The sequence below is a fragment of the Equus przewalskii genome, chromosome 16 (assembly GCF_037783145.1).
Source record: "Equus przewalskii isolate Varuska chromosome 16, EquPr2, whole genome shotgun sequence".
In the NCBI taxonomy this organism is placed as follows: Eukaryota; Metazoa; Chordata; class Mammalia; order Perissodactyla; family Equidae; genus Equus; species Equus przewalskii.
Genome location: NC_091846.1, coordinates 23,550,876 through 23,622,964, shown reverse-complemented (window position 1 = coordinate 23,622,964; position 72,089 = coordinate 23,550,876). Strand labels below are relative to the sequence as shown.

Genomic DNA, 72,089 nt, shown 5'->3' with positions numbered 1-72,089 from the left:
TACAAGAACTTCATTAAAAAAGCTGTAGAAAATTATCAAAAATCGTAACAGCTTATAAAACTAGTAAATTCTGACCAAAAGGAGAAACTATTAACTGTTCTCCCAGACAAGGAGGAGAATGGCTTGCTGACTAATATGAATAAATTCTTAATTTTAAAGGGGCCTTAATTAGTCACACACTAGATGAGCCTCTGCATCCCCTCCCAAATGCAGTCAAGGACACAGACAATGTGCAATTTGTATGTGAGTCTAAAAGTTAGTGCATTTTCAAGTAAAAGCTCTGTTATGCATAATAGTAAACTTCTCAGCTGTGGCAGACTTGTTTATGGTCCAGCTGACAGCCTTTCTCCCCATTTCCTTTCTTAACTTTATTTCTTCTGTAACAGTAGGGACCTGTTCCCACCACAGGGGCTAAAAGTGCCAAATAAACTGTTTTCCAGCCTGCCTTACACTTAGGGCCTAGCTTTTGAGCCAATCCTGTCCAATGAGTAGGCTGGGGCGCTTCTGGAAAAGGTTTCCACCTTGAGACTGGAAGGTAAAACTGTCCTTCCCAACTTTGGATGCAGTTGTGCAAGAACATGCTCTCTGGGCAGAGGCAGCCATCTTGCAAGCCTGAAAAGCCAAGCCTGAGATTAAGAGCCAATATGCTGAGAATGGCTGAAAAGGAAAGCAGAGAGACTTGGGTCTTTGATAATATTATTCTACCACTGAGTTAACCCTAGAACCCTCCACAGTGGATTTCTTGTCGTGCAATGTGCTGGAGCCAGCTCTTTTGGTGAGACCTGATTGTGTGTGTGTCTTTGCAATTCTGCATTAACCATTGGTAACATGAAATCAGCCATGTCAGGAGTATTTATGTCATGGAAATTGCAAATACTATAAATGAGGGATTTTTAATCCTCTGGAGAGTCAGTTGTTACACATTTACCAGCATACCACTGGATATAATAAATTCTTAAGATTTAAGCCACTTTTAGTTGGATCCTCTGGTATTTGCACTTGAGAGCCCACTAATTGATACATGAGTCTGGACTTGAAAGGCTTATCTGTGCTTTAGTTTATTATAAATCAAATGGTAGAATAGAGCTAATCACTCTAGATGTTTGCTGATATGGGAAAACCATTCCAATTAAGGGTACTTGTTTCCTGCTAACAATAGGAAAGCCTATTCACACCCATCTCACTCAGTTGGGACTTCCCATCCTATATTGGCCTGATGGCTAAAGGCTTTGGGTAAGGATCCTTTGGTGAATGTCCCATTATGGCTTTTGTGCATGTGTAATAAGGCTTCCAGAGGAGGGAGCTATTTGGGAGAGATGAACCCAATGATATACAATAAAGTGCAAGGAGGGGACCTAGGGAAGGCAATATGATATAGGGATAAGAGCAAGATATTGAGTTTTAGTAAATCTGAATTCCAGTCCTGGTTGTTCGCCTTCCACAAATCATTTCAATTCATAGTTTGTTTCCTGAAATTTAGGGTTAAGCTGTTGTACTTAATGTTTTAAGAGAATCCTTCCATTTGTGAACCCATTTCCAAGAGATGATATGCTTACATGTTTCTGTAAAGAAAGTTGTCACTCATTCGTTTATGCAACAAGTATTTAGTACGAGAGTATATTATTTACATAGTATATAAGTCTTGATACAATCCTAGAAAAGCCAAGTGATTGTGGGAAGACCACTTACCTTACCTGAGCATGTTACCTAGTTTATGAAATGGGCATATGCAGCCCATAGATTTGGAGGAGGAGTTAATTATTGTTGTTGGTTCACATTTGTGACCATAATTGTGTCTGAGAGTAGATTAAATAATATTAAATTACTCAAAGGTTCAGGTGAGAGATGAGCATTCTAAGATGACGTGAGAGTAGCTCTGAATGCCACAAGCACGTGATTCGTCTTGAAAGAGGAGTAAATGGGTACAGATGCAAAACAAAAGACCTTTCGCAGGCTACTTGCAGGCATTACCAACAGGCACCGAAGTGAGGTCTTGTAAGAGACTTGTTAACAAGTTCAGAGTTTTAATCCTCTATTCATGGTTATTGGCAGAAGAAACTTTTCTCTCTAACTGTCTTGTCCTTTAGCTGTCAAAGTGAATCAGCTGTCTACCCTAAGCATGTTTGATTGATCAATTGCTTAACATCATTTACTAAGCAACACACAATATGCTAGAATGACTTTCTGTATTCTATTTTCAGCAAAAAAGACATAGCGCTGTTTATTCTGGGGGCAATATGGGCAAACTATATTTAATTTCACATTATATTTTTCTAAGATTTTCTCTGAAGCTCTTTTAAATTTGACACGAATTGTATACTGCATAGGATAATAGAATAGAGTAGTTGACATCTTTATGTAGATATCGAGGTATTTTTTTCAGAATCTTCTAGTTCAGAATAGTAATAGCAATATCAACAACAACAAAAAGACACATACATTTATTAAGCACTTTATGTGTAGCAGTCACTCCGAACTTTGTACAAACTACCTAATCAAATCCTAAGAGCAACTGAATGAGTTTGGCACCTTTTAAATCTATAATTTAAAGATGAGTGAGCTCAAGCTCAGATAGACTAAGAACTTTCCTCAAAATTCACAGTCTCTAAGTGACACAGATTGGGTGACATGTCTCTAGAAATTTTGCCCTAACATGTTATTGCCTCAGGAGACCAGGAGCTTACTTTAACATTCTACCACTGCTAAAATATTTATGTTATTTTACACATTTGATATAGTGAATAATACGTTTTTTTTCTTTTTAACTTCAGGAAAGCTACATTATAAACTTGAATGCTAAGTTACAGGGAGCAGAGTTTTTTTAATGACTTTACCTCTACCTTGATCACTGGGAATGCAGGGAACAAGGATAATTTAAGACCCTGCATGGAGCATCATTGCTCAGACTGATCAATTTAAGGACATGCAGCATATATTACCACCACTGGAGATTCACTAGGCATTTTATCATGATAAGGGGTTTGAAAGGTGCTGCAGAAAAATCCTGACTTTCCTTAGCCTAGCTTTTCCTGAATTTTTGACTATGAGAGCTTTGATCGATTGATTGTATTTGTTGAACAATACTTGCTAATATCCAATAACACTGCTGTTACACAGACACAAGATGGGAAACACTGATGTAAAAAAGATAAAGGATTTGTGTTTCATTTCTCCAGAACTGCCTTTATTTATGCTCAACTAAAAAAAGTGTGATTTACACATAAGTAGCCATATTCAAAATACAGAGCAGACCTGTGTATTTCATCACAGCATTTTTTTGTAATGGCTACGTTATGATATAATCATAAACTGCACCATAAAATTTACCTTTTAAAAGTGTATAATTCAGTGGTTTTAGTGTATTCACAACTGTGAAAACATCACCATTATCTAACTTTAGAACATTTTAATTACCTCAGAAAGAAAACCCACACTAATTAGTAGCCACTGCCCATTCCTCCTTTGCCCAAGCTCCTGGTAAATACTAATCTGCTTCTATTCTCTATGGATTTGCCTATTCTAGACATTTCATATAAATGGAATCATACAATATATGGTCTTTTCTGACTGGCTTCTTCCACTTAGCCTAGTATTTTCAAGGTTCCTCCATATTGTAGCATATATCAATACTTCATTCTTTTTGTTGCCAAATGTCATAATGTTCCATTATGTTATACCACATTTTGTTTGTCTGTTCATCTGTTGATGACATTTGAGTTGTTTCCACCTTTTCATTATTATGAATAATACTGCTATGGGCATTCATGTACAAATTTCTGTGTAGGCATCTGTTTTTAATCCCCTTGGGTACATACTTAGGAATGAAATTGCTGGGTCATATGGTGACACTGTGTTTAACTTTTTGAGGAACTTCCAGACTGTTTTCAAAAGTGGCTGTACCATTTTATGTTCTCACCAGGAGTGTGTAAGTGTTCTCATTTCTCCATATTCCACTAACAGTTGCTATTTTCCTTTATTTCTTTTAAAATTATAGCCATCTTAGTGGGTGTGAAGTATTTCATTATGGTCTTAATTTGCATGTTCCTAATGACTAATGGTGTTCAGCATATTTTCACGTGTATGTTGGCCATTTCTATAGCTTCTTTGTAGAAATATCTGTTTAAATTTTTTGCTGATTTTTTGGGTTATATTTAGTAGTTATCACCTACCTTCTGTTTTAAATTGGGTTATTGGTCTTTTTGTTGAATGGTAAAAGCTCTCTATATGTACTGAACAAGTTCTTTATCAAATACGTGATTTGCAAATATTTTCTCCCACTCTGTGGGTTGTCTTTTTTATATCAGTGAAGATGTCTTTGAAGCAAGAAGATGTTAATTTTAAATTTTAGTGGAGTTCAGTGTTCAGTTTATCTCTTTTGTTGTTGTTGTTGCTTGTACTTTTCATGTCTAAGAAACCATTGCCTAATCCAAGGTCGTGAAGATTTACACCTATGCTTTCTCCTAAGAGTTCTATAATTTTAACTCTCATATTTATGTCTATCATCTATTTTGAGTTAACTGCTGTAGATTGCATGAGGTAAGGTCCAACTTCATTCTTTTGCATGTGAATATCCAGTTGTCTTAACACTACTTGTCGAAAAATATGTACTTTGCCAGTTGAATTGTGTATTAATTTCCTAAGGCTGCTGTAACAAAGTCCCACAAATTGAGTGGTTTAAAACAATAGTAGCTTATTGTCTCACAGCTCAGGTGGCTAGAAGTCTGAAATAAAGTTGTTGGCAGGGCCATGCTCCCTCTGAAACTTGTAGGGGAAAATCCATGCTTCTTTTAGCTTCTGGTCTTTGCTAGGAATCTTTGATGTTTCTTGGCTTGTAAACACATCATTCCAATCTCTGCTTCTGGCCTCACATGGCTGTCTTTCATCATATGTCTGTCTCCTTTTCCTATAAGAACATGAGTAATATTGGATTAAGAGCCAATCCTACTCCAGTAGGACCTCGTCTTAACTAATTACATCTGCAATGACCCTATTTCCAAATAAGGTCACATTTTGAAGTACTGGGGATTAGGACCTCAACATATTTTTTTTGGTAAACACAAGTCAACTCATGACCATCTACACTCTAGCACCCCCACCTTCATGTCCTTGTGAGCAAAACATTCACCCTAAGCCAACACTCCCCCAAATCTTAACCATTCCAGTATCCACTCCCAGTTCAAAATCACATCTAAATATCACCAACTCACAGTCCCAACTCTCATCATCTAAATCAGTTTTGGGTGAGACTTAGAGCATGATTCATCCTGGGACAAAATTCCTCCCCATCTGTTAACCTGTGAAACCAGATCACAAGTTATCTGCTTCCAAAATAGAATGGTAGGACCAATGAAGGATAGGCATTCCTACTCCAAAAAGAAGAAATTGGAAGAAAGAAAGAGATTGTGTGTCTCAAACAAGTCCAAAACCCAGCAGGGCAAATCCCATGAGACCAAGACTGGAGAAGAATCCTCTTTTGCTCAGTGCTTTGTCCTCTTGGTCTGCAGGGATGACAGCCTTACCCTTTCAGCCCAATGGGAGAGTGACTCCGCCCCGCCCCCAGCGCTAGGATGTCCTGTTGCCTAAGCCTCTGCATCTGTGGTTCTGCTGTCAGAGTCATACTTCCTTCATTTCATATTTTCTCTGTCCCTTTCAATCTAGGCTGGTAGTATTTATGCTGGTATAAAATTCTCAAAAATCCATTTCTTCTCCCATGCAATTCACAGGAGTCCAAGAAGTCAGACAAGAGTCCTCCACATGTCTTACTTGAATAACCATGTCTCTATTTCTGGCTTCTGCTGCAATGGCTGATTGGATCTATGAATCACACTCCTAATCTCTTTAGCAAATAGTTGTTCAGCCCACATATTTGGCTCTATTTCCAGAATACTATGTCTGGATATCCTTAAGAATTTCCAAATCATCAACTGCTGGTTCGTTTTTGCTTAACAATTCATTCCTCAATTTATCTCTCTCCTCTCACATTTTACTATAAGCAGCAAGAAGAAACGAGGCTATACTGTCCACACTTTGCTTGATAATGTCCTCAGCTTAATATCCAGGTTCATCACTCATAAGCTCTATTTTCCACTCCAACAAAAGAACATAATTCAGCTGAGTTCTCTGCCACTTCATAACCAGGGTTGCCTTTCCTTCAGTGTCCAATAACCTGTTCCTCATTTCCACCTGAGATCTCACCAGAAGCACCTCTAGTGTTCATATTTCTAGTGACATTCTATTCATGATAATATATGTATTCTCTAAGATAATAGATGCTTTCAAGATTTTCTCTTTGTGTTTAGTGTTCAACAGTTTGGCTCAGATATCTGGGTGTGACTCTTTTAGAGGGTATCCTACTTGGAGTTTATTGAACTATTTTGTGTGTGTATTACTGGATTTTTAAAATCAATTTGGGGATGTTTTCACCCATAAATTCTTCAAATATTCTTTCCCTCCCTTTTTCTCTTTCTCCTCTCTTTCTGGAATTTGTATTATGTGCAAGTTGATATGCTTGATATTGTCCCACAGATTTCTGAGACTTTGTTAATTTTCTTCATTCATTTTTCTTTCAGTTCCTCAAACTGGATATTTTCAATGGACTTAGCTTCAAGTTCACTAATTTTTTTCTTTTGCTTGCTCAAATCTGCTGTTGACTCTAAGCAATTTTTTCATTTCAGTCATTCTATTTTTCACCTATAGAGTTTCTAAATGGTTCTTTTTTTTTTGTCATTGCTCTTTTTCTACTGATATTCTTTATCTAGTAAGTCATTGTTTTCATATCTTAATTCTTTAGCCATTTTTTTCTTTTTTCTTTGTATCTACTTATAATAGCTAATTTATAATGTTTGTCTAGTAAGTAAAAATATGGGCTTCCTCAGAATTAGTTTCTATTTGCTACGTTTTCCTCTGTATGGGCCACATTTTCCTGTTTATTCAGTTAAATAATATCATATAGTAACTATGGAAATCATATTCTCCTTCCTCTTTAGGTTTTATTGTTGTCACTATTTCTTTTCCTCTTTTTTGGTGGTGGTCGTTAATTTTGTGGCTTTCTGAGAATAATTCTGTAAAGGCTGTATTCTCTGTCATGAATGGCCAATGATGTCTCTACTTAGCTTAATGGTAAGCTAATGATTGGACAGATTTTTCCTTAAAAGGCTTGAACCAATAAATCTTCCAATCTTTGCTGAGGAGCTCTGTATGTGTAATGCTCCAGCACTTTACAGCTCTGCTTAGTCTTCCCTTCCTGCTTGTGCAGGACCTCAAAATGAGCTGAAGGTGAGATATTAGGCCATTATTAGGTTTTTCTTGGGCATATACACAGCCCTGAACATGTGTGTGGCCTTCTAGGTCCCTAGGAATATGTCTGAGCTTTCCGAAGCCTTCCATATACATCTCATTCCTAGATTTTGCTTTTAAGTTTTTGGTGATTTTTCTTGGTTGCACAAGATATTACTGATATTTGTGCCACTAAATTGCTGCCTCAGGCAGCTGTAATGTTAATCTATCACCACTGATTATTTTTGACACGTGCTCTGAGGTAAGACTTTTCCCACTGGGCAAGTTCTAAGTCTAGTCAAATAATGACAAGTTCTGTGGATGGAGTTTTCTAGGGCTGTGACAGACAGAAGAAATAGTGACAATTATTTTGGTATGGCTCTTTCTGGAGAGCTTTCAAAACCTGTCTCAGCCTTCCAGTACCTGTTAGGCTGATGGTTTTCACAGCTAACATGCTTGTGAAGCTCCTCATTTTCACAGCTATGATGGAGCTTAGGACAGGGGAATGGGCATAGTTTAAGTCACACAAATCCAGCTGCTGTCACTGAGATTCAGCCACTTTTCTTAAATAAACACTCCTTGGATTTTTGCAAGTCTTTGGTTAATTTCTAGAGTTCTGAACAAGTCAATTTTGACAATATTTGCCAATGTTTTCCTTGCTTTAAGGAGAAGAAAGTTTTTGGAATTCCATACTCTACTATTGCAGAACCCCTTTATCCCATTATTATCATTCCCTTATTGATCCTTACATGAATCCTGTCTTTTAGGTAGAATAAGTACCATTTTGATTATACATATGAGGAAATAATATCAGAGAAATCAGTACTAGTGACTTTCTCAAAGTCATAACTACTAACCGTGAACTCATAAATTATAAAATTATGAATCATAACCCGAGCCCAGACCTGGAGAGTCTAACCTAAGTGCTCCTTCCATTACATATCAATGATTCTTGGCTGACCCCCACAATGGGAGAGAATCATTGGAGCTGCCTGTACTTGTTATCTCACATCTGTCTGAGTTCTGTGCTTGTTCTTGCCTTCTCAATTGTGCTTCAGAATAGTACTGGAAGTTCTTGGGATAAGTGGTGAAGACTGAAGCTTTCTTCATTTCCATCCAAGTGGAAATGTTTGGATGTACTGTTTCCCCAAATATAATGAATAAAACTTATCTAGGGCTCTTCCTGACCTCTTACCTATCCACAGTCTACTATGACTCACATATTTTCATGAAATAAACTTATATAAACACTTAGTCTCCTGTGTAAAAGAGGAATTGAACATGTTTTGCAAATCTTCCCTGGTTTTTAGCAGCACAAGCAAGGAGCTTATTGATATATGATTACAATGCATTCCTAAAATTAGTGTCTGAGAGAAGATTATGCTACCTTTATGTCTCTTATGACCTTTTCCCTCCCTAGGTTTTGAAAACTTCCCATTGCCTACTGAAAAAAGTTAATAGCCCTTTGTCTGGCTTCATAGAGTTTATTACGTAGTTTCAGTTTAGGTTGCCAGGCTAATTTTCATCTTCCATATTGTAGAGATGTCTTACCACATCCTGAATTTCAATTTTATTGGTCTGCCCTGCATTTCCTAAATAAATCATTAATTTTAATGCTTTTTATTAATGCTATGTCATTTTTTTAGATTATCCTGGTTTCTCTTCTTTACTTCATGAACTCATGAGGTAGAGTTAACTTAGGATTCTTTCTACAAATACTACCATTTTTAAAAAACTGAGAAAAAATTTAATAGTACTGAACTAAACAACAAAAAATGATATATATTTTCACAGTCTTGAACAATTGCTAATAGTTTTCCTATTTAATCTATTTTCAAGAAAAATTATTCTGCTGTTGGGGAAAATCGCATATGCTCATTATAATGAATTCAAGTAATGAAGCAAAGTACAAAGATGAAAATTAAACAGAACAGTTGTAACAATAATTCCCATATTCAGTAAGTCAATTTAACCTTTAAATCCATCAACGCTCCTGCCCTTTTAGCACATCTCTTTAATTCCCAAATTCTTAATTTAGATTTAGTCCTTGAATCACTACATTCCATTGTCAAGTAATTTTTTTAAAAAAACAGATTCTATCATGTTTGGGAATATCAATTAGTTGCCTCTGTATTTCATGGACATTTTGCTCTATGTAATATTCTTTTGTCATATTTTTATTCCTTGAGAATCATATGCATTTGTTATTGTGTTCTGGCATTGGATGATACTTCAGAGAAATCTGAAATTAGTCTACTATTTTCTTTCTTTATTTTTTTTATCTTCTGTCTGGATACCGGAAGAATTATTTCTTTTTCCTTAAGTTTCAATAGCTTATCTAGTTTGTCTGGTGTTGAGTGTTCTGTTATCTTGTTTTCGTGTAACCCAATATGTTTATATATAAGAATCAAAGTTTGTTTTGTATTTATTTTAGGAAAGTTTGCTTGCATAATTTAAATTTATTTCCTATTATATTTATTAAATATCTACCTCAGGGGCATAAATTATCCTTATGTTATATTCTATTTTATCTTTTATATACACCTATTATTTTCTCTTTACATTAATCTTCATCTTTTACAAACAATTGTATTCACTTTTCTGTTTAATGATAGCCATTCTAACAAGCGTGAGGTGATATCTCATTGTGGTTTTGATTTGCATTTCCCTTATGATTAGTGATGTTGAACACCTTTTCATGTACCTATTGGCCATTTGTAAGTCTTTGGAAAGTGTTTATTCAGATCTTTTGTTCACTTTGTAATCGAATTTTTTGCTGTCTGCTATTGCGTTGTATGAGTTCCTTATATTTCTTTGGATAATAACCCCATATCAAATATATGATTTGCAAATATTTTCTCTTATTCAGTATGTCGCCTTTCCATTTTGTTGATGTTTCGCTTGCTACACATAGTCCAACTTATTTATTTTGTTTTTGCTGCCTTTCCTTTGGTGTTAGATTCAAAAAATCATTGCCGAGGCTGATGTCAAGGAGCTTACCCCCTATGTTTTCTTATAGGAATTTTATGATTTCAGGTTTTATGTTCAAGTCTTTAATACATTTTGAGTTGACTTTTGCGTGTAGTGTAAGATAGGCATCCAGTTTCATTCTTTTGTTTGTGGCTGTCCAGTTCTCCCAACACCATTTATTGAAAAGTCTATCCTTTTCCCATTATATATTCTGGGCTTCTTTGTTGTAAATTAATTGAACATACGTATATGGGTTGATTTCTGGGTTCTCCATTCTGTTCCATTGATCTATGTGCCAATCCCATACTGTTTTGATCAGCAAGGCTTTAAAATATAGTTTTAAATCAGAAAGTGTTATGACTCTAGCTTTGTTCCTCTTTCTCAAAATTGCTTTTCCTATTCGAGCTCTTTTGTGGTTTCATATAAATTTTAGGATTGTTTTTTCTATTTCTGTGAAAAAATGCCATTGGAATTTTGTTAGGGATTGAATTAAATCTGTAGATTGATTTGGGTAGTGTGGGCGTTTTAACAATATTAATTCTTCCAATTAATGAGCGCAGAATATCTTTCCATTTATTTATGTCTTCTTCAAGTTTTTTCATCAATGTCTTAGAGTTTTCAGTGTACTGATCTTTCACATCTTTAGTTAAACTTATTCCTAGATATTTATTATTTTTGATGCAATTGAAAATGGGATCATTTCCTAATTTCTATTTCTGATAGTTTTTTATTGGTGTATAGAAAAGAACTGACTTTTGTATATTGATTTTGTATTCTGCAATTTTACTGAATCCATTTATTAGTTCTAACAGTTTTTTGGTGGCGTCTTTAGGGTTTTCTACGCATAATATCACATCATCTACAAATACTGACAGTCTTACTTCCTTCTTTTTGAAGAAAGTGGCAAATAGTGAATAGAAGTGGTGAGAGTAGCCATCCTTGTCTTATTTCTGATCTTAGAGAAAAACCTTTTGGCTTTCTACCATTGAGAATGGTGTTAACTATGGGCTTGCCATGTATGGCCTTCATTATGTGAGGTGTGTTCCTCCATACCCAGTTCGTTGGGAGTTTTATCATGAAGGGATGTTGAATTTTCTCAAATGCTGTTTCATAATCTCAAATTATGATTTTGAAATAATCATAATTTTTACCCTTCATTCTATTAATGTGGTGTATCATGTTGATTGATTTGCAGATGTTGAACCATCCATGCATCCTTGGAATAAATCCCACTTGGTCATGATGTATGATTCTTTCCATATATTGTTGAATTCAGTTTCCTAATATTTTGTTGAGATTTTTACATCTATGTTCATCGGGGATATGAGCTGTAATTTTCTTTTTTTGTAGTGTCCTTGTCTGGTTTTGGTATTGGGGTAATACTGGCCTTGTAAAATGAGTTTGGATGTGTTCCCTCCCATTACATCTTTGGAAGAGTTTGAGAAGGATTGGTATTGATTCCTCTTTAAGTTTTTGATAAAATTCACCGGTAAAGCCATCTGGTTTAGGCTTTTCTTGTTGAAGGTTTTGATTACTTGATTCAATCTCCTTATTACTGATGTGTTTGTTAAGATTTTCTATTTCCTCAGGATTCAGTCTTGGTAAATTGTATGTTTCTAGGAATTTATCCATTTCTTCTAGGTTGTCCAAGTTGTGTATAATTGTTCATAGTAGTCTCTTATGATCCTTTGTTTTTGTGTGATATCAGTTGAATATCTTTTTAATTTATAATTTTATTTATTTGAGTCCTCTATCATTTTTCTTTGTGAATCTAGCTAGAGGTCTATCTATTTTCTCTTTTCAAAAATTCCAGCTTTTAGTTTTTTTGATCTTTTCTGTTGTCTTTTTACTTTCTATTTCATTAATTTCCAGTCTGAGCTTTGATATTTCTTTCCTTTCACTCACTTTAGGTTGTTCTTCCTTTTCTAGTTTCTTAAAGGATAAATTTAGGTTGTTTATTTGAGATCTTTCTTCTTCTTAATGTAGGTGTTTATTGGTATGAACTTCCCTCTTTGAACTGTTTTTGCTGCCTCCCATAAGTTTTGATATGTTGTATTTCTATTTTCATGTGTCTCATGATTTTTTTAAATTTTTATTTTCATTTTTTTTAACCCATGTGTTGTTTCTGATCATATTGTTTAATCTCCATATATTTGTGAATTTTCTAGTTACTCATAACTGATTTCTAGTTTCATATCACTGTGGTCAGAAAAGATCCTTTTTATGATTTCAATATTCTAAAATTTGTTAAGGCTTGTTTTATAGCCTAACATTTGATCTAGCTTGAAGAAATTTCCAGGTGCACTTGAGAAGAATGTGTATACTGAGTATTTTGCTGCTGTTGGTTAGAATGTTCTGTAAATGTCTGTTAAGCATATCTAGTCTAACATGTCATTTAAGTCCAATGTTTCCTTATTGAGCTTCTGTCTGGATGATATATCCATTGTTGTAAGTAGAGTTGAAACACTGAATGTTGAAATTCCCTACTGTTATTTTATTGCCATCTGTTTCTCTCTTCACATCTCTTAATATTTGCTTTATATATAAGGATGCTTTTTTGGGTGTATAAATATTTACAAATGTTGTATCCTCTTGTTGGATTGACCACTTTATTATTATATAATGACCTTCTTTGTCTCTTATTACAATCTTTGGCTTAAAGTCTGTTTTGTCTGGTATGAGTATAGCTATCTATGCCTTCTTTTGGTTTCCATTTGCGTAGAACGTGGAATAACTTTTTCCATCCTTCATTTTCAGTTTATGTGTGTCCTTAAAGCTAAAGTGAATCCCTTGTAGGCAGCATGTAGTTAATGCTTGTTTGTTTTAATCCATTTAGCCACTCTATGTCTTTTTGTTGGAGAACTTAGTCCATTTACATATAAAGTAATTATTTATAAGTATGGATTATTATTGCCATTTTGTTGATTGTTTTCTGGCTGTTTTGTAATTCCTTTGTTCCTTTCTTCTTTGTCTCTTCCTTTGTGATTTGATGATTTTTTGTAGTGATTTGCTTAGATTATTTTCTCTCTCTTTTATGTGCCCACTATAGGTTTTTCTTTGGGGTTACCATAAGGCTTACATAAAATATCTTATAGTTTTAACAGTCTATTTTAAGCGGATAACAACTTAACTTCAAATGCATACTAAAGCTCTACAATTTTGCTCCCCATCCCTCCCACATTTTATGATTTTGATGTCACCATTTGCATCTTTTTATATTGCATATCCATTAACAAATTATTGTAGTTGAAGTTATTTTCAAAACTTTTGTCTTTTAATCTTCATACTAGATTTATACGTGATTTACCCACAACCATTAAAACATTAAGATATTCTGAATTAAACTGTATATTCAGCTTTATCAGTGAGATTTATGCTTTCATATTTTCCTGTTACTAATTAGCATCCTTTCGTTTCATCTTGAAGAAGTATCTTTAACATTTCTTGTAAGACCAGCCAGTGGTGACAAACTCCTTCAACTTTTGCTTTTCTGGAGAACTCTTTATCTCTTCTTCAATTCCAAAGGGCAACTTTGATTTAAAACCCTTTCTGAAGGCAGTTGTTTTCTTTTAGCACTTTGAGTTTATTATGCCATTCCCCTCTGGCCTGCAGAGTTTCTGCTGAAAAAATCTGTCAGTCTTGTTGGGATTCCCTAGTACTTAATAAGCTGTTTTTCTCTTGCTACTTTTAAAATTCTAAAAATTATGGTCATAATTTGTGGCTGATACAACTGAGAATATCAGAGGGTAAATGATTGCTCAACATCACTTAGCTATGAAGCAGCAAAATAAATAAATATCTATGGCTCCAAGTTGTACTCTTTTTCAGTTCAGTTCATTTTTCATCATTGTCCAGATAAAAGTTCTATTTTTCATGCCCAGCTTTGCACTCTGAGCTCTGTAGCACAGGTGAGGCTGAACTGCTCTGGTTACCTGTTAAGGAAGATTAAGTTATTCAGGGTCTACTTAGAACAATGACTCAAGAACTCATTGTACATTTGCTATTTTATGTAATTCAGTTCTTATAGTGACCCTATGGGTGAATATTATATTATGTTATGCATGAGGAAACAGAAACAGAAGTTTGGAAACTATATAAATAACTTGCTCAAGATTTGACATTTAATTGGTAGGACTGGAATTCTAACCACGATAGTGTGACAAACTAATTCCATTAGGTTTTTCCTGGGCCTCAACTCATTTTAAACTAAAACTCTTCTAAGAGCTATTTGTTCTTTTAGTTGTTCACTCCTCAGACATTCATTTGTAATCCCCAGCCTCCCATGGCAGGAACTATGAAAGGTGCAGAGACGTAAAGATGAATATGCAGGCCTTCTGTGAGTTCATTGTGCACACATTGTCTTCTACCTGAGACTCAAGTGCCTAGACCACTATTGTCCCTTGACTTGAAAAGACATTAATCACTCTTGGAAACGTCAGAGTAGCTTCTGTGGTCTAGTGATTAATCCTGGGGCCTTTGGTCCTTTGAGATTCTGTTTGACTACAGTATGGTACTCTCAGTTTAGAGTCTCAGTGGATGAGTGGGAGTATCATTGTACCTTTTAACAGCCTGCTCTTTGCTGGCATGAAAATGTCCTCATTTCACTGGTGCAGATTTTTTCCCTTGAGGTTAGCGTCTTGGCAGACTGACAGCGTGTGGGTGGCTGTCACCACCATCTGCATTTGCCTTGTGGGGATCTTATGAGTATCACCAGCTGTAATATATGATTTTGTGAAGCTCTGCATCCTCAAGGGAAAGCAGAACATAAGGATAAAATCCTCTTTGCTATGAAGGGAATATAACTGTATGGAACCTGGGGGTCGAGAGGAGGACAAAGTGAATCTCACATTTATTACTGCTAGAGTTTGATTGTGTGTGTGGCTAAGTACTGATGAGACATGAGAAATGCATACAAATTCAAAACATAAAATCATGAACTTGCATTTTTGTTTGGCTGGTAGGAACACGTTGTCATATTGAATATTCAAACTTCCCATCAAAGTTTCAGAAGAGGAAAGTAAACACAGAATTCCTGGAGCCTGAGGTGCAGCCCCAGAGAGGCACATACATTTTTAGATTTCCTGATTTGTCACTAAAATTCAGGAGATATCTATGTCTGATTAAATATACAGATAATGCTTTCCCTTCAAACTTCTAGGGAAATAAATGCTGTAGGAAGACATGATGTATGTCCTGGGGCTTTACTTACTTACTTGCACATCTTTTACATGTGCTTTGGTTTGGTTAGACTAGCATTGCACTGAGAAGCGCATCTTTGAGATATAATGGTCTGGCTTGCCTTTTTTTCCCCTCATAAACATAAAAGGAAGTTAAATGCTGCTGTTGAGAAAGGATTTACATGTAACTCCTTTTTATCTCTCTAGCTTGGTGATTGGCATTTAAAAGGCTTCAGGATATTGTGAGCGGGCTCCATTCTTATGTGAACTGCTCTATCCAGCAAGAAAGTCCCCAGAGTCATCCCAATTAGAGCTGAACCGCTGTGCAGTCCTCGGGATTGCGATTGTTGTAGGGACTCTTGTAGACCTAATGAACGTTTTGAGATTGAATCTGTTCGTACAGATCTGAGGGTTTGTAATTAAATCTGTACAAGAAATTGGTTCTGAACTCAACAGGGGTGTTAATGGAAGATTAATTAGTTAATTCTTTGGGAAACTCTGAAAACAAGAATTCGTTATCATTGTTATTAAGTTTACATGTGGTCAATTAAAGCAATGTCGTATAGCTATCTACATAATGGCAGAACACGACTTAATAAAAATAACTTAAAGAGAACATCAATAGATTTGATCACCTTCTTTTGACCCTTACATATTATTAAAGAATATTTAACGTTGTTGGTGTATTTAGTGGACTATATTTCAATTTGTTGTGATCTATTTTGTGAGCCTTAGTCAATCAATAAATAGTACTTACCATTCTCAGCCAAACCATGGCTCCTACAAGTTAAGGACTCTATCTTAATAATAACAAAACAGCAGCAGCAGCAACAACAAAACAACAATAATTGGTACCATTCTGGAGAACTTTTTGTATCAGATGCTGAGCCAAATATTAACCATATCATTTATCTTCTCAATAACCATATGAGATAGATACTCATTACATCGCAGGTGAGGCACTTGAGGATTACTGATGCTGCATAACCCTCCAGGGGTCACAGAGTTAGAAAGTAAGAGTGGTGGAGTTCAAGCCCAGGCCACCTGCCTGTAGGGTGCTGCAGTAATTATGACTGCACACTGTTTCCCAATGTGCAGGATTAGCCTTTGCTTTCCTCCCGTCCTCAGCTCTGGCACTTACCACAGTGCTCTGATGGATCCTCCAAGGCTCCTTAAGTTGAATGGAAATAAAAAGTAATACACTGAATTTAGCTGCGAATATCTGTGAACTTCTTACACCGCTGACTGTATATAGTGGGCTCACTTGCCAAAAAAAAAGATGGATTAGGAACAAATTCCTGATAGTTTGCCTTTTTCCCTTAGAAAAAGCCCGTGTTGAGCTTTGGCCATCATCTCTGGTTGCTTCACCCCTTTCAGCAGCCAGATGCCCTGTGATCTTTCATTCAATACTTACCCTTCCTGGTCATGATCCCAGTATCGTCCTCAATCATGATATGTAAACATGTAATTCAGGCATTTTATTGGATTTGATGTGCTAATGTAAGTTTACTGAATGAAAAGCACTTTCTTTCTCTCCTTTCATCCAAAATTATAAAAGAACTTCTCAAAACTATAAATAATCCGACCAGACTAATTAGTTCCATTCATTCATTCACTTACTCACTTACTCACTCACTCTCTCAGACTCTTATTCATTCTTTCCACAAGTAACTTTTTAAATGTTGACATAATTTCTGACTTCAAAGAGTTCACATGTAGTGAGGACAATGAGTGGGTAGCTAGATGATTACAACAGAGTGTAAATACTGAACTTGAGTACAGTGATGTGGTCACCAACTGTCCTGGTTTGCTCAGGACTCAGAGGTTTCCTGGGATGTGGGACTTTCATAGTCGGGCAAAGTCCCTGGCAAACTGAGACACTTGGGCACTCCAGCTGTGGGAATATAAAGGAGGAAGCCCATGACACTGCTTGAAGAAGCGGGAGATAGTTTTCCAGAAGAAGTAATTTCAATGATGAAATTTCAGGTCAGGCAGGTGGGAAGGTCAATTCCTTAATAACCTGGCCCAGTGGCACCCACTTCGTATTCTCCAGGGATCCCTGGAAGAAGGGGTCATGTGATATGTGATGCTGGACTAGACACTCCTTCTCCCTCCTAAACGCAAACACTGGCATTGGGGGTGGGGGGCGGGGGGAGAACACAGGCATGGGTTTGGCCCTCCTGAATGAAACTAAGCTCTTTTAAAAATTATTTCTTTCTAAAGTTATAGAAGCCGTCTTATACATTCTATTCCTTTCTGTTCAAAGCCTGAGCCATATTGCAGGGCATCTAAAGCAGAATGCTATTTGGAGTTTTCAATCTGCTGATTTTCACCCTGTAGATATCAGAGGAGGAATTCTCAGGAGAGGAAAAGAGCAGCCAAGTATTGCAGCAGCCTCCTCCTTTGCTAGGTGACGCTGAATCACTGACAGTGGTTCCCAGAATGCAATTGAGTCACTGCTGGTGCTCTCATGGGTGACCCGGGCAGAAGCACAGGCTGGAAGCTCTGTTGAGGACAGATGCTCTCTGTTGCAGAAGTAGAACTGGATCTCTGGAGGCTCGCTATGTAAGGGTGATGTGGAGCTGCCAGAAAACATAATAATTGCTGCCATTATGATTATGACTGCCTTTTAATTGCTGCTGCATCATGCCAAATATCATGGGAAGGAAAAAAGTAGAGTCTTATGAATCAATGATCACTTAAAATATTTAAATAGATGATTATAATGTACAACTTTAGAATACTTTGCTTTACATTACCCTTGAAGCTAAGCGCTTCCTGCAAAGTATGGAACATTTATGCTCAATGGCTAAGCCGTTTAGATGTCTGGTAGCTTGAAATACATGTATATGTACCCCTGTTTAAGAAAACTTGTATGAGTAACAGATAAATTAGAAAGTATTTAATTATGTAATATGGAAATGTATGATGCTTACTTCAGGAATATATTGGAAAATATATTGTGTTGAAAAGGATCTAGTTTTAATTCTCCATTTCCAATAAAAACAAAGTTCACAGAAAACTAAGCTTGGTTGAGAAAGAAAGGCATTTTCTAAATTCCCAAGTCTCCCTTTTATTCAGTAAAATACAAGACTATTGAACACAGTGGAAGCAGTTTCCCATAAACTATAGTGTAGAAGATCAGTGGACATGATCCACCAAACAGAAAGAAGCAGAAAACCTTTTGCTGAGGGGAAAAGAAGAGTGATTTGGAGAGGATGTCACAGGATGGGAATGCTGCTGCCTGGGTCCCTGAAAGCAGACTTGCACCTCCGATCTCCTGAGCCTGAGGCAAGCACAACCCCAAGAGACACTTAGCAGGTTGAGAGGGAATGAAAGAATGTGCCAGCTGTTGCTCTGTTTCTGGAATCAGTATGGTCCACAAGCAATAAAGCACTCTGGGCAGAGGGAATTTTCTCGATAGATGGACCTGAAATAGTCCACAACCTCCCACAGACTCCATGAGGAGTGTGAGGAACCCAGACTTCCTAAAACCCATGTAAGAGACTAGAAGAGGCCCAAGGCTGGATGAAAAGGCTATAGGTCAGAGTTTGCTGTAATTGGCAAACTGTGGCCTGTGGGTCAAATCCTGCAAGTCTGCTTTATTATGCCTCTGAGCTATGAAAGTTCTTTACAGTTTAGAAAGAAGATGAGGATGAAGATGAAGAAGAAAGAAGAGGAGGAAGAAGAAGGAGGAGGAGGGGAAGGAAGAGAAGGAGAAAGAAGAGGAGAAGAACACCAATCACCACTACCATCACAAGACCAAAAGAATAAGAAAAAGAACAAGACAAAAAAAGGAAATTATGCAACAGAGACTGTACGTGACCTGCAAAGCCTAAAGTATTCACTTTCTTGCCCTTTACAGAAAATATTTGCTGACCCCTGCTATAAATCCACGTTTCAGTGACCACTGACTTCAGCATCAGGAGCCCGTACAATCACCAGCAGTCCATGCAGGATTAGGACCACCCTGGTGGATGCAAGGACAAGGACCAGAGCAAACCAAATACACCCCCACAGGGACAAGGGTAGCAGGGAAGAAAGCTGTGCAGAGACTTCTCTTCATAAATCTGTGAGGATAAATAAGATTCATTCAGAACCCGTTCATGGTCTCAGGAAGGAGAAGAAAGAGACAGACACACTGAGAGAGAAGAAATGGCTATGATTGAGAGTTTGAACTTTGAACTGAGACTCACGTGAGGCTATGTGAACCTGAAAAAGATAGTCTAAGCCTGAGACTTTTTTGTTGAAGTATAATTGACGTACAGCGTTGTGCTAGTTTAAGTGTACCACACAATGATTCATTATTTGTATGTATTTTGAAGCCATCATCCCAGTAACTTTAGTTAACATCCATCACCATATGTAATTACAAAATATTTTCTACTGATGAGAACTTTTAAGATCCACTGTCTTAGCCACTTTCAAATATCCAAATTTATGAAGACCTCTTAGTTTAGGCATTTTACACTGTTTGCTGGGATATTAGAATAGATCTCCAGGGCAAAACAAGAATAGTTATAGAAAGAAAAGATTTTTTTTTTTATTTGCATGTATCTATACTGTTTATACATCGACCCCCTATTGCATTAACTTTATAAAAGAATCCTCTTTCTTAGGATAGGAGAGGTTGTACTATGGTAATTAACTAACTTTGAAATCTCAGTGGCTTAACACAACAAAAATTTGTTTCTCACTCATGTTACTTGCCCTGGGTTATTGGGCAGAGGATTCTGCTCCACATAGTCTCTCAGAGACCCAGGCTAATGGAGACCATGCCATATTACAGCTGTGCCAAATGGAACATGTAGCCTCTAAGGTCACTACAGAGGGGAAGAAACGGATGAAGGGGGAACATCTGCTCTAATTGTTTCAGCCTGGAAGTAAATAAATCATTTCTGTTCATAGTCCACGGGACAGAACAAGTCACACGATCCCCACCGAACTGCAAGTCTTGGAAATATAGCAGAGGAAAATGAAAGTTGGTTCTACTCACCCTTTTCAAAATAATGCTAGAGTTTAAAATGTGTACATGCCTTAGAAAGAACACTGAGGTGTTTTCAAACAGAGACAGAGAAGCTGAGAATTTTAAAACAAAGTTGAAAGTTTGGGGGTCAAAGCAAAATAATAAACAATAAAAAGTTAAGACAAATTAAAATAATGAAAAAGGAAAAAAATAAGCTTATGGAAAAAATGGAATTTGATTTCCCAAGATTTAGTTTAACTATTAAGAAATAGTTGCTAAAACTGTTCTGAGTTTGGGAGCTAAAATATCTATATTAGAAAGATTACATGTGCCCCTGTGATATTCATGAAAACTTTGTTTACTCAAGAAGTCACAGAAACGGTCCTATCATGCATTGATTACTGGAGCAATCAATGGACAAATCAAATGAATCTTTGTTTTTTATGGACTTGTTTTAGGTGTTCAGTGATAAGGTCACTATGGTTGAAATATGCATGATGGATCCTGAGAATTTTTAATATTATTCTCCTGCAACACATGGAGTGGTTGTGGTTACATCCACCTAGTTGTCTAATTCAGTTTCCCACAGCTGAATCCATCTGTGAAATGAGCACAAATAATATCCTCAAAATTTTATATCCCAAAGCATATCGGGGTGCTGCTCAGTTTAACTTATGCTCTTGCCTGAAGCAATCTGTAACTTATTTCTGGAATCCACCAAGTGGGTGTCTTTGAGATCAATGACTCGATCAACTCTTTCCCAGTGAAGATTGAAGCTCGAGTACTTAGAGGCTGAATTACAGGAAGGAGCAACGCTAGCATTGTGCTTATGTCTACTGCATGTATTTTTTAAATTAATATGTGATATTTTTCCAGAAAAGTTTTAGACTTACATAAAAATTGAGCAGGTAGTTCAGAGAGTTCCTGTAAACCTCCCCACAGTTTCCCATATTATTAACATCTCATGTTAATATGGTACATTTGCTACAATTAATGAACTAATGTTGACACATTACTATTAACTAAAGTCTATAGTTTACTCACACGTCCTTAGTTTTTACCCAAAGTGCTTTTCCTGTCCCAGGATCCCATCGGGGATACTGCATTACATTACGTCATCATGTCTCTTCAGGTACCTCGTGGCTGTGAGAGTATTTCAGACTTTTTTGTTTTTGATAACTTTGACAGTTTTAAGGAGTCCTAATCAGGTTTGTTGTAGTATAACCCTCCGTTAGAATTTATCCAGTGTTTTTCTCATGATAGACTTAACTTACGGGTTTTGGGGAGGAAGATTACAAAGATAAAATGCTATTTTCGTCACATCAGATGTAGTGTCTTTCAGGTTTCTTCACTGTAAAGTGACTTTATTCCCCGTTTTCATACTGTACTCTTTGGAAGGAAGTCACTACGTGCAGCCACGTAAGGAGAGAGGAGTTATTCTCCCACTCTTGAAGGTGGAATATCTCCATAGTTTGTTTCTACTCTCTCTGTATGAGAGAATTGTCTTTTCCTCCCCATTTATTAATTTATTCAATCATTTATTTATATCCGAGTGGACTCATGAATATTTATTTTACACTGTGGGTTATAATCCAATGCTACCTTGTCTTGTGGTTCAAATTGTCCCAGCTTTGGTCATCAGGAGCTCTTTCATTTGGCTCCTGTGCTGCTTTGACATACTTTCATCAATGATGTTGGTTTTTCAAAAAAATGAGCAATTCCTTACTTTCTGGAACTGTAAGATGTTCCAGCTCATCTTGTATACCTTCTGCCCCCGTTTTAGAATCAGCAGTTTCTACAAGGTGCCCTGGTTTCTTTTACTGGAGAATGATACTGAAAACCAAGATCTGAGTGTTAGGTGTGTTCATTGTTGTTACTGAGATGTTGTTTCCTTTACATCCTCTCAGCTGACAGAACAAAGAAGTATATATATCTTTGATAACCCACGTATATGCATGCATCTATAAATATTTCTATATGTAGCCATATGTATCTATATTAAATTAAAAATGAGTTCTTACTGATGTATCCAACTCTAATCCATTACCATATGGATCATTCTAGCCTCCTACCTTTGCTTATCTATAAACTCCTGCTCCAACAGTGAGAAACTTCACGCCCACCATCTGTTGTCCATTTACTTATTTGTTCAATCCTCATATACAGCTATAGCAGTATCAGAGTTGTTAATTTGTAATCTCATGGGAAACAACTTTATTAACTAGAGTACAGTGCTTCCATTCATTTCCAAAGTTACTTAAGTCTGCAAATTTTCCTCCACCCTCTTCAGTGAGGTTGTTTCATGCATTTGTAATAGAGTTACATTCTCTTGTCACAGTCTGTGTTCCTTTCTGAGATCCTCTGACCTACTAAGTGATTAGCAGATTTTTAAAATTTTTGTATACTAAGGTTCACTCTTTGTGTTGTGCAGTTCTATGGATTTTGGCAAATGCATAGTGTTATGTATCCACCATTCCAACATCATACAGAATAGTTCCACCACAATATAAATCTCTGTCTGCCTATTCATCCCTCCCCTCCCCTAGAACTCCTAGAAATCACTGACCTTTTTATTGTGTCCAAAGTTTTGTCTTTTCCTTAATGTCATATAATGGGAATCGTACAATATATACATTTTCAGATTAGTTTCTTTGACCTAGCAATATGCATTTGTTTCCTCCGTGTCTTTTCTTGGCTTGAAAGTTCATTTCTTTTTATCACTGAATAATATTCCATGGTATGGACATACTGTAGTTTGTTTATCCTTTCACCTAATGAAGATATTTTGGTTGCATTCAGGTTTTGGTGATTATGAATAAAGTTACTATAAATATTTATGTGCTAGTTTTGTATGGACATAACTAAAATGCATAAATCTCTAGAAGCACAATTCCTGAACTGTATGATAAGACTATGTTTAGCTTTGTAAAAAGCTGTCAAATTGTTGTCCAAATTTGCTGTACCATTTTGCATCCCCGCAAGCAAAGACCAACAGTTCCTGTTGCTCTACATCCTTGCCAGCAATTGGTATTGTCATGTGTTGTGGGGGTTTTTTTTTTCTCTCAATTTTAGCCATTCTTATAGTCTTGTGGTGGTATCTCATTTTTGCTTTAATTTGAAATTCCCTGATGACAAATGCTATTGAGCCTCCTTCCATATGCTTATTTGCCATCTGCATATCTTTTTTGGTAAGGTGTTTGTTCAGATCTTTTGTCCAAGTTTTAAATGAATGCTTATTTTCTTATTGTTGTTTTAAGAATTCTCTGCATGTTTTAGATACAGGTCTTTTATCAGATATGTATTTTGCAAATATTGTCTCCCAGTCTGTGGGTTGTCCTTAAATTCTCTTAATAGTGTCTTTCATACAGCAGAAGTCTATTTTTTTTTTTTTTAAGATTCCCCCCGAGCTAACATCTGCTACCAACTTCCTCTATTTTGAATGTGAGCTGCTGTCACAGAATGGCCACTGATAGTAGATGAGTGGTGTAGGTCCATGCCTTGGAACTGAACAAAGGCCACTGAAGTGGAGCACGCTGAACTTAACCACTAGGCCACTGGGGCTAGCCCCAGAGGTCTAATTTTTAATAAATATATTTTTATTTTAATAAAGTCTAATTTAATTTTTCTTTTATGGATCATGTTTTTGGTGTTGTTAAAAATTCATCACTAAACCCAAGTTCACCTAGATTTTCTCCTGTGTTAACTTCTAGAACTTTTATAGTCTTGAATTTTACATTAGGTGGTCCATTTTTGTTTAATATTCTTGAAAGGTATAATGTCTGTGTTTAGATTATTATTTTTTTTTTTTGCAAAATGATGTCTATTTTTTCCAGACCCATTTGTCAAAAAGACTATCCTTCTCTATTGAATTGCCTTTGCTCCTTTGTCAAAGATCAATTGCTATATCTGTGTGGGTATATTTTTAAGCTCTTCATTCTGTTTCATTGATCTATTTGTCTATTCTTCCCCCAACACTATGCTGTCTTAATAACTGGAGCTTTATAGTAAGTCTTGAAGTTGAATAGTGTCCACCCTCTGAATATGGTCTTCTTCAGTATTGTGTTGGCTAGTCATTTTATTCTCCATGCAAACTTTACAATCAGTTTGTCAATATCTATAAAATGGTTTGCTGGAATTTTGATTGGGATTGTATTGAATCATGACGGGAAGACCTGACATCTTGACAATATCGAGTCTTCTAGTCAATGAATATAGAATATCTCTCCAGTTATTTGGATCTTTTCAAATTTCTTTCAGCAGAGTTTTGTCATTTTACACATATTGATCCTGTACATATTTTGTTAGATTTATACAAAGTATTTTATTTTTTTGATGCTAATGTAAACGGTACTACGTTTTTAATTCAATTTCCAATTTTTCATTGCTTGTATGAAGGAAATCCATTGATTTTTGTATATTAACCTGGTAACCTGTCATCTTGCTATAGACATTTATTGGTCCCAGGATTTTTTTTTTTACCAAGTCTTTGGTATGTTTTGCATACACAATCATGTTATCTGTGAACAAAGACAATTTTATTTCTTCCTTCCCAATATATATATACTTTATATTCTTTTCTTGTCTTTTTGCATTAGCTAGTAGTTTCAGTGCAATGCTGAATAATAGTAGTGAGAGAGGACATCCTTGGTTTGTTTCTGATCTTAAGAGGAAAACATTCAGTTTCTCACCACTAAGTATGACGTTAGCTAATGTATTTTTGTAAATGTTCTTTATTAAGTTGAGGAAGTTCCCCCTTTATCTTTAGTTTTCTCAGATTTTTTGTCATGAATAGGTTTTTGATTTTGTCAAGTAATATTTATACAATTGGTACAATTGTATGATTTTTTTTAGCCTGTTGAAGTTATATATTATATCAATTGATTCTAACGTTGAACCAGATTTGCGTGCCTGGAGTAAATCCCACTTGGCTGTAGTGTATAATTCTTTTAATACTTTGTTGGATTTGATTTATAAACATTTTTTTGAAGATTTTTACATCTATGTTCATGAGAGATATTGGTTTTTAGTTTTCTTTTCTTGTAATATCTTTGTATGGTTTTGATAGTAAGATAGTGCTGGCCACATAAAATGAGTTGAAAAGTGTTTCCTCTTGTTCAATTTTCTGGGAGAGATTTTAAAGTATTGGCAGCATTTCTTCCTTAAATGTTTGGTAGAATTCACCAGTAGAAACCATGCGGGATTGGTGCTTCCTTCTGTGGAAGGTTATTAATTATGTATTAATTCAATTTCTTTAATAGATATAAAGCTATTGAGATTATGTAGTTCTTGTGTGTTAGTACTTTATGTCTTTCAAGGAATTTCATGTGAATTATCAAATTTCTGGGCCTAGAGTTGGTAATGATATTACTTTCTTACTCTTTTAATGTCTATGGAATCATTTTTAATGACCTCGTTTTCATTTCTGATGCTGCTGATTTGTGCCTTCTCTTTCTTATCATTGGTTAGCTCAAGTAGAGTGTTAGTGGTTTTATTGATCTCTTCAAAGAACCAGCTTTTGATTTTACTGATTTTCTGGTTTCAATTTACTGATGTCAGCTCTGATTTTATTATTTTTTTCTGCTTGATTTAGATTGAAATTGCTCTACGTGGACGTTAAATTGCCTAAGGTGAAAGTTTAGATTATTGATTTCAGATCTTTCTTCTATTCTAGTATATGCATCATTTCTACAAATTTCCCTTCAAGCATCGCTTTTGCTGCATCCTGCATAATTTTTATAGGGTGTATTTTCCATTTCAGTGCGTGAAGAGTTGTCTTGCTGGAACAGTTAGGCATGCATGTGTGAAAAAAATTAACTTTTATCCATACCTCACATCTTAGACAAAAATTAAGTAAAAATGTATCTGAGACTTTGATGTAAAATCCAAAACTATAAAATATCTAGAAGAAAATTTAAGAAAAAACACTTTGTGACCTTGGGTTAGGCAAAGAGTTTTTAGATGTGACATCTGAAGCAAGCTCCATAAAAGAAAGTATTGGTAACCTTAACTTTATCAAAATTTAAACTTTTATTCTACAAAAGACAGTAAGAAAATTAAAAGAAAAGCCATAGACTAGGAAAGAATAATCGCAAATCACATTATCTGACAAAGGACTTACATCAGAATATATAAATAACTCTCAAAGTTCAACAATAAGGAAACAAACAACCCAATTTTAAAAATAGGCAAAAGATCTGAAGATACACTTCACCAAAGTAGATACACAGATGATTAATAAGCATATAAAAAATACTGAGTATCACTTTTCATTAGGTAAATGCAGATTAAAACCACAATGAGATACTTCTACACACTTATTAGAATTTATATAATTAAAAATCAAACAAAACCAATAATATCAAATCCTGGCAAGGATGCAGGTGACTAAAATTCTCATTCATTCTTGATAGGAATGCAAGATGGTACAGCAACTTTGCAAAAACTGTTTGACAATTTCTTATAAAGTTGAACATTCACTTATCACATGGCCCAACAATCACACTCCTGGACATTTAACTATGAAATGAAAACATACCTTCACACAAAATGCTGCATGAAGTTTTATTAATAATTGGCAAAAACTGGAAACAGTTCTAATATCCTTCAAGTGGTAAATGGATAAAAATCTGTTGTATATTCATACAGTGAAATATATTTAGTGATGAAAAGTAATGATACATGTAATAACATGATTGATTCTCAAATGCATTTTGCTAGGTAAAAAACAGCCAAACTTGTAGGCTATATACTGTATCATTCATTTATATGGCATTCTTGAGAAGGCAAAGCTCTAGGGATTAAGAACACATCAGTGTTCTTCAGAGGTTGGGGCAGGATGAAAGAGTTTGGGGGATTAATGAAACTGTTCTGTACCATGATTTTGGTGATGAGTACATGATTCTATGCAATTGAGTCAAAACCCATAGAACTATACACCATAAAATGGAATTTTACATAAATTTAAAAATTAACTTATAGATGCTAAAAAATAAACAATGATAATATAAAAAACATTTTCTATTGTAGGAAAAAATGGCACTTGATATCATTTCCTCCTGAAAAACAAATGAATGAAAGATAATTATAAAAATTTGAGGTGAAATTAAAGAAGTTTGCAGACAAAAAAAATCTTAGGGAATTCATTGCCCCCAGGCCTACACTATAAAAAATATTAATTTAAATTCTTTAGGCTGAAGGATGATGAGCCCAGATGGAAGTACAAAGCTAGGAGAAAAACTGGAAAACATTGGGAAGGGTAAATATATAAGAAAATAGAAAAGTATAATGGCTATTCAAAGCATAAATTATAACAGTGTGTCATGGAGCTTATAACATGTAAAAATGAACGTTACAGCACAAAGAGTGGAAGGAGTACATGGAGTTAAACTGTTTCAAGGTACCTGCAATGTTTGGGAAGAAGTGAAAGTATTAATTTGTGGTAGACTAGAAGTAAAGGATGCATATTATAATAACTAAAGAATAAGACAAAAGATCTAATTGGAAAGTTAAGAGAGGAGATAAAATAGAATCAAATAAAACTTGATTATTAGCCAAGTAGTTAATAAACATCTAAAATGGTGCTCAATATCATTATTGCTCAGGGGAATAAAAACCAAATCCACAATGAGATATTAGTATATACTCACTTGTTAGAGCTACCTACAATTGTGAAACAAACCACCCCAAAACTTAGTGGCCTGAAACAATAACAATGATTATTTTTCCGAATTCTTCATCTGAACTGAACTGACTTGGGCAGTTCAGTTCCATGTTGCTTTTGCTGGAGTTGGAACTTCCAAGATGGTTTCTTCACTCGTCTGGCACCTCAGCTGTGTTGGTTGGAACAGCTGGGGCCCAGCTGAACATTCCATGCTAATGTTCCTGCCTTCCTTCCACCTCTCCATGTCATCTCTCCAGCAGCATAGCCAGAGATCTTTGTATGGTGAATCAGGCCTATTAGAGTGAGTGTTCCAAGAGAACAAGTCCCAGAGTGCAAGTGTTTATCAAACTTTTGCTTGTGTCACACTTGTAAATGTCCCATTAGCTAAAGCAAATCACAGAGCCAGGACCAAAGTTAGTGTGGAGGAGAATACACAAGGGCATGAATATCTGTAATAGTAGTCTACTGTACTGCAAGAATGATTAACATTTTAAAATATTGACATACCAAAGTTGTTGAGGATGTGGAGCAACTAAAACTCTCATAAATTGCCAGTAGAAGTGTAAATTGGTGCAACTATTTCAGAAAACTTTGGCAGTATCACTAAAGCTAAACATAGATCTACCCTATGACCTAGCAGTTCTACTCCCAAGAGAAGTGGGTAATTGTATCTACAAAAAGACTCATGAGAATGTTCTTAGCTTTATTCATGAATGTCCAAAACCAGAAACAACTCAAATGTGTATCAACAAGATATTGGATAAATAAATTACAGAATGGATAAATAAATTACAGTGAAATAATACACAGCGATAAATAGAAATAACCCTTGCTATGCTTAATAGCCTGGATGAATCTCACAGACATTATGGTGTGTGAAAGAAACCACACAAAAGAGTCTGTATTGTATGCTTCCATTTATAGGAAAACCAGCTGTCCTGTTTTTAGCACTGAAAAGTCCACATCTGGGAAACTCCTCAATTCCAGGCAAACTAGAATGGCTAGTCATGCCACATTCATGTGAAGTTTCAGAATAAGCATGGTTAATCCATGTTTATAGAAGTCAGAATAGACGTTACCTCTGGGTTGCATATGAAATAGAAAAAGGCAAGAAGGAACTCCCTGCAGTGTGAAAATTCTCTACTTCTTGAGCTAAATGGCAGTAACATGGGTATATACACATGTAATAATTATTAACTGTACACTTAAGATTAGTGCATTAGTTTATGCATGTTACTACTATATGAATGTTATACCTCAATAAAAATTTAAAAATAAAAAACCAAAATGCATTTCTACTGTTTACTGGCTATGTGATCTTAGCAATTTCTTGAAACAGTCTGAGCTTAGCTTTCTCACATGTGAAGTGAAGATAACGGTAATTCTCTCTCATGGTTGTTGCAACATTAAATCAAATGATATTTATAAAGTGCCTACCATATAGTAGATATTCAACTATTATTGGATCATATCTCTTCAAATCTGAAGGTAAATGCATTTCCCAAAACAAAATTTTCTATTTCTGGAGTTTCACAGAACTTTCCATGATTGTGACACGCATTAGCTTCTGACAAGTTATTTTCTTGAACAAATTTTCCTCTCGGCAATCACTATCAGTGATGAAAACAGAGCGGGAAGCTACATCCTAGCAGCTAAGAATAATAGCAAGCAATCTTTTGAACTATTTGGCTTGAGGAAAGGAAAAAAAGTCAGTGAATCACGAGAGTGGTTCACCACATCATGACGTATTTCCCATTGTTTTCTCAGGAAATGCTTTCTACTTCCCGTGAGATGCTTCCAGGAAACTTTTGCTGAACAGTAACCAGTTGGTGTGAGCTCTTCTGGAGCCATCCTCATGCTGAAAGTAACTTGGTTGTCCCATTTCGGTGTGTGAGAGATGGCAGAATGCCTACTTCCCTTCCCTCAGGTCACTTATGGCTTATATTGTAGCTCTCAGAAGGAATGTCTGTAAGGGACTCTCTTGCAACACTAAAGGTAAGTCAATTCTAAGTGTTGAGCAGTGTGTCTTGATAATTGCAGGTCCTGCACTCTGCAATCCCACTTCATTCACTAGCTTTTATGCCTTTATGGAATGAAATGTTCAGGTTTCTCTCCAGTTGAAAATTCCTAAGCATTCAGAAGGTCTATAAACCTGACCAGGAATTCCTGTGACTTTTGGAGACAACTTGGCAGAGTGCTAGGAGTACTGTATGTCCCTGCCATCCAGTACAGTGCAATATTCTATTTGATTCTCTATTTAAATAATTTCTGTGAAAAGTTTACATTATAAGTAAATATATAGAAAGATATTCTTTAACAGTATTTTCTTCTGAGTATAATTCTTCTGAGAGGTTTTTTTCTTATTTTTAAAATTTTTTGCTTATTTTATTGTATTGAGGGGATAATGGTTTATAACATTGTGAAATTTCAGTTGTACATTATTATTTATCAGTCATCATATAAATGCACTCCTTTACCCTTTATGCCCACCCCCAACCCCCTTTCCCTCTGGTAACCACTAATCTGTTCTCTTTGTCCATGTGTTTGTTTATCTTCCACATATGAGTGAAACCATATGGTGTTTCTCTTTCTCTGTATGGTTTATTTCATTTAACATAATACCCTCAAGGTCTGTCCATGTTGTTGCGAATGGGACAGTTTTGTCTTTCTTTATAGGCGAGCAGTATTCTGTTGCATATATATATACCATGTCTTCTTTATGCATTCGTTAATTGATGGGCACTTGGGTTGCTTCAATGATTTGACTGTTGTGAATAATAGTGCAATGAACATAGGGGTACATATATCTTTATGCACTCGTGTTTTCCTGTTCTTTGGATAAATACCCAGCAGTGGAATAGCTGGATCATATGGTAGTTCTATTCTTAATTCTTTACTGTTTTCTATAGTGGCTTCACCAGTTTGCATTCCCTTCAGCAGTGTATGAGGATTCCCTTTTCTCCACATCCTCTACAACATTTGTTATTTTTTGTCTTGGTGAGTATAGACATTCTAACGGGTGTAAGGTGATATCTTAGTGTAGTTTTCATTTTCCTTTCCTTGATAATTAGTGATGTTGAACATCTTTTCATGTGCCTATTGGCCATCTGTATGTCTTCTTTGGAAAAATGTCCTCTGCCCATTTTTTGATCGGGTTGTTTGCTTTTTTGTTGTTGAGTTGTGTGTAAGTTCTGTATATATTTTGATATATAAATGTCTTTGATAAAGATATATATATATATATATATATATATATATATATCTTTCCAATTCTTTATGTCATCATCAATTTCTTTCAATAATGTCTTATAGCTTTCATTGGATAGGTCTTTCACCTCCTTGGTTAAATTTATTGTGAAATATTTTATTCTTTTTGTTGCTATAGTAAATGGGATTATATTCTTGAGTTCTCTTTCTGTTAGCTCATTATTAGAGTATAGAAATGCAACTGATTTTTGTAAGTTGATTTTGTACCCTGCAACTTTACTGTAGTTGTTGATTATTTCTACTAGTTTTCCAATGGATTCTTTAGGGTTTTCTACATATAAAATCATGTCATCTGCAAACAGGAAGAGTTTCACTTGTTCATTGCCAATTTGGATACCCTTTATTTCTTTTTCTTGCCTAATTTCTGTGGCCCAAACTGCCAGTACTATGTTGAATGAGTGGTGACAGTGGGCACCCTTGTCCTGTTCATTTTCTCAGAGGGATGGCTTTCAGTTTTCCCCATTGAGTATGATGTTGGCAGTGGGTTTGTCATATATGGTCTTTCTTATGTTAAGGTACTTTCCTTCTATACCCATTTTATTGAGACTTTTTATCATAATTGGATGTTGGATCTTGTCAACTGCTTTCTCTGCATCTATTGAGATGATCCTGTGGTTTTTATTCATCATTTTGTTAAGGTAGTGTATCACATTGATTGATTTACAGATGTTGAGCCATCCCTGCATCCCTAGTATAAACCCTACTTGATCATGGTGTATGATCCTTCTAATGTATTGCTGTATTTGGTTTGCCAATATTTTGTTGAGGATTTTTGCATGTATGTTCGTTAGCAATGTTGGCCTGTAATTTTCCTTCTTTATGTTACCCTTGTCTGGTTTTGGGATCAGGGTGATGTTGGCCTTGTAAAGTGTGTTAGGAAATGTTCCATCTTTTTTGACTTTTTGGAATAGTTTGAGAAAGATAGCTATTAAGTCTTGTTTGAGTGTTTGGTAGAATTCTCCAGAGAAGCCATCTGGTCCTGGACTTTTATTTTTTTGGAGGTTTTTGATTATTGTTTCACTCTCTTTACTTGTGATTGGTCTGTTCAGATTCTCTATTTCTTCTTGATTCGGTTTTGGGATGTGGTATGAGTCCAAGAATTTATCCATTTCTTCTTGGTTTTCCAATTTATGGGCATATAGTTTTCATAGTATTCTCTTATAATTCTTTGTATTTCGGTGGTATTCATTGTAATTTCTCCTCTTTCATTTTCTAACTTTATTTATTTGAGCCTTCTCTCTTGTTTTTTTAGTGAGTTTGGCTAAGGATTTGTCCATTTTGTTTACCTTCTCAAAGAACCAGCTTTGTCTTTCCGAATTTTCTTGTAACTCATTGAGTTTTTATATGATAGCTATTTTGAATTCTCTGTCACTTAGATTGTAAATTTCTGTGCCTTCAGGATTGATTTATGAGTGGTTGTCATTTTATTTCTCGTCTGGAGTATTAATATATGTCCTCATATTACTTGATGGGGTGGATTTATGTCTTCAGGTATTGGTAGTCTCTAGTAGCAGATTCTATCTGCCGCCACTGGGAGTGGGCAGGAGCTGTGTATTCTGAGCCGTCTGCAATCTCTGGCATCTGTGCCTGTGCTTTGGAATCTATGCTGAAAGGTCCCATCTACAATTGTCTGCTCACAATTGCTGCTTTACTAATGTATACGCAGGTGCTCTGGCAGGGGTCCCTTGCTCTGGCCGACCAACCATGCAGGTGCACCAGGCAAGGGGAGGGATGCTTTCCTTCCTGTGCACAATCCCAGGGATGTTCTGGCTCTGCCCTCACTATCTGCCCTCCTGGGATGCTGGCTTGATGAAGTCACCCCTGCATTGGCTTAGCCTCCTCTGTGTGGAGCTTTCCCAGATCTGGGAGGCAATTCAGACAGCGAAGGCATTCCTGCAGAGAGACCCCCTCCCCACTCTCCTTTCAGCACAGTGCACAGTCCTGCACCCGAGGTTGCTGCTGGGGATGGAGAGGAGATCCCCTTACCTCCTTCCACTTCCTCCGGGCGATCCAGCATCTCCACTTTCAGACATATGGCTGTGTGGGTCTCTCAGACGTCTATTGTGTTGTGTGAATGTCTTCTGTTGGTTTATGAATGTCCTTTTCATTGTATCTTAGAGGGGAGAGTCTAAGGGAAGAGCTCACTCCATCATGATACTGATATCACACGCATCTGTCTTTTTGAGATTTTTTTGAAGTTACAGTTATTCAGAAGAGATTTGTAATTAAGGAGTAAATCCCTATATGTTGTTTACAATGAGGACAATTCTAATTCCCATGAAACAATGTGGGATTAGAATTAAAAATCTGGGTTTGAATCTAGCTCTACTCTATAAAACTGTGCAACCTGGACACATTACATAAATACTCTGCATCTGAAAATTGAACAGTGAATAATACCTGCCCCTCAATATTGTTGTAAAGCATTTATAAATCATGTGTGTGAGAGAAGCTAACACAGCACTGTTTCCTTAATAAGTGCTTCATTTATGGCAGATTTATGCCATTCATTTTCACCCAAACGGTTTCTCAAAGCTCAGGAGGTTGACACTGAGAGCAGGTAGTCAGGACAAGGATCAGAATGATGATATCTTTACCTCGGCCACACAAACCAGTCCAGACACATACACATGTCTTCAGCCCATGCTAATATTTCCTCTGCTTTCTGTGTTTTGGCCTTGATCCGGTGCTCTACTATTGGGAAAGGTTCCATGCAACAAATGCCTGATAAGCCCTTGAGAAATGTTAAATAACAAAGTCATTAATTGCCTCAAGGAATGAACTGATCCTTGCTTCTCTCTCGGAAAATCAATAGTTCCTTGCCAGGTTTCTGAAATGAAGAAACTGAGCTTTACAAAGCATTGAAGATTTTAAGGTCTAGACTCTTTCTTCCTTCTTCTCCCCCTCCCTCCTTCCCTTTCTTCTTCTTTCCTTCCTCCCTTCCTTTTGCCTTTGTATCCCTATGTCTCAAAAGGAAATTCTGCACAGATTAGAGATATTGGCCCAGAGCAAAAGTGGCTTGTACCTTATGTTGAAATGAATTTCTAATTTATTTCACAGAGAAGCTTAGCCACAACTTTTGTACATTTTTTAATAGTCTGAATTCCATTTGTAGCATTTAATAAATGGATTTGATGCTAGGAATGATATAAAAATTTAGCTTTATTGAAACTTGTTGCTTGAATTGAAAGCAACCTGGAGTATTTATGGCCTCTGTCCACTTACATTTTGAGAACATCCAGTAGTAGAATGGTTGCAGTGGTCAGTATGGTTGCTCAACCCTTGCCTTCTCTGGGGGTTGGGAGGAAAGTGGACAGTTTAGAACTTAGAAGTGGACTTTGTGGCATGAATTTTGGAAATGAGAATTGCTGAGGCCTCCTTTTCATATCTTCCATGATGCCTGACATTCTATAATTAAAACCCAATTCTTTCACTTAAGACCTAGTTTTTTGGTAAATAAGCTAATCTCCTCCATTTGCACCTCTATTCTATCCCTGGGTCCTGGAAAACCCTCTCCTCTCAGGTGATATTAAATGTCGTGGAGAGCAATCTAAGGTGCAGTGGCCTATACCACTTGGAAACCCACAGTCAGCACCTCTCTGGGGGAGGGAGCAATCTGCCTTCTCCCAGACTGCCTCCTGGGTATCTTAGTTTTCTTTCTAAGCAGGAATTCCAAACATTACCCAGTAGCTCGCTCTCTCTAGACCAGGAAGGGGTTAGCTTCATTATATATTAGTCATTTTTCTTCCCCTTCAAGACTGGGTTAGGAGCACAAACCCAGCCAAAACTGTTACCCAGACTTTTGCCCAAGAAGTGTCCCTGCCTTCACTTACTGCTTTTTATTCTCCTCATGACAACACTACTTTCATAAAGCAGGGGTCTTTCTGTCATAGCACAGATAGTGGACTATGCAGCCCAGATATGAGCAAAACCTTTGACTCCACTGAGTCAGATTCTCATTACAGTCTTACGCTGCATAATGACATCTTGGTCAATGATGGACTGTATATACGACATTATATGCAGTATTATAAGATTATAATGGAGCTGAAAAGTTCCTTTCACCTTGTGATGTCATAGCTGTTGTAATGTCTAGCACAACATATTACTCATGTGTTTGTGGTGATGCTGGTGTAAACAAATTTACTGCACTGCCTAGTTGTATAAAAGCATAGCATACACAGTTATGTACAGTACATAATACTTGATAATGATAATAAACAACTCTGTTGCTGGTATATGTATTTATTATATTATACTTTTTATCATTATTTTAGACCATACTCTTTCTACTTATAAAAAAAGTTTACTGTAATACAGTATGCTGTGTTATGCCGGCAGCAGCCTCATACATCTCATATTTACTGTGTCTCTTGATTGCATCATTTTCTCTTGTGCTTGATTTAATCTTGTGCTGTTTTGTTCATCATGGCCCCTAAGTGCAAAAAATCCACTGCTGGTGTTTCTAGTGATTCAGTGATTGACCTGGAAACAAAATTAAATGTGATTAAGGTCTGTGAAGCTGGAAAACAAGTGATGATTTTTGCTCTCCAGTCAGATATGTCTCATTTTGCCACAGCTATGATCTTGAAAAACAAAAACAGAGATGGAAGCTGTTAAAGGATCTTCCCCATTGAAGGCAATGAGACCAACCAAAATTCGAGAAGGGCCTATATCAGATGTGGAGAAACTTCTAATAACCTGGACTGAAGACCAGACACAGAAGCACATCCCTTTATGCACCATGACAATCATGGCCAAAGCAAGAAGTTTGTTGGCAATGTTGAAGAAGAAGGCTGAACCTGACTATGATGTTGAATTAACTACAAGTTCTGGGTGATTTAAATGATTCCAGAATCGTTATTCATTGCATGACATGAAAGTGAGTGTTGAGTTTGTGAGTACTGATGTGAAGGCAGCTAAAGAAGTTTTGGAAACTCTAGTGTGCGGGTTGTGGAGGAAAATTAATTGCTAGGGCAAATATTCAATATGGATGAAACTTCCCTATTCTGGAAGCAAATGCCTGAAATGCCATATGGAGGCCAAGTCAATGCCAGGTTTCAAGGCTTTTGAGGACAGGATAAGTCTTGCTTGGGGGCAATGTTGCAGGCAACAAATTGAAACTCTTTGTGATCTGGCACAGAGAGAATCCCAGGATCTTCAAGCATATCAATAAGCACACACCGCCAGTGTGCTACAGGAGCAATAGGAAGTCATGGATGACCCAGCTCCTCTTCCAAGGTGCCCTCCTGAATTGCTATGCCAGTGAAGTGGAGAAGTACTGTTTGGAGAATAACAGACCTTTTAAGATTTTGTTTATTACTGATAATATCCCTGGACATCCTTTTTATTGATGATCTTCATCCCTATATCAAAGTGGTATTTCTCTCTCCAAACACCACTTATTTGATCCATCCAAGGGATCAAGGATTTATAGCAGCATTTAAGGACTTCTACCTGAGGGGAATTTTGCCCAGGCTTTGTTGCAACTGACGAAGACACTTAGAAGACACTGATGCAATTCTGGAAGGATTACAAGATCTATGACTGCATTAAGAACCTCGCTTGGGCTTGGGATGATGTCACCAAGGAAGGTATGAATGGCATCTGGAAGAAGACACTCAAGAGGTTCATACATGACTTCAAAGGATTTGCCAAGGATGAGGAGGCCACAAAAATCAGCAAGGCTGTGGTTGAGGTGGTTGAGATGGCGAACAACTTGAACCTGGACGTGGATGAGGATGACACTGAGGAGCTCCTAGAGGTGGCTCCTGAGGAACTGACTAATGAGGAGTTGTTGGAACTGGAACAAGAGTGCATAGCTGAAGAAGACGCAAGAGAATAGGAAACTCCAGGAGAAAAAGAGAAGAACTCCCAAGAAAATTCACAATGAAGGGTTTAGCAGAAGCTTTTGCAGGCCTTAACAAGCTCCTTGTAAAGTTTACATGGAACCCAACACCAAAAGCTTTCATTAATAGAGAGGAATGTTCATGATGCGTTATCTGCTTGAAAACAGATCCATGATGATAAAAAGAAACAAACCAAGCAAACTACCATGTGTATATTTCTGAAAAGAGTGACACCTCCTCAAGAAGAGCCTCAGGCAGGTCCTTCAGGAAGTATTCAGAAGAAGTCACCATTATCATAGGAGATGACATCTTCATGTGTGTTGCTGCCCTTGAAGGTCTTCCAGTGGGACAAAAGGTGAAGGTGGAAGACAGAGATATCAATGATCCTTACCCTGTGCAGGCCTAGGCTAATCTATGTGTTTGTGTCTCAGTTTTTAACAAAGCAGTTTAAAAAGTAAAAAAATATTAAAAATTTTAAAAATAGGGGCCGCTCCGTGGCCGAGTGGTTAAGTTTGTGTGCTCCGCTGAGGCGGCCCAGGGTTCGGATCCTGGGTGCGGACATGGCACCACTCGTCAGGCCACGCTGAGGTGGCATCTCACATCCCACAACTAGAAGGACCTGCAATTAAGATATACAACTGTGTACAGGGGGGGTTTGGGGAGATAAAACAGAAAAAAAAAAAAAGATTGGCAACAGTTGTTAGCCCAGGTGCCAATCCTTAAAAAAATAAAATAAAACAAAATAAAATAAAAATAGAGAAAAGCTTATAGAATAAGGATATAAAGAGAGAAAATATTGTTGTACAGCTGTACAATGCATTTGTGTTTTGAGCTAAGTGTTACTACAAAACAGTCAAAAATTAAAAAAAATTAAAAGTTTACAAAGTAAAAAAGTTACAGTAAGCTAATTTTAATTATTGAAGAAAGAAAAATATTTTTATAAATGTAGTGTAGCCTAAGTGTACGGTAGTGTACAGTAATGTCCTAGCCTTCTCATCCACTCACTGACTCACCCAGAGCAGATTCCAGTCCTGCAAGCTTTGTTCTTGGTAAGTGCCCTATACAAGTATACCATTTTTTATCTTTTATACCATATTCTTACTGTACTTTTTGTATGTTTAGTTACAAAAATATTTACAATTGTTGCAGTGAGTGCCTACAGTATTCAGTACAGTAACGTGCTGTACAGGTGTGTAGCCTAGGAGCAATAGGCTATACTGTATAGCCTGGGTGTGTAGTAAGCTTTACCATCTAGGTTTGCATAAGTCCACTCTATGATGTTCACACAATGATGAAATGGCCTAACAATACATTTCTCAGAACGTATCCCCGTCGTTAAGTGACCCATGACTGTACTCTCATGTGATGACAAGGAAGCAAACTATTCCATGAACCTGTCTCTTTTTTTTTTCTTGATTAGTCTCTCTCCCTCCCTTGAGGTTTTATTTATTTTTTAATTTTTTTGAGGAAGATTAGCCCTGAGCTAACTACTGCCAGTCCTCCTCTTTTTGCTGAGGAAGACTGGCCCTGAGCTAACATCTGTGCCCATCTTCCTCTACTTTATATGTGGGACGTCTACCACAGCATGGCTTTTGCCAACCGGTGCCAAGTCCGAATCCGGGATCCGAACTGGTGAACCCCGGGCCACCGAGAATCGGAACGTGCAAAATTAACCGCTGTGCCACCGGGCCCGCCGCCCCCTTGAAGTTATATTACCTGCATACTTTCACAGGAATTTACTACCAAAGTCCTATTTCCTCCAATCTTGGTGCTTTGCCTCTTCTCCTATACAGCAGATTCCCCTTCGATTAGTACTTTTCACTGTTCTCAAGAAAAGTGTGATTTTAACTTCATCACCAGGCTCAGTGGAAATGAAGATCTTAGAGTGGATTCGGCGTTATCTAATCTCTGCTTTGTTATGACAAAGGGCTGACCAAGCCCTGTATTATGATTAATAATTATTATTAGAACCCTGTATTAATATTATGTATTATAGGGGCTGGAACTGCAGTGGGAGTTGTAATCTGAGGCAAAGGCTGAAGACTGAATATATTAAAATATCAGTTAGGATTCTAGAAGTGGGATCCTGAGGGTCTAGAGAAGTGCTGTCCAACAGAACTTTCTGCGAAGATGGAAATGTTCTATAACATTCTGTATTGTCCAATATGGTAGTCATGAGCCGTATGTGGCTACTGAGCACTTGAAATGCTACTAGTGTAGCTGAAGAACTGAATTTTTAATTTTATTTGCTTTTAGTTAATTTTAATTTAAATAACTACAAGTGGGTAGTGGCTACTCTATTGGAATACCTCATGCCTAGAGGGAATATACTAATTCCAAGCAGGCCTGAGGGAGCACTAAAGCCAGATATAGATCCTGGAAGGGGGAACCAGGAGGAGAGTAGCTTCAAAGGCAAGTTAGGCAGGAGTGAAAGAGAAAAGGAGAGAGACGGGAGGAGGTTGTTGCAAATATCTTTCTAGGAAACTAGCTTTTACTACTTGATTTTATGGATAGGTTGAGTTGTTTTCAGAACTACGTAGATATCTAGACATCCTTTTATGACTCAACATTTCCTCCTTAAGAAATTATTCAGCTTTCTCTGAAAGATTATCGAAAGCTCAAATACTGTGTAGACCAGCACTATGGCTTTCACTTTTGCAAGTCAACTACATAGCTTTGATTTCAATCAATTATTATTATTTGTTTTTAGTTTAAAAGGGTTTCTGTTTAATATTGAATGTTTTCAAGGAATCTACACAGATTTACTACTAAAAAATGTTCCTCACCCTTGTTTAGAGATATCAGGGCATTCATTTTAGATAAAGCACCTAGGAGTAGCTCTAACAAAATGAGTCCAAGGAAAGGATGAGATAGGATCTCAAGCAATCAAAGGCAGGGCTAGAAGCTACAGCAATTTATTTTTCTAGGATATAGAAGCTTCTGGGAGAGTAGCAGCCTTTATCACCCTGTACATTAACATAAAATAGAATCTACTCAAGACTGTTTAAGCAGAAAAGGAATGTATTATTCATTCATTTGTTTAACAAATATTTCACCTGCCCAGAACTGGGAGCTGGAGATAGCGGAATTACAAACTGATGTATCCCCTGCCTTCAGGGAGGGAGACAACAGGGGATTAACAAACAAGCAAATAAATAAAATTAGTAAAATGTCAGATGTTGATAGATTTAATAAAGAATTCCAAAGCAGGATAAAAAAATAATGAGTTCTGGGTTGGAAGGGGAGTATTGTATTTTACCTTGGGTGTCTAGGGGAAACATCATGATAAGACAATATTTGATCACAGACTAGAAAGAAGTGAGGACAGTAGCCATGTGCACATTTAAGACCTTTTGAGACTGAGGACACTGTAAGTGCAAAGGCCCTGACGTGAGAGCATGCATGTCATGTTCAAGGAATGGTGTAGAATGTTCTGAGGGAGAACTGGCACTGGAGATCTGGAGAAGGATAATAGGATTTGAGGTCAAAAAAGTGATGAGGACCAGATCATGTTGGGCCTTGATGGATTTTATGAAAACTGTGACATTTGTGCTGAAAAGTGTTACTGAAAGTCATGAGATTAGAGACAATCACCTGGGAGAAGTGGAGATAGATGAGAGTGGTGGTCCAAAGACAGCCTGGGACATTCTAAATGTTTACAGATCAGGGAGACGAAAGAGAATCAGAAAGGAGACTGAGAAAGGAAGTTCAATCAGGTAGAAGGAGAAGTGAGAGTAATGTGCCTAAATCCAGGTGAGGAATGTGTTTCAAAAAAGGAGGAAGTTATCAGTAACAGGTGCTGCTAATAGGTCATGTAGCATGAGGAAGAGGAAATGCTGTTGGATTTTACAAGGTGTAAGTCTTGGTGGTTGACAGAGTAGCTTGGGGATCAGTGAGAATGAAAACATACCTGCAGTGAGTTCAAGAGATAATGGAGAGTTTTTATCATAAATGCACGTTGAATCTTGTCAAATGCTTTCTCTGCATCTATTGAAATGATCATATGACAAAAACTCTCAGTAAAATGAATATAGAAGGAAAGTACCTCAACACAATAAAGGCCATAGATGATGCATCCACTCAATAGTAGAAAACTGAAAGCTATCCATCTAAGAAGAAGAACAAGACAAGAATGCGCACTCATGCCACTCTTATTTAGCATAGTCTGGAAGTCCTAGCCAGAGCAATTAGGCAGGAAAAAGAAGAAATAGGCATCCAAATTGGAAAGGAAAAAGTAAAACATCACTGTTTGCAGGTGATATGATTTTATATATAGAAAATCTTAAGAATCCTCCAAAACACAATTAGAAATAAACAAATGCAGTAAAGTTGTAGGTTACAAAATAACACACAAAAATCTATTGTGTTTCTATATGCTAACAACAAAATAGCAGAAAGAGAAATCAAGAAAGCAATCCCATTTACAGTTGCAACAAAAAGAATAAAATATCTAGGAATAAATTTAACCAAGAAGGTGAATAACCCACACACTGAAAACTATAAAACATTGTTGAAAGAAATTAAAGAAGACACAAAGAAATAGAAAGACATTCCGTGCTCATGTATTGGAAGAATCAACATAGTTAAATGTCTGTACTTCCTAAAACAATCTACAGAGTCAATGCAATTCCTATCAAAGTTCCAATAACATTTTTCAAGGAAATAGAGCAAAGACGCCTAAAATTTATATGGAACAACCAAAGACCCCAAGTATTCAAAGAAATCCTGAGAAAAAAGAACAGAGCAAGAGGCATCACACTTCCTGACTCCAAAGTATACTACAAAGCTATAGTAATCAAAACAGCATGATACTGGCAGAAAACAGACACACAGAACAGAATTGAGAGCTCAGAAATAAACCCATACATGTATGGAAAGCTAATTTTCAACAAAGAAGCCAAGAACACACAATGGAGAAAAGAAAGTCTCTTCAATAAATGGTGTTGGGAAAACTGGACAGCCACATGCAAAAGAATGAAAGTAGACCACTGTCTTATACCATACACAAAAATTAACTCAAAGCAGATTAAAGACTTGAATGTAAGACCCGAAACCAAAAAACTAGAAGAAAACATAGGCAATACTCTTTTTGACATTGGTCTTAGCAGTGTTTTTTGAATATATCACCTCAGGCAAGGGAAACAAAAGCAAAAGTAAACAAATGGAACTACATCAAACTAAAACTCTTCTACACAGCAAAGGAAGCCATCAACAAAACAAAAACACAACCTACCAATTGGGAGATGATATTTGCAAATTTGATAAGGGGTTAATTCCCAAAATATATAAAGAACTCATACAACTCAACAACCAAAAACAAACAACCTGATGAAAAAATGGGCAGAGAATCTGAACAGACATTTTTCCGAAGAAGATAATTATTAGGGAAATACAAATCAAAAGCATAGTAAGATACCACCTCATGCCTGTCAGAAAGGCTATTTTGTGTGTGTGTGTGTGAGAAAAAATCACCTTGATCTAACATCTGTTGCCAATCTTCCTCTTTTTACTTGAGGAAGATTGTTGCTGAGCTAACATCTGTGTCAATCTTCCTACACTTTATGTGGGCTGGTGCCACAGCATGGCTTGACGAGCAGTGCTAGGTCCGCTCCCAAGATCTGAATCTGTGAACCCTGGGCCGCTAAAGTGAAGCATGTGAACTTAACCACTATGCCACTAGGCCAGCCCCTGAATGGCTATTATCAAAAAGATGAGAATAACAAGTGTTGCAGAAGATGTGGAGAAAACGGAACCCTTATGCTCTGCTGGTGGCAATGTAAATTGATACAGCCACTATGGAAAATAGTACGGAGATTCCTCAGAAAACTAAGAATAGAACTACCACGTGATCAAACTATTCTACTTCTGGGTATTTACCCAAAGAACATGAATTCAAAAAGATATATGTGCCCGAGTGCATATATTAACAGATGAATGGATAAAGAAGATGTGGTATATATATATATACAATGGAATGCCCCTCAACCATGAAAAAGATGAAATCTTTCCATTTGTGACAACATAGCTGGACCTTAAGGGAATTATGCTAAGTGAAATAAGTCAGATGAAGAAAGACAAATACTGGATGATCTCACTCATATATGGAAGATAAGATACATGTATATTTATATATATATGTGTGTGTGTGTATGTGTACAGAGAACAGATTGGTGGTTACCAGAGGGGAAAGGGGTGGGGGGAGGATAAAATGGGTAAAGGTAGTCATTTGTATTGTGACAGATGTAATGTATACAGAAGTCGAATTATAATGATGTATACCTGAAATTATATAATGTTATAAACTAATGTTTATTCAATTAAAAAAAGAGATAATGGTAAAAGGGAATGAGGAAACAGTGAGTTACAAGACTCTTCTGACAAGTTTTGCTTTAAAAAGAAAGAAATGATCATGCGAGACCGTAGGACAAGGGATGGATTTGTAAAGATGGAAGAAATTGTACCATATTTGTACATATTTGATATAGCAGAGATGAAAAAATAATAACCCAGGAGAGAGGGGAGAAGGGATAATTGTTGAAGATGCTCTTGACTATGGGAGAGCAGATGAGATCAGGTGCAAAGTTAGAGGAGTTGGCCTTACAAAGGAGCAGAGACTGATATCAATACTAACAGAATAGAAGGCAATCAGGTGGGTATAGATGCAGGTGGGTATAGATGCAGGTGGGTAGGCAGATGTTGGGGTAGTAGTGCGTGGAAAGTTTTTTTATATTTACATTTTTTTCGGTGAAATAGAAAATATTGTCATCAACTGAAAGTGATGGTAGGGGGAGAATATTGGACATTTAAAGAGAGGAAAGTAGGTGTGAATAGATGTCTAGGAGAGCAGGAGAGTGAAGGGACTTTGGAAAAATAGGAGGATATCTGGGCAGCCCCGAGGGCCCACTTGAAGTGAGTGATCATGGATTTAAAGTAAGTTGGTAAGATCCTATGCCCTTCTCCAGCCATGCTCACCTGCCCAAGGTAATTTTCCAATTTAACTGGATCCTTCAAGGAGAATACAATGGAGGAAGAGAAGGATATTGAGGGTTTCTGCAAGGAGGTGATTACAATGAGACTATAGAGTATAATCTGGGAAAACAGAGAAATAAAGATATAATGGAGATGAGGGACAATGAAACATGGTAAGATCAATGGATTAAGGGCTCAAGGAATTTCAAAAAATTGGGTGTGGGGTCTTAGAACAAGCCAGAAAGACAGGATGTGGTTGTTGGAGAGCAGCATGCTTAAAATGAAATAATGGAGAGTGCTCTGTTATTGGTAAATAAAAAACCTAAGGTATAAGAATGGAAGTGGGTGGTTAAGATTGAGTGGAAGATCAGAATACTGGAAGAGGTTAAGAAACTCAGAGGCCAGGGCAATGGGAGAACTATCCATATATGTATTAAAAGAACCAGGAGTCATGAAAGGAGTTATTTAGGAGAAAGTGACAGTGAGCTAGGTTTGAAATATTCAGTATATGAGGGGAATGATCTGACAATCTGTTAATAACTGGAATAGTAGGTGTTATAATCTAATGGCATGAACATCAAAACTGGGATGGGTTTAGGGAGAAGGGAGGGACCATAGTCTAGAAAGATACATGAGGGGGGCTAGCCCCGTGGTCGAGTGGTTAAGTTCTCGCACTCCATTGCAGGTGGCCCAGTGTTTCATTGGTTCGAATCCTGGGTGCGGACATGGCACTGCTCATCAAATCATGCTGAGGCAGCATCCCACATGCCACAACTAGAAGGACCCACAATGAAGAATATATAACTATGTACTGGGAGGCTTTGGGGAGAAAAAGGAAAAAAATAAAATCTTTAAAATATGCTAACAACTATAAACTAATTTAAAAAAAAAAAAAAAAAAAAGAAAAAGAAAGATACATGAGGAACAAGGAGGACATCTACGCTGCTTCTAGACCCCAAGGTAGTAGGAGTGTGGAAGAGGGTTACAGAAGAAGCAATGCCTCAGGGAAAAGCCAGTTTTAAATTAAAGCAAGAAGGCACAGAGAATATATAGACAACCAGATAGAAGGTATAGGGGATTTTGATGATTATGGACCGTGAATTCCAGAAAGCTCCATAAAAGGATTTTGGAGAAGGGTGAGATGGGACCAGAGAAGAAGATGCACAGTCCTTGAGGGCATTACAGTCTGGTTGATGAGGAATGAACTCTCAGAACTAGGCTTTTTCTCTTGATTAATTTTAGCGGATATATAGGACATGACATGATTATTAAGAATATTAAAATAAACTTTGGAAGGGGCAAAGAATCAGGTTCAAACCCATGGGTGCTGCATCAGGGTATACTCCTTTATTGTTGATCCAATACACACCCATAGTGCTGGAGGACAGATATCAGTGTCTCCACTACTTCCATTCTTAAGAAGACAAGCACCTTAATTGTCCTCTCACCCAAAGATAAAACCACGTTTCCTTACATTATTTGCATCTAACTCAGTTTCACAAGAAGTCATCTGATGGGTACAGTCTTGGTTTCATGCCCATGTTCTAAATAAAAGAGAAGCAAAAAGAGTGATTTCTGGCTTTCTTCTTGAAAGGAAACTCCAAACATAGAAAGGGAATTCAAAAGCCACTCGGTGATCTTGACAATGATAGATGTCCACTATGGGATCCAAAAAGCAACCACTATTTTCTAGGGCTCTGCTTAAGGATGGGGTGCATTATTACTATTAATGCTTTAATTCAGTCCCATTATAAATATAATTTGAGCACTTGCTCTGTACCAGACACTGTGCAGAGCACCAAGAATATAAGGGCAAGTAAGATAGCTTTATCTTCAAGAAACTCCCAACTACTCGGGAAGGCAGACAAAGCAAACCTGTAGAGTAAAATGTGCCGTTCAAGAGGGATTTAAATGGGACAGCTACTGCCTGGGCTCGCTGGGATGGGAATGGGCAGGTCAGAGATGGCTTCACTTGAGATTCATCTTATAATTCAGAGCAGGGGTTGTCTTGCTGGAATTGAAGAAAAGGAGAGAACACTTCGGGCCGAGGGAACTACATTGAGTATTTCAGTGTAGCTGATGTCCTGGTGATGAGGCTGTGTATGAGGTAAGATTTGGGGAAGAGGTGTAGTTAGAAAAGGAGATTGAAGCCTGACTGTAACTGTACACCTTTAATCAAATTGCTTATATCCTACAGGGGAGGGATTGTCAAAGTACTTTTTGTCTGTTGGCTTGATATTTCAGGAAACCTTTATTCAAATAGTGTGTGGTACCCACCTATAAAATAGAGCTTCTATGGCTAAATAAGGAGAAGGGAGTGTACAAATGCCGATCCTTTCTCTCCTTGTCAGTCCATAAGACCCCTCTATGGACCCCAGTGGTTCCAACAGTTTGAACTGCACTGACGGAGGCTTAGTGGAGGATTGTCACCTCAGGAATATCATGATTATTTCGTGTTTTAGACCACTCTGATGGTAGGAGGAGGAATTGAAATTGGGAGAATCTGGAAAAGGGAAGACTGGTTGGAAGCCCATTAAAGTGACTCACTGCTGATAGGACAGTGGGGCATGGACTAGGACAGTAGGGATGGAGAATGGGGCCCACTGAAAGAAGGCTATTGTGATGCTTGAATTTAGGGAGAGAAGGAGTAAGAGGATGCAAGGCTTCATACTCATGATTAACATGTAGCAGGACTAGTGGTTGTAGTAGACAACTCAGAGCATGCAGGGAAATCACGAATTTAGGGAATATCAGGATAGGATAGACAATAAATTAGTTTTTGAATAATTTGAGTCTGTAGTACCAGAGGGCTATTCAGATAGAGATATTCAATACTAAGGAAAATATGAGCCTGAAATAAAGGAGAGAAATGGTGCTAAAGATATAGATGTGAGAGTATCAGTAGGTGATACCATGGATAGGGACAGGCTGGCTTAAGGAAAACATGTGAAGGGAGAGGAAAAGACAGCAAGGATAGACGTCTACAGCATACAGCATTTTGAGAGGGTCAGAGAGAGAAGTGCCAGGTTCTGTGACTGGGTAAGCATGATCAGAGAAATTGGAAGAGACCCAATTAGTGTAGATCTTATTATTTGCTCACAATTATTCATTCCTTCTCCATATCTGTCATGCTCCCCACGACCATGGTAGATGAAGTATATGCCCTTGCTTAAGCCAATGGATTTGTTAACAGGCATAACAAACACCACATCTAAAAGGAAGTTTTAATTAATTAGCATGAAATGGCTCTGTTTTTTTTTTTTTTTCATCTGTTTGTTTCTGTCCTCTGCTATGAGAAAAGCATGGGCCAGATGGTAGCTAATCATCATGGATCCCAAAATGAGAAGACACGTGGACCCAACCAAGCTGTAACCAACCTGCAACCCTCGTGTAATGTGAACAGGAAATAAATATTTGTTTTATAAGCCACTGATTTGGGGGATCGTTTGTTGCTGCAGCAAATGATATTAAAGGAGTTGTTGTAGGGAGAGAGAGAGCGAGATAGCATGAAGAAAGAGAGGGCATCTAATAGCAGAGATGTCACATAGCATGGGAATTGAAAGAAGCTATTGAATATGGTAAACTCCAAATACGTGAGCTCTACAAAATGCCTGATAAGAAGCCAGGATCAGGATAATCCGAGATTATCTATGTTGGGCTAGATAATGAAGTTTATTTTGGACACTCCCCCTCTTGGTTACACAATCCGTCCCTATTATTTTCCCATCTTCCTAATTCCTGGAGTCCCTCAGAAACAGAGTTCTCTTCTTTACTGAGTTCTCTGTCCTTTGTGTTAGCATTTCCCAGAGATTCAAGAGACTTTAAGCCTAAAGGATGATCAGATTCGGTGAAAGACAGCAGGTGGATACTGATGCCTTTAATCACACAGCAGCCTACTCAGAAAGATGTTCTGTTCTTAGCAGAGTTCCTATTACTTTTTTTTTTAGTATCTGGTTGAGAAAAATCTGAAGGGCTAACCAAGCTGTACACATTCTGCCTAACCACATCTAAGGAAATGAGTGCTCAAATTATTTAAACGGGGTATACTAACTTGAAGGTCACTGCCTTGTGACTCTGCAGAGGAGAGTGGTTGTAAACTTAAGCTTTGAGGTTCATGTCCAGGCTCACAAATTCCTAAATTTGTGAACTTGGACATGTTACTAACTCTCTGTACCTTAGTTCACCTTTTTATGGTGAAAAAGAATAATATCTTTTGCAGAGGGTGTGTTAGTAGTTAAATCAGAAAATGCTTAAGAAGCATTTAGCACAGTGGTTGGCACACAGTTAGCTCTCAATAAATGTGGGCTATTATTCTACTGATAATATTATTATTACTACCCTGTTTCTTAAATTTACTTCTTTGTATATGTAGTGCAAGCTGCAACTTAACCCTATGCTGGGGTTTAGATGTGTTTGGATATGATCTAGCAGAGCTGCTGCCAGGAGTCAATTTGAATGAGGGTTTTTAGAAATGAGAATGAAAGAGTATATTCCTGTGCTGACAAAATGGGTTAAAGATGATAGCTTGGCATGTCTCCCAGAGAGTGGTTCCCACAGCCCAGCCGAGCCCAGCTGACTCAATTCCAAGAATTGAGAACTGACTACCATCTGTAGAAAGAGGGGCTTTACACTAAATCTGCGTAGCTTCTCATGAGGCACTGCTTTTTACAGGGGATTCTTCTGACTGTGGGGTAAAACAACAGTGTTCACTTGAGAAGACCTGTAAAGAGAGAGGCGCTGTCTCTGTTCTTCTACCTGGGACAGCAGTTCCAACCTGGAGAGCTCTCTGATAGTGTACTCCACACCGACACCTCAGGGCACTTGGACAGATCAAAGAGACAGTGCGCTTGCCATGAATTCCAGCCTCCTCAGCATGACTATAGCTGCAGAGGTAAGACGTGCTTCACCTGGGTTCTTGGGCAATGGACGCCAGCGATGAGGGGATTAGAGTAGAAGAGTATAGAAAGGTTACTTGAGAATTCCTACAAGACTCCTCAGAGATAAATATGGATAAGTTTTATGAATTGACCACATTTTAATTCCTAGCTGGTGTAGCCTAAGGCCATATAGGACTCAGGCTTGGAGCCATATAGTTGAAAAGAGGACTCATCTTATAAAACAGCTATATACCCTCCTAGTAGATTGGTTAGGTCCCCAATTTCCCCAAATTTCCTTCATCTTCCCCTGTGTATGCGTGAAATTCCATATAATGGTTACATCCCTCTATTTCTGGGGTTAAAAATGCATTTTTCACAGAAAAAAAATCTCACTGTAACTTTTGTTAGAAGTAGTGCTGAGTTTATGAAGATAATAAAAGAAGGTTTTTCAAAAGGCAACAAGTGTGAGAAGCATGAATGTACTTGTTAGGTTTATGAAGTAAGCTGGAGAATGGCTGATTGTGAGGATGGGAAAGTCACAGGACGAAAGTTGAGGCCTTGGAGACAAATTCTGTCAACTTCACAGACAGACTTCTGTTCAGACTCTGCATTAACTCTCAATTTAATGAAGTGGGAATATCCGTTCTAGTACATAGGCACTATAGACTTTGTCTTTTATTCAAGTGTCAGGCATGTTTAAAGATTGTGTGTGTGTTAACACAATACTAGCTGCTGTAACAAATAAAGCTTTATTTTTTATTTTTTTGAGGAAGATTAGCCCTGAGCTAACATCCATGACCATCTTCCTCTACTTTATCTGTGGGAAGCCTACCACAGCATGGCTTGACAAGTGGTGCATAGGTCTGCCCCCAGGATCTGAACAGGCGAACCCCGGGCCGCCAAAGCAGAACATGTGAATTTAACCTCTGCACCACTGGGCCAGCCCCTAGATAAACCTTTAAATTTAAGTGGTTCAATGTGACAGAGTAGAGGTAGGGATGCCGTGGTGGACTCGGCCACGTTTAGCTTATGACTTTGAAATTCACCCTGTGGGGTGGATACAGAGATGTACCACCCAGATGCCCTTTCAAAGAAGGACTAGTTGCTCCAGCTCTCGGAAGTGCCTTCAGATGTTATCCTCTTCAAGGATTGCCTGAGCTCTGTAGAGCTGACCAGGGTCACCCTCTAGAGTGGCCTGCATCCAGGGACTGACTGAAATGGGCATACTAGCCATTTCAGCCCCACATGAGCTGACTCTAACAGGCTTTTTTAGCTCCTGAGAGCGCAAGGGGTCAGCCAAGGCTGACGTAATGCCTGCTTCACAGCTCAATTTGTCCCTCTGCCCAATCCTACGTTTTCCCCTTCTTTCCACAGGTATTGATCCCTAGGCACTCCCTAACAAACGTCCATCTCAGAGTCTGCTTAATACAGAACCCAACCTGGGAAACTCAGAATTGACTTGCAGCCTGCAGAGGAGAAGACAGAAGAGGTCACCCATGGAAGGTTTGATCTAAAAGGGCTACATATTGCTTCCACTCACTTCATTAGCTAAAACTCAATCACCTGGTCAAGACCTTCAGCATCTCATTTTTAAGGAATCAGAGATACCCAAAAACATTGGATGCCTTATCCAGGATTATATAACTCATTCTCTAATTCAGATCATTGGATTCTTTGTCCTTCTGAAGAAATAGTATAGTTTTATTTTTCTCTTTAGATGAGAAGGACTACATAACTGTCCATCTCTTCCTTTTGTCTTTGTTTCAGGAAAGCTCAGAAACAAATTCAGAAATAAATTATAGCAACTGTGTAATCCCTTACAGAATACATTTCTTTATTTTATTTTCCTGCATGTCATGACCCACTCTTCTAATTTATCTCGGCCCTGGTAATTTTTTTTCCCTTTTTCCTTTAAATTTTATCATGTTATTGTCTTTCTGCTGCAAATCACCTCAAATTCTTTTTTTAGAATGAGTCAGGGTATGTAAATAAGTGAATAATTTAAACACACAAAAGCATGATTCTGTATTCTTTATTCCGTAGCATCCTATTACAAACCCTTCCATTACAGTTGGGCATCATTATAGGAACATTTCCATCTCATTATAAAATGAATTGACTAACCCAACAGAAGATCTGGTTTGAATAGAAATTATATGCAAGGCACTTGTTAAATAGCTAGTGCCTATTAGAACTTCTGATTTCCAGATGGGAAATGGCAATGCAATTTATGATTTATGATTCATTTGTAAACTTTTTTTTAAGAATGAGCACCTACCTGGCAGATAAAGTTTAATCATCCTCCAAGGAATTTTCTTTTTTTGACAGCCATTCATGTTGTGTATTATAAACCTCCATTTTAGGGTCGATAAAACTTGGGTTTGGATAGGTCATTGCTCATAGCTACACAACGAGGGGGCAGCAGCCTTATCCTTCTGGGCCATTTTTTTTTTATTAAACCCTGTTAAAAACAGCTCCAATACAGGATTACAGTGCCATTGTAAAAAGAACGTGGTAACCCATGTCTACATATTCCCATACTAACACCTTTTGATATACTTATTAGCCAGGCTTTTCTCTTGAATTATGAACTCGTGACATTTGAAACAACAATTCTGGCTCCTTTTCTCTTCTCCTCCCATCATCTTGTGAACATTATTCCTTCAGAGATAATGCCCCTATTCTTCCCTCTCTAATGATATCCCCAAGCCCACACTCTGTGGTCATCGTCATGTCCCACTCTCAAGGCAGGCAGTGGGTCTTGTCCAATTCAGCTCTTTAAATTAAGAAGTTTTGTGTGTGTGTGCTGCCTGGTGATAAGACTCCCAAAAGTGTCTCAGAAGGCCCTGAAAAAGGTGCAGAATATCCTGCAGCTAAACCCAAGTTTGAGGCTCAGAGATCTTATCCAAGGTGGACTGTTCCTTGACAAGCCTTTGGCTTATAAATTCTTCCTTATCTCTCAGGCAGCATGTATTTCCCTGGAATTTGGTTACTGTGCTTTTTAGTTGAAGCCTTTCCTTAATAATTCTATTTAAAACCACACGTCTGGGAGATACGGAAGAGCCAACCAGGCTCTGGAAAGGGTGACATATTGGTCTGTACTCCAAGTAGAGGGACTTCAGCTCTGGCCTCCACTGAGAAATCACTTCTGTGGGGTGATTTATAGCTTTCTAAGACTTTTCTTGTGTAACATATCAGCCCTACCAGCCTGTCAAAGATAGCTCACTTCTTAGTGAGGCAGATGCTCTTCTCAAGTTTATAGCCATGGTTGCAGTTCCTTAAGTAATTTATTCCCATTAAAACAAGCATTAGTCATTCATTCACTCATTTCCTTGTCACTCACATATTTATTCAACAAACATTTTTTGAGTCTACTAAGAGCTCTTTAAATTAAGAAGTCTTAGACTGTTAGTTCCATGAGGGGAGGGGCCTTGCCCGTTTAGTATATAGTTCTATCCCCAGGGCTAAATTCTGTGGCTATCACTGAATAAATATTCAGTAAGTTTAATACAGAACCTGTTGTGGCAGAGATTACTAGTTGCTACACCTATCACTCTCCTTTCTCCTTAGCTAACAGAACCCTAATTTTGAGCTGGGCACACTGTCACTAGTTATTCAGCTAGTTATGGCCATGTTGTTTTGCTCAGGTGCACGGCATTCAGGGTACCTGCAGTGTGACACTACTGGGAAACTACTTAAAGGGGGGTTGGTTCAGTTATAAAGGGTTCTCTTTTTATCCATCTCTTTACCTCCTCTTCTAGCATTCAACATAGATTTTTTTCTCATTGTTATGACTGAAGAATAATTTACATAGATTAAGGTATACAAATATTAATCATATACGTCGATGGATTTTTACATCGACATACACTCACGAAGCTATTATCCAGGTTAAAATATGAAATATTCCTAGCATCCCAGAGAGCTCCCTTGTGACAGACCCAGTCAGTGACCTTCCCAGAGGGAACTGCTATCACCATAGATTAGTTTTGCCTGTTTTTGAACTTTATCTAAATGGAATCACATAGTCAATCAGACAGAGTCCCATCAGGAGACAGAAACTACAGCAGTAATTTGAACCGGGAAAATTTAGTATAAACAATTATTTGCTAGTAAAAGATAGTTAACCACAAAAATGGGTAAAAGATGACTCTAAGGAGTACAAAGGTAGCAAATACAGATGGCAGCTGCTACCTCTAGGGCTTCCAGGGATCGAGGAAGACTATGGGGATTTCAAGAAGCCTCACCTCGGCCCTGAGATGCAGACCTCGTTAGAAAGGGTGTGGCTCTCACGGGAGCAGGCAGCCTGCTGGTGACTAAGAACCTTTCTGGAAGTTATGGGCTAGAACTGGCTCGTTGCCATGGCCTGCTTGCTGGTAGACAAACTCGCTTGGAGGACACAGGCCTGTGTGGGTCTGTGAGAGCTGCCAATGTGAGCCACCCACATGCCAACTGCCAGCTGTCATGCACACCAAAAACAGTATCTTGGAATTGGGAAGGGGAGCCCTTCTTCCTGCTACAGATTTGCAATGTCCCAGCAGAACCATTGATAATATTGAATGAACTGGCAAAGGAGAATGTTTACAGGATCAGGTACCTAATCACAAAGCAGGGCAAAAAAAGAATAGATTTAGAACTGAGAGGCAATAAATTGATAACTGCCACATGTAACATATACTCTTTTATGTCTATCTTCTTTCACTCATTATTTTATGCACACTGGGTTTGATAGCTGGAGCTCTAGCAGCCATCTGGAACCATGAAACAACCTTGAGAATGGAAGCCATGTACTAAGCTGGTGAGCAGAATGACAGGGGCCTGGGGTCCCTGATGACAGCAATGGAGCTACCATACTGGCCCAAGACTTCTCAAGTCTGGACATTTTTTAACATGAGAGGGAAATAATACTTTCTCATGTTTAAACCATGTGAATTTTTTCCTGATATATGCAGTACAGGCAAATGGAACTAATATACATGCTTAAAACTATTCATAGTCTGGGTGAGACAGTCATGTAAACAAAAAAATTCTCAGAATGAGAAAGACAAGAGAAGGAACTAGAAATGATTGTTTTCTCTGTGCCAGGTCCTGTACTAGACACTTGGGATACTGGGGAGATTCAGATCTTCCTGTCATTTTATTTTGTGTTCGTGTGTCTTTATTAGCCATCACAGACAGATTTTGAGTCCAGGTTTTCTGACTTCTAGAATAAAGCACTAGCTTTATTCTTTAATTACCCAAATATCAGCTGGGATCACCTTACCTCCTAAGAACTAAATAAAGTTCCCTAAATATCCAATTTTGCCCCAACTAGAAGTCTAAGACTTTTCCTAAAATTTCTGTCAATGTAACAGTTGGGGATGGAGAAGGAAAAGTGGTTACATAATGTGTGTAAGTTCTTGCAATTACCTCTGGGTATAAACTGCCTCTTCAGTTCCTGGGTCAATTTTCTTTCTTATTAGTTCATGCACTAATTTTCATACTATGTCAGCTCAGCTTACAAAACTACCAACATTTATCGGTTTCTAAAAAAATATCCACTCACACAAGTCAATATGTATGTGTAATGGTTTTTATTGAAACATACTCAAACAGTAGCCGGAGTAATCTCTAATTTTTAAAATTTTTATTTTACTAATTCTTTTGAAAATGTAACATACTTAGATGGTTCAAAAAAATGTTAAAGTGGAAAATGGTAAATAGACAAGCCAATTTTCTATTGGGGTGCTGGTCTTTTATTAATTGGTAGAAGCTCTAATATGTTAAATGAGTCCTATGTGATAAGGTTGCAAATCTATTTTGTCAGTTTGTACTTTTTCTTTTGACTTTTCCTGTAATGGTTTTTGCCATGAATTTAAAATTTTTTCATATACTCACCTTTTCCAATTTTTTATTTTCGTTTAAAGCTTTAAGATATTGTATTTTTATTAGAAAGGTCTTCCACATGCCGTGGTTATAAATAATTCTCTCATCTTTTCTTCCTAGTAGTTTTAGGGCTCCTATGTATACATTTAAATCTTTGATCCATTTTGAACTTATTCTCATATAAAGTGTTAGTTTAGATCTAACTTACATTTTTCTGGATGGCTATTCAGTTATCTCAAAACTATTTATTCATATTTTCCCCATTGATTTGAGATACCACTTGTTATTTATTGAAGTACCACTTGTATTTGTTTATATTAGTGGATTCTATTTTATGATGTCAACGTTGATTTTTGAACCTGCATCACATATCTATAACAATTTAAGTTTTACATGTTGTAATAACTGATAGGGCTAGTTCTCCAAATTGCCCTTATTTTTCAGAGAAAAGGAACATGGAGAAGAGAGCGAAAAGAAGACTTATTCAGGGGAGCCGTGGAAAAAGAAGTGAATTACCATTCCAGGATTGGTGACATGTTTAGCCCCCAGAGCAGTATTGTCCAATAGCAACATACTGTGAGCCACAAATATAAGCTCTCCAAGGGATTTTAAATTTTCTAGTAGGCACATTAAAAAAGTAAGAAGAAACCCATTATATTCAACGTGTTTTCATTTTAATATGCAATCAATACAACCCTTTTTAATGACAAATTTTACATCATTTTTTTTTCTGTGCTAAATACTTGGAATTTGGTGTGCATTTTATATTTGCAGCACATCTCAGTTGGGTTTAGCCACATTTCAAGTGCTCAAAGGCCACAAATGACTAGTGGCTGCTGTACTGGACAACGTAACTCTAAGAGACTCCACTTCTCTTTTTATTCAGTTTTTTGGGAGATAAATAAATTCCTCAGAAAAAGCAGTGAGGGTTGATAAAGGATGCTTGACTAAGAGAGTCTGAGAAAAAGAAACTAGCTCTATTATTCTGATTCTTTCCACAACCTGCTGGGCAGATGGTCTCTCCATCTCTTGTAAAGGAAGCTGATATTTGAATTTTACATTTCGCACAGTGAGAGCTCTAGTAAAGAGAACAGATTCTAAAAGGGATTTTTTGCTTCCTGGAAACAGATGCTGCATTAGGTATATTTAGTAGGTGGATCTGTTTATTGACTTGTCTAGTTAAATGCAATGTTATTGTTAATACCTCCTGTGAGTTTCAATACTTGATACTGGTTATGCCACTTTATGTTGACTAAAGATGTAAGAAAGGAGACAATGCGTTGCTATGGCAATGGATTCTCATGGAAGTAAGGAACAGAATGAATAGCAAGGCTTTTTTTCCCCTCACACTACTACATTCATATTTGCTATGTGGTACCTTGTTTTGTCTCATCTTACTTGTCCTATTTATTTACTAATCATGGCATGCAACTTTAATTGTGGTGTAGCTGGCTGTCTCCATATCAAAGAAACATAAAAACAGACTGTAAGGCGGTCAGCCAGAAACTGCTCTCTTACATCATGCCCACAACAGCAAAGTGAAGGTGCCAAGAAATTGTCTGGCGAGTAAGGTTAATGTAGGCAGTAAAACCAGATTATTCATTCCTCACTCCCCAATCTTCTTTTTCCATTATGGACCAGAATTACCAGTGAAAGCTGCAAAATCTTCCCTCATGCTATTCCTACACGTTCTGTGTTGGTCTGTTCACTCATCAGGGCCCAAAGACCCTCTTTACCATGCCCCAGTATCTCTCAATATCAGAACTAAAAGGATATTTCTCATACTAGTCAGGGACAGCATAGCATATTGTAAAATATTTAATATTTAAGGTTTATCAAAATCATTATTAAACATATTTTATGATAGATCCAAGGCATATTTGTATATGTAACAAGATGTCCAGTGGAACACCTGCTGTTGTCTCAGAATTGCAGTTAAGGCTCCAAACGGAGGACAAAAATTGCTCCATGCATCTTTCATGAGATTGGTCTGTGAGCCATCAACAATGCCAACCACTTCACAGTACACCTATATGATAAGACATCTATATGATAGGACACTCAGAGAGGAGGGAAGAAATTGTAATACTGGGGAGTGCAGTGCTAATAGAGAAGCTGTTAATGCTTTTGTGTGGGAAAGGGAAAGGTGTACTTTCCCTTCTTGGAGATGAGTTGACTCAAAGAAAGGGAGACTGGCATCGATTTTCTGGCTGTATTCTTTTTGAGCTGCCTGAAATACTACCCACACTTATGCTGCCCCCTGAATAAGACCTGACAAGAGAGCTCTGAAGAGACTGTCCTGGGTCCCAGGAGCAGGGCTGCCCCATGCTTAAGCAGCTTGTGTGGAGCACAATTGTAGGTGCTCTGCTTGCATTGTAGATGTTCGCTGTTGCTGTTCTCTTTCCTTTCTATGGAGAAGGAGGGGCTTGTACATGTCCTTCGAAGTTTGGGGGTATTCTTGAATAAGACATTGGGCCCACTTCAAGACTTGGCATTTCTGAAGGTGAAAGGCATGCTGGAGTATTACACTGGCTTTAAAGGTCTGTGCGGTAATGTTCCTGAGAAGAAAGTGAAGTCAGTTTCCACCCAGTCCAGTTCTCAGGTTTTTTGCTGAGAATACGTGAAAGCAGAGTGCATCAGTTCTATGATCCATACAAAGGAAAACAGAGATTAGAGATTCAAGGTGGTAACCTTGAAGCTTTCCTGGTGGCTGTTGGGCCAAGTGAAGGACAGTCTAGTCGGGAGAAGCCTTGAGGGTGGGTCCCAGTGTTGGAACTGAAGAGTTATGGTGGTCCCTCTGGAGAGAATTTTCAGGAATGGAAGGAGCTAGGGTAGGATTTAACATGACCCCAGGAAAACCATACACAACATTTACTTGGAATCCAACACTCCAACAAAGGCTATAATATCTAAACCAGCCAAGGCACCCTTCCAAGTACTAACCATTTGGCAGTTCTGGGAGTGAACATCTTAAGAGGTGTGTCAGTCATGATTCTCACAAAGAAATAAAACCAGTAAGATGTGTGTGTGTGTATTTATGTCACATCTACAAAATATCTTCACAGCTGCATCTAGACTAGTATTTGACCAAGAAACTAGGCACCACACCCTGGCCAAGCTGACATATAGAATTAACCATCATAAGAGGTAATTTTTTGAGAAAAAATTTATATTTATAGGCCAACATGTTGAGACTCCTCGATAAACTGGTTACACGTCTTAAGTGAGAAGTAGAAGAGAAAAGTGACAAAGATGCAAAAAGTGTTGAGTCCCCTAAACAAAATTGTTCTGATGGTTTATAGGTGCATGTGGTTTGTATGTTTGTGTGTGCGTGAAACAAAAGATAGAAGCAAGAATTATATATTTTTGTTTCCTGTGGACATTTCCTTCAGAGACCAGACAAGGCTGTGCAGATCCAGAAAGGGTCTTAGTTATTCTAGGTCCTATTAGCTCCACTTGGATGTAGGTTGGAGTACTATGAGTGAGATGCTACAGGTCACTGCAAACCCAGCAAAATAATAATGACAGTGTTGGTGCTGGTGATGATGATGATGATGATGATGATGATGATTGGGAAATAGTAACTGGGAAAGAAAAGAATCCCTGCTTGAACTCAGATCATGTAGGGTTTTAATTATGAATATAAAAAGAAGTAACAGTCATACAGTTAAGCTTTTTATTGTAATAATGATAGCATAAGACCTAATTTTGATATTAAATCTTGGACAGATTTGCATGACCCAGGTGCATTTGTGAAGAAAACAGTGTGTGTGTGTGTGTGTGTGTGTCATGAGCACATACGTGAGAAAAGGATTAAACTTTATATTGGGCTAGATGGCTTTCCCAGTCTAGGAGCTCATCTGTCCTTGCAAATTTGGGGTTGGGATGCTTTTTATGACCACTTTTGCTTGCACACACTTTAATGACTTCTTGCCATGTATTGCCTGTCTCTGTTACTTTCATTGTCACCAATGTCTTAGTAAGATCTTCTAATTTTGTGTGAATTTAATCTCTTTGTTTATAGGCTTCAGCAACTATTTATTTACAAAGCACTCCCTAACTCCGTAGATCCCAGAGACCAAATTCAGAGAACAAGCTTAAATACATTCCTTAAAGTTATTTTCCACATGAAAGATTGCCGACTTCATCCCTCCAACCCAGAGACCATCCGGCAGGGAGGCTAGAATATGGTCATCCTTTCTTGATGTATTTATACCAAAGCATTCTATTACTTTTTAATTCAAGAAGTTATTCTGAAACTCCTATTATGGAGCCTTAAGCAAACAGCAACAGTAGTATACAAAGCTAAGATAAAGCAGACAATTAGAACTAATTCAGTCAATTAAAATAATTAATATATCCACAAATATATTTTAAAACAAATATTTAATATTATATTAGCAGCAATATTATCTGATTTCCTTTTATTTTTATTTCAATAGGTAAATAATGGAAAGAATGGCAGGTCTTGTATTTCTAGAGAAAAGCCCAGACAGGAATTAATTACGAATATCTATTAAGTACCAATTCACTGCCTACTCTTATACTTGACCCTGAGGAGAAGATGAGGGCAGAGGAGGGAAGCATTAAAGAAGCTAAGAAAAGGAGGGGGGGGGGGTGATTGATGAGACAAAGAACTCAAAATCTTCTGTGAAATACATATCTTACCAAGCCAACACATTTATAGTAAGATGACAAATAAGGAGATATGAACCATAAGAATGAGGAGTTTAGAGGGGGAGACCAACAAAAGTTAACATGAGTAGGAAAGATTTCATGAAAAAGATGAAGTTTAAACTAGGATGTAAGAGATAGAACCATATGAGAAAGATAGAAAGTTGCCTTCACAGGTATGGAGGAAGATGGCTAGCATTTCAACAAAGAGGCAAGGATCATATGTAGAAATGTCAAAAGAAGGGAACAAAGATGATGGGTTTGTAGACAGAGAAAAGGCTGTCTTGTTTAAAGTTGAGTCTTCTTGTTGACTAGGAATAGGAAATAGATTTGATAGATGGGATGAAAGACAAAATGTAGTGGACAATTAAAGAGAAGATTTATTCCAGCTATTGCAACAGGGAGAAGGTTCATTAATGAGGAACATCTCAAAGAAGAGAGAAAAACATGGGATTTTATAAAAGAAGATTTATTAAGGAAGGGTAGGGATGGGTCTTGTCAAAATTGACCATAATGGAGCCATTTTAAAATGGACTTGCAGCTGCCTTTCAAGAGAAACTTCTTTGCTGTCTTGATCCTTGGACAGGGTCAAAACTTTGGACTGCGCTAAAACAGCAACTGTTTTACAAGCAATTGTTGAGACGTCAGCAGGAGAATGGACATCCTGATCACAAAGACTGATTGTGGACCTCCTGAAGATAAAATCAATTGTCAATTAACGTTTTGCCAAGACTAGCTTTCTGCCTCCAACTCCAAATAAAATTCTTTGTAACTCAACCTCCCTTCTTTGCCTTTAGAAGTCCCTGACTTTTACTCCCTGGTAGGACACTATTTGGGTTTCTACCTGAATCTGTGCTCCCTGAATTGCAATTTTTTGATCAAAGTAAACACTTTCCTCTTCAACTGGTTTCTGTTTTTGTAAGTTGGCAGTCTTATCTCGGAATATGTAAGGACAGGGTGATTCTTTGTTGTTAGCCATAACACGAAAGGGTGAGTGGTTTTCTTAAGTGTCCCTGTTTTCAGGAAGCCCAAGACTCAGGTAAAGATCAATATTATCAATAGTAAGGACAATATATATATGTGGAGGTCCTCACAAGGCAGATGGAGAAAGTTAGAACTGAAAAGGAGGCTAACAGAGAATCACAAAGGCTACATGATGAAGGTAATGTTAAAAAAGAAAAGACATGTACCTTACTCTGCATTTGGTTATAACATGCAGGAGAATAGTGTGGATTGGGCAGGTGAGAGAGAGTGCAGGTAGATCACACAGAAGGTTGTTAGAGAAATCCAGGGTGAGTGGAGGGGACAAGGAGGCAGTAAAACAAAATTCGGTAGGATGAGTGATGTATTACATATAAAGAATGAAGGGGAGGTGGGGATAAAGTTGATATCTAGCTGCACGAAAAGAAGGGTAAGTTGGTAAGCAGATATTTGGAAAAGGAGAACAGAGGGTAACTTGTTTTTGGAAATAACGAAAGGCTATAAAAAGAAGCAACTGAGCAAGAATACAGTTCAATAGGATTTTCTCAATCTTCTTTGAGATTCTGAGTCTATATAGTGTTTAGTGAGAAAATGATTGGCAGTTAATAATGGTGCTCCTGTCACAGAAAATTGGGATTTTTTTTTTAAACTATGATTCATGCAGTTGCTGAAAACTAAAGTAAGGAATTTTGCCAATGTGAGACACAGTGAAGATGTGTGATGTAGTGAAAGGCTCACTGGACTTGAAATCAGAGGATGTGGGCTTGCATCTTGCTCATAAGTTGTGTGATCTTGAGTAAACTACTTAACCTCTCTGAGTGAGCGTCTGTGTCTAGAAAAGAGGGGTAATATCTTGTCTATCAATGAGAAATAACCTATTCAAATGACTTGCACAACATAAGTACTATGTAAAAGTAAAGATTTTATTTTACTTTATTCACTTTGCACTTGCTGCCAGAAAGAATTTAGGACAGCCTACAAGTGTATAAAGAACAGAAAGATAACGTGAACATATGTAGTCATCATGGTAACTTCTATTTCTTGAACACTCACTATGTGCTGGTCACTGTGCTGCATGCTTTATATGGATTACTCTCATAATAATCCTAAGGAGCAGGTACTGTTTTTATTATAATTTTCCAGATAAGTAAAATCAGGCTTAGAAAGGAAATGAAAATGTCACCCAGCAATGTGAAGCTGGAATATAGACCCACATCTATCCTACTCCAAAGATTGAGCTCTTAACATTTCATCATATTGCCCTTCAGAAATCAAATAGAAAAATCAAATTAAATGAAAATGGTGCCAGGTATAAGGTTATACAAACTTTTACAACATAGCGTCCTTACATCTGCTTTTGACAAGATACAAATTTGCCTCTGAATATTACACAGAAAAGGATGTATGATCAGCTAGCTACACAATTTACAGTGTCAAGATAAAATCAAACCAAGTGCTATAGAAAAGTAGAATTATTCTAATAATTACTTTAGAAAGAAACGTCTCCCAAGAGTTCTTGCCATGTTCAATATAATATACATCTTCTTCAACAATGTTCTTGACATAGACCCAATGATGGATATCAGGTAAAGTCATATTATTATCCTTGCATAAGTAACAGGATGTTAAAATTAGTTGGAACCAAGACACAGAAATAAAACAGATAAGAATTTCCAAAGCTAGATAACATATGCACACATATTACACCAGTTTGAATTTCCAGCCAGATCAATTATATAAATGATTGTCAAGGTGAAGAAAAGAAAGATTATGGAGGTGTGTCTCTGGAAGATGGGTTAGAATGCTGTAGGAGTCCACACCTGGAGGGTAGGTGGGTTTGGGAGGTGTCACTTCCTTCTCCTTAAACTATGAGAAGTTAGTTTTTAGTGTAAATAGGTACATACTTCTTCAGTTGCCCTTTGTCCTGGCTTTTTCCCTCTGGGAATTTGATCTGGAGCCTAGGGAAGAGGAACTTCTTTTGCTCTACTTCATCAAAATGACAGTTGGAACAGAGAAATGATACTAAATAGATACTATAATGCAAAAGGATCAGAATGAAGCCAGCCACCTCTGGAGTGGCAGCCTGTGAGCCAACGGCTCATAAGGTTGCTTCCAGGAATTAAATAGGAAAATGGTATTGACAACCAATCATAGAGGTGTTACCAACTGGTGACCTAGGGATCTATCTGTCCACTGCCTAGAATCTAAGAGGAGAAATATGTCATTGGTGATCAGGAAAACCTCATTAAAGAGAACATATGAGCCTGCCCAGAGGACTTCCTGAACCAGCAGAGCAATGTGATAATGAAGAGATGTTATTCTTTTACTGTGGTCTGGGGGAACACATACTCACCATTACTGCAAAGTTTGATGATTAGATGTCAGTCATGCCTTTCCAACTGAAAGACGTTTGTCCACATGTCCCTCTCAAGTAAAAGCTTTAATCAATTAACAAGCATTTAATGAGCACCAATGAATGGGCTAGATTCCGAGAGATTATAAGACAAAGATAGCACATGGTTCAATTCCAAATGGAGGAAGTGAAAGACCAAGAGAGGGATTGTGTGATTTACCCAATGTGTTGAAGAACCAGGACTGAAGTCCTAGAGTCTGCTCTTCAGTCTAGGACTCTTTCAGGTCTGTGTGATAGTTTTCTGTGAGAGAGGGCCTTAGGACCTAAATAAGCGTCATCATCCACATAACTGGCCTGGTTCATTGGTGGAGGTGGTTTATTATTGAGGTTGAGGAAAATTTTTTCTCCCACAAAGACTGAAATACATCCATAGAGAGCCTACCAATCTGAGCGTACATGGAGAAGCCAAATGGTGTCCGTCTGTCCATGCTGGAGGATGACCTAGGGTCTCCCCTCAAATTGTCCCTTTTAGAATTGGGTGTCTACTTCTTCCACTGCAGGTTGTTCTTGTTCTTGATTCCTCATTAACTTACCCAAACCAGCCATCTTCATTATTTTGACCTTTCTAATCTTTGGTAATTGAATTGGTTGGCTGGTCTCTCTCTGTTAAATTCTACCCTAGAACAGAGGCTTCTCACTGCCAAATGAGAACTACGAGCTCTTATATAGAAGCATTTTAACATTCACTTATTTTCTCAATTTTAAGTCTTCTGCTGCATTTGTTTAGTTAGAACAGCCTGCCATTTGTGGAAGGCACTTGGATCTCTATTATCCAGGACAATGGTTAGGAGCCATGGCAAACTTATTGCTACCTTCACTTTGGCTTAAGTGAGCTTTTGTGCATACATTACGTGCCTGACATTCTGGGAAAACTGTCATTCCTATTCTTCCCCAACCTACAGACTTAGCTGGACATTTAACATTCTGTCCACCTACTGATTTCTCTCTTCTCCTTATTTTTGCTGCTTAATGGAAACAAAGAGAATCACTATTCAATGACTCTCTTTGGCCCATAATTTACAGGCAATTGAGGTTGTTATGGAGGCAGATTTTCATCGCTGCCAAGTACCATTCATATACCAGCACTGACACGACCTTATGTACCACTGTCCTGCCTCGGAGCACCAAGGACCTTGCCTTCTCTTTTTTCAGAAGCAGATGACTGAGCTGAGTCTTGGAAAACGGTTCAAATGAAGCTCAGCAAAGTCTTACTGTAGGACGCCTGTGGGCAAACCTCTTTTGGATGACCAGTGGGTGCGAGATAGGCAGACTTTCTCATGGCTCAGCCTGTTGGGGGAAATTTCAAATTTCCTAACTTAGTTCCTGTTTGGTCATACAAAGGCTATGTTAGGCATGCCATTTGTATAATGCTTTTAACTTTTCCCAAAATTTTTTATTGCATGATCATATGTCATCTTAGCAGAATTCTTGAGAGACAGAAAGAAAGAACCATTGAAATCGGGAGAATCAGACAACAAGTTAGTGACTTGCCTAAGTTCACACACTTTGTAAAGGGAAAGCTGGGATGAGAGTTCATTCTCTAGCCACATGGTCTACTTGAGCTAATAACCCTACTCTTATCTCCTGTTGCAACTGCAAAAAAATGAAGCAAACATTTAATAAGGAATATACTTTCCAGAAATATGGGAAATATCAAAATATTTGGTGACGTTTCAGATTTTACTTGACAATTGAGAGGACTTCAGTAGATTTAATAAGTAGTTAGAACAACATGTCTACATTCTCTGTGATTTATAAGATGATAGAAAAAAGTGTGTACATTCAGTAAGTCTGATTTGTCAAGTAATAACAGCCTATGAATTTAGTTTGCCGTTTTCAGGGCCGGCCCAGTGCCACAGTGGTTAAGTGTGCACGTTCTGCTTCGGTGGCCCAGGGTTCACCGGTTTGGATCCTGGGTGAAGACGTGGCAGCACTTGTCAAGCCATGCTGTGGTAGAGGACCATATAAAGTAGAGGAAGATGGGCATGGATGTTAGCTCAGGGCCAGTCTTCCTCAGCAAAAAGAGGAGGATTGGCAGCAGATGTTAGCTCAGGGCTAATCTTCCTCAAAAAAAAAAATAATAATTTGCCATTTTCAAGCATCAATTCTAAAAGGGCTTTGCTGGTAGAAGAACTCAGGGGCTGCTTTCTTTCTGTGTCCTTATCTTTGCTTCCTTTAGCATTTCTGTTTGCCCTTTAATTTTGAGTTTTGCTTTTATTCGGTGCTTGTAAATATAGCACCTGATTCCTCCCTGCTTCCTTCTCTTGCATATGGTCTTTTATCAAGATCTTTTTGGCCAACACACTATCATTTGATGGTAGCTGTTCGATGCTTCCAATGAAAGGGCTACAGTCTGAGGTTTCAGTGACTTAAATTTGAGGATTGCAGCCAATCCCCTTGCAGCTATTTTTGATTTACCATAAGAGGGCCTAACATTGAACAGATACATTCAATTTATCTATTTGTTAAAAGTGTTGTGACATAAAATTTCTTTATTCTGATAAGTAAATGGCAAGCAATAGGATATATTGGAGTATATGAGGAAGCCATTTGGTGTAAAACTAACTCAGCCTGACCTTGTTTTTCCAAAAGGGCCTGATGTGGCCATTGTGCTTATATCGGATGCCTGCTTTAAACATTTGCTGTGTCCCAAAGACAAGAACAAGTGCCCTCAAGGTAAAGATGCAACTTCCCTCACATTGGCATTTCCTTAAGGGTAAGCATCTCTCCCTAGACTAGGAATTGATTGCTGCACTCACCCTGTGACCACCCAGCTCAAGACAACAGATCTCTTACCTGCTGTGTCCATCGAGACAGCAGACCTGTTCCCTGTTGTGTGAATAGCTGTGCTGCAACAGCTAGGCTAGGCAATCTTGTGACTGTTGTAAAAGAAACATTCCTATCATATGTAACATATGCTCTTTGTTCCGAGATAGTATATAATCACTCTGTACATCCCACTTCTTTGGTGCCCTTCCTTCCTTGGTGAATGAAGGCTCCAGGCTATGTGGTCCTCAGCTCTGACTCATAATAAACTCACCCTAATTTTGATTTATAGATTGGTTATGGATTATCTTCATCAACAATTCCTACAGTTTAACTCTAAGGATGTTTTGAGGATTGATGTCAAATTCAGTATATTCTTTGTTCCTTGATCTCATGATGAGTGAACTATTTTTCTGTTATTGACCTTCTGTTATTTTTTTTTAATTTTTAAAATTTAAAAAAGTTTTTTTTATTTTTATGTTTTGCTCCTGAGCTAACATCTATGCCAGTCTTCATCTACTTTGCATGTGAGTCGCCACCACATCATGGCTGATGAATGGTGTAGGTCTGCTCCCGGGATCTGAACCCACGAACCCAGACTGCCGAAGCAGAGTGTGCTGACCTCAACCACTACAACATGAGGCCAGCCCCATTGACTTTCCTCTTATAATTAATTTTTAGTTTTATATCATATTTTCCTGAATCTCTGCTGTTATGGATCTGACTTAAGTTGGTATATGCTAAAAATACATGGTCCTTTGACTTTATCATTTTTCTTTTTCTAAATTGTGTTTGCAAATTTACACTTGTATCTCTTTATGTATTAGTTATTAAAATAAAAACACAAATAATCAAACCATCAAAATAGATATTTTATCACACACTTAAGGATGCATACAAATTAAAACAAGATTTTAAAATGTAGAGTACTTAGCTATAGTCTGGTAACTTTTTGATTAATTTTCCACTGTTCTTATCAATTATGTCTAAATTTAGCTTTTGTCTTCTTTATGCTAATTTAAGGAGAACATTTACATTTCTCAAGTGATTAAAAATAAATGTTCATTGGAGTTCCATTTGATTGCTGTAGCCTAGTTAGCTCAAGTTCATTTACCTCAAAAAAAGCTACACCCCCATCTTTAACTACCTGCTTTAAAATTATCAGAAAGAAAACATTAAGTTCCTCTTAAACACTCCAATTAATTTCTTAAGACACCTACTTCCCACTTTGCCTCCTCTGCGTATAATTCTCAAGTCACCAAGAGAGGTTGCTGCTCACTCTTCCCAGGGCCCCAGTCCCAGTGTGCTCTTTTCCTTGTGAGCAGTGACACACACACAGAGATTATGGTTACATCTGGAATAAGACTCTGCAATGACAACATCTTCCCAATTTGGCTTCTCTGTGTTCTAGGAACTAAAGTTACACATTTGTTATTTAACCTGAATTAAACGATTTGATCACTGTGGACAAGAATCACCTGGGCAGGGGGGAATAAAAACTGAGATTAGTGGACTTTTTTGCAGAGATGCTGATCAAGGAGCTCCTGACTGGGGACAAGGAGGTACCATTGTCAACAGCCAGTCATCTAATTCTAATGAAGGTGTTTGGATGAGTCTTTCAGAAACTGTTTTATGTTTCTGCAACAATTTTACACACTGATTCTTATCAACTACTAAACAATTTTGAATATACTTGAACAAGTAAGAACATATTTTAAACATCAAAATGCGATTACTAAGGAATATTGATAGTACACTATTTGAAAATTTGAACTGAGTACTATTTCAGGCTTGCAAATATCTTCCCTACAACTACACAACGGTCTGAAAACTACTTTTAAATAAGATGGCTTCTAATTACTATTTAGTGGTAAGGATCTTTTCTTTCTTTCTTTTTTTTTCTCTTGGGAACAGGGATCTAGAAATCGTAGAATGATACCATTTCTGTGAAGTGAATCCATGTACACTTGGATCAAATATCCCTTGAATCCAATAAAACATGAAGTATTTTACATAGGTTAGAAATTGCAGCAATTTTTCTATGTTTTTTTATCCTTAATTAATGTCCTTTTTTCTATATTAAAGTATTCACTGAAAGTTTTCATATAAATTTTTTACATATGCAAATTTACCATTACTAACCAACCAAAGGGGAACTCAGGAGAATAGGAATTGTCGGAAGCAGGAGAGAATGTTGACTAAAATAATCCAGTTGTCATGAAAATCCTCACAGAGGTAAGAGCAGATCTGTACTATAATCCTTACCCATGACTGTGTGTCCTTGAGATGGTCATAGATTCTGTTAGTATCTGCTTATCCCATCTCTAGAATGGAGTTACAAAAAGATTTTGGCTTCAGAGCAGTGTTATTATCAATAATAGTGTCAGGAGATTTTCAACTTCCCTGAAAAGTGGCTACTTGAGCCATTCTCTTCAAACCTTACTGTGAGCCCCACCTTACACTGCTGACTACACCAGGGATTATCAACCACAGTGTCATGACAAGCTGTGTGTTGTATCAATTTTGTTCTATATAGGAAATAATTTATTATAAGAAGTAAAAAATCCTAAGTTTGAAATGATTTTCATTTTTAAATTAATTAGAGCAGACTCAAGGTTTTTCTTATAATAATAACATACCTTCCAAAGCTCATTACTTGCATTGTGATATGCTTTCTAAAGCAGACATGAAGGTGTTGAGGTTAAAGACACCCTGTAGGGAACTGATTATAATACATGATGTATAATCCAGACTGTAGCACAAAGTGAATGACCTCACTGTTAATTGTTCTATTACGTAAAAATTATTGCAATATTTTATATTGGGGTTTTATACTTTTATAACTTAAGAATTACCTCTACCAAGGATCACCTTACTCCAGCTCAGTTTTTCTCAAATAATGGTCTATAAACCACCTGCATCAGAATTATCTGGAGTGTTGGTAAAAATGCTCATTCCTGGACATTACCCCACACTTAAAGAATCATGATCTTTCAGGGTGGTCCCCAGGAATCTGTATGTTCAATAAACTCCTCAAGTGCAGATTGAAAGTCACTGCCATCATATATTATCTTACATTTCCACGCTATGGCTGCTTTCTGCTACACCCATCTCACTGTGCCCCTCCTCAAATATTTATTACCATCTCAAAATGCTAGACAGAGTGCTGTCTAATAGAATGCTGATCCTGCCATTGAGATGCCAACATTCAGATGAACATGGAACTGTCAACACTTCCCTTGGCTGTGTCTTCTCTCCACAATATAAATTCAGATTGAGAACTAGAATATTGCCAGCATCACAGATATTCCTATTAAATACCCTTTCAGTCAGCTTCTTCCCCAAGAGTAATAACCATCCTGAAACTTATCACTATGGATTAGTTTGCCTGTGTTTTAAATTTTAAATAAAATTGAATCATATAGCACATCATATTCTGTTTTTGGCTTCCTTCACTCTATTGAGTGAAACAGAATACTTTCTGTTTGTAAGATTGATCTATGTTGCTGCACATAGCAGTTCATTCATTCCAATTATTGTATAATATTCTGTGTGTAAATTTACAATTTTTTGATCCATTCTGCTCTTGATAGATAGACATATGGATTGTCTTTAGTTTGGGCTTGAAGAGTGCTGTGAACATTCTATATGCTTAATTGTACTTTGTTATTCAGAGAAGTATGTTAAAGTCTCCCACTATGACTGTGAACTTTTACATTTTTTATTTCTATGTTTTTGCTTTATATATTTTGAAGTTATATTATTAGGTACACAACAAATTAGAATTTTATTAGTTTTAGTAAGTCAAGCAAGTATGTGGTAGAGATATACATGTATCTCTATTGTAACTACTGAAAGAATGCATAACTCACAAACTAATGAGTAAAATTAACTAATAAAAATATTCAATTAATAAGCATAACACAAGAAAGGAGAGAAAAATAAGTTAAAACAGGCAGTAAAAAATAATAAATAAATTGTAAGCTGGTAAATATTAACCCCCATATCACTGGTTACATTAAATCTGAATGGACTAAATAAGCCAATAAAAGGACAAAGATTTTCAGGACTCTATGCTTTTTACAAAAGGTATACTTTAAATACAAAACACAAAATACTAAAAATTGTGTTTTAACTGATACCATAGCCACATCAAATTACTTTTGGTTTTTGTTTGTATAGCATATCACTTTTCATCATTTTAATAATTTTATGTCCACTGTCAACTTGTTTTTGCTTCTTCAAAGATAGTAGGTCATTTTTCTTTCAGCTGATTTGAAATAATTTTTCTTTGTTTTTGGTCTTTAGCAGTTTGACTATAGTTGCCTAAATGTAGCTTTCTTCATATTTTTCCTACTTAGATTTGTAGAACTTCTTGCATCTGTTTTTTTTTATGTCTTCTGTTAATATAAAAAAATTAGCCATTATCTCTTCAAATATTTCTTCTGTCTCATTCTCTTTCATTTCTCTTCTTGGAGTCTTATATGTTAGATATATGTTAGACTTTTCACTATGTCCCATATGAATCTTACGCCCTTCTCTATATTTTTCATCCACTTGGCCCTCCATGTTTCACCCTGGATATTTTTACTAACCTATATTCCAGTTTACCAATTTTCTCTTTTGTTGTGTCTAATCTATTGTTAAACCAATCTAGTCAGTCCTTAATTTTAGTTATTTTGTTTATCAGTTCTTTTATTTTCATTTTTTTTAAAGATATTATTTTTTTCCTGGTAAAATTCTCCATCTCACTGTCTATTTTCTAAAATTTATAAAAGTTACTTTAATATTCCTGTCAGAATAATTACTTTAATGTTCTTGTCAGAATATTTAAATCATCTGTCAGGCTGTTTCTAATGTTGCTTTTCTTTTCATCTTGTTATTTTGTTTAGTTAGTAATTTCTGAGTAAATACCAGATACTTGTTTGAAGAATTTTAGAGGATCTGAATAATTTTATCTTTTCCAGAGAAGCTTATTCTATTTGATAAGTAATAGAGAGGATAAGGTCATGTTACCACAATCAAAGACTAAGCTAACTCAAGACTATTATTGTCTTTGTAAGTTTCTGTTTATTTCTGAGTGATCCCCACTGGTAGGGTTTAATTGCACAAGTATCCCATCTGACAGTATGGGGTATTTAGAAAACTTTTCCTTTTTGGTATGTCTTGAACTCTAATATTTATCTCCTTGGCACCATGAGACTCAAGACTCTGACATATTTTTCAGAGGTTTGCTGAGATCAAGTCTTCAAATTTACCATTGCAGAGCCACAATCACAATTGCTTCTTGCTTCTTGTGCTCTGCAGGTTAAGAATTCAGCAAATACTTAATGGGAAAAAGCACCAACTCTCAGAATCACTTCTTTGCATTTCTTTTCATCCTTACAACTGTGGCCTCATGTTCTGGCTACTGACTTCTAACTTTTTCTTTGGCTCCATGAAATTGCCAAAAGCTCTGTTGACTTTTCTACCTTTCACCAGCAACCCCTCTGTCTGCTTCTAAATATCTCACTCCAGGCCAAGAATCACATTGATCCCAATACCACCTAGCAAATTGTGTGGGGGTACTGTGTGTGTGTGTGATGAGAGGGAGAGAGAAAGAGAAAAGGAAGGATGGAGGGAATGAAGAAGGAGAAATAGGCATATTTCTGATTGTTGCCAACTGTGACATCTTGCTTGATTGGTTTTCATGGCAATCAGAACTCTTGAGAGGTTTAGTTAAGGAAAGCAGACATTTCCAACCACAAGACCTGCTTCTGCTTCATACACAATTTGCTTGTTTGCACATGCAGGAAGAATTGGTAGTCCCTCAATTTTAACTCAGAATAATATTGGTCAGGGGAGAGGATGACTCACTCAAGATATACAGTTTCCTTTTATTGAAATATTTTAAAGATGGAAGAAAAAAGACAAAAATCTCAAGAAAAGCACAAATTTCAAGTAGTGCAATATGCATATGACTTTTTAATGTATAATTTAGAGCCTGTATGTATGTGTGTTGTTAGATCACTTTATAAAGTTGTTTTCAAGAGGACAGAAACCATATTGGATGAGCAATGTGTGCTTTCTCCTTCTCTCCCCCAAGCACACTGTATACTCCAAAAATACCGAAAACCCGCAGCTTTCTAGAATACCCATCTGTATAAAATAGTTTTCAGTACAAAAGACTCTGAATTCCTTTTGTTTCCAAAACTGCTGAAACAACGAAGGGTAAAATATCCTGAGATCAAGTCCTCAAATTTACCATTGTAGGGTCACAATCACAACCACTTCTAGTTTTAGTTTCCTTTAGCTTGCAATGGTAAGAAAATTATCCAAGCAAACTCTCCCTACTCTCATGTCTTCCCGTTAGACTAATGAGAAGTCAGAGCTGTGACTCA

The 72,089-nt window shown here is 37.3% G+C and overlaps 1 long non-coding RNA gene across 1 annotated transcript; it reads left to right on the top strand.

Annotated features, from left to right (window-relative positions):
- The first annotated feature begins 29,843 nt into the window (after window positions 1–29,843).
- LOC103554063 (uncharacterized) lies at window positions 29,844–55,582 on the top strand. The gene is made up of 4 exons (XR_545620.2): window positions 29,844–30,043; window positions 48,805–49,024; window positions 50,385–50,513; window positions 55,320–55,582. It is a non-coding gene; the product is annotated as an uncharacterized lncRNA (long non-coding RNA).
- The last annotated feature ends 16,507 nt before the right edge of the window (window positions 55,583–72,089 follow it).